Genomic DNA, 71,745 nt, shown 5'->3' with positions numbered 1-71,745 from the left:
AAATAATTCAATAAAACTTTTGACAAGTATCTTTTATATCTTTGGAATAGGTCAACAGCAGCATATTGTAAGAAAAAATGAGATTCTGACTAACATAAGCATTTGCTGATATTTAACAATATACATCTAACTACTAAAAGCACAAATGCACCCTGTCCTTGGGACTGCACAGATGGTTATTCTAAGGTTAATGTAACACTCACAGCTATATTAAGACCTTTTGATCTGACACCCATCCCACCCTCAATGTACCCTCCCTCTTCCCGTCCCCCTTCTCTAGCAAAACACCCTTCCCAGTCCTTACGTCTTGCTCCTTTTTCCCATTTCCACATTGACCACCCTGTCTCTTTGCTCCACCATATCACTCTGAACCGCATCCTCTGTGTTTCTTATAGCCTGGACCTGTCAGAACTGGCCAAGGCTGCCAAGAAGAAGCTCCAAGCGGTGAGTTGGGTCAAAATGTGATATTAAACTCTTGGCTTGTTCAACATTTACATTACAATTCTACTGACAGGTGTGAGGTCAAATTCAGACAATAGACTAAGCCATTTGGTGTAACAGCCAGATTTACCATTTCATGCCATTATAATCTCCGTCCCCTCCAGAGCCATCTGTGTCACCCCACAGAGTGCTCATAATAAAAACCCAGACCTAATGGCTAGTTATTACAATTTAATATGCAAAGTTTTATTTTACAGAATAAACAATGCATTTTGCTTGGTTTTATTTCATTTTTTAAATTCCTAAATTTGGTATCAACATTGAACGCCAAATATCCATATTGATCTGGCTCCATTTATAAAGTCTGTTCTCTTCTGCTCTGTTCGTCACACTGGTGTTTGTTATACCTGGTATGTACAAATATACAAATACATACTGTACATATTGATATATCTCGGGTCAATTTGCTTACATGTGACAGCTCAATAATCGGCTGTTTGAGGAGCTAGCGATGGATGTCTACGATGAGGTGGATCGCAGAGAAAATGATGCAGGTAAGCCTCATCCCTTACATACTTACTCTTTTTTTCTTTTACCCATGTTTGGAAACTGAAAGCTGAAAGGAATATAAAAAAATCTCCACAAGATTTTGTTAACCTGAACTTTTAGAGAAAACGGGAGAAATTGGAGAAATTAGATGTTGAGATTACGGAGAGCAAAAAAGTGAGTGAGGAGAAAACTGTTGAAGAGGAAGGCAAAATGGAGTGAGGGAGGGAGGAGGAGAGTCGCTGTGAGGAAGTGCCTCAGAAATTCTTGAGTCTTTCTCCTCCTCCTCCTCTGCTCTTCCTCGCTCTTTCTCCTTTTATTCTTTCCCTTTTCTTCAGCAGCAGTCAAATTGTGCTTTCTGACAGAAGCACTGCAGGTAAGTGGCAAGGATACATACACTCAGCTGCACACAGTGGGAGGTGCTCAGAGCAGTGCATTATAGGAGCTGCAATCCACTTTTAAAGGCTCTCTCTTAGTGTACTTGTTTATGTCTCTATGTGTGGGTGGATGGATTGAATGTTTGACTGCCCATTTTCCAGCCAAAACGACCATGTGGCTTAAAGACACACACACACACACACACACACACACACACACACACACACACACACACACACAGACTTATTTTTTGCTTCATATTTGTGTCTCCAGTGTGGCTTACGACCCAGAACCACAGCACTCTGGTAACAGAACGCAGCGCAGTGCCCTTCCTACCAGTCAATCCTGAATACTCTGCCACACGCAACCAGGTAAACATGCACACTTTCACACATGCACAACCTCATACACATCAGTATTGGCTGTTCCACACATACATAGGAAACTGCAGATATTTCTGACCTGAAGATGATGACAAACTGAGGGAAAGTAGAGAAGAATGTTAAAAAACTTTCAAGCATTAACAAAAAAATTTAGCGCCTCATGATATCTTAAGTCTATCAGCCTGTGTCCATGTGTTTGGGGGGAGAAGCCAAGAATGAGTGTGAAATTGACAAGGGATGGTCTTCAGCTGTGAGAAAGGAGGAAAGATCCATCTGTGTTTCTCTCTGTCTACTCTATCCCTCGCTCACCATGTGAGAGAGAGAAATCCCACATGTCCTCTCAGAAATTCCCTCATTGGAGTGTCTCAGTCGTGTAAACATTTTAAACACCAACTGAAAAACACCCACATCGCCACGTGAGCTCAGCCATGATTGTGTGGTCCACAGTGGTTGAGTCTATTTATGGTGGGAGTCACATTTAGGGTTGAACTTTTTACCTTCTTTTGTCTTCTGAAGTTGTGTGTTATAGTATGCACATGGTTTTGTGTAGTGATTCCAGACTCGTGTCAGTACAGTCAATGGAAAATGACCTTTTCATTCTCATACAAGCAGGCCAGCACGCCAGTGTGCTTGCACAGTTTATCTTTCTATTTCTCTCTGTGTGTATGTGTGTGCTGCCAGCGCTCAGTATGACTGTGTTTTTCCACATGGTAGCTGACCACAGCAGTCACACAGGCGGTGAAGCACTGACTGTGGGCTGGATTGTTTTTGCATACGGCTCAACTCTAGACAGAACTTAAAAAAAATAAGACTAACCTCCTTTCAGAAGCTCCCGCCAGCGTGTGCATGTGTTTACATAATAATCCACGTCGTTAAGTCCTGACTCATTCCTCTCTCAGGGCCGTCAGAAGCTGGCCCGGTTCAATGCTCGGGAGTTTGCCACTCTCATCATCGATATCCTGAGCGACGCTAAAAGGAGACAGCAGGGAAAAGGTCTCAGCAGCCCTACAGGTCAGTGGTGCATTTCACTACAGCATTGGAGCACTGGAAAGCATATTCAATTTTTTAGATGCACTAGATTATAATTGCAAGCTGCAACAGGAAGAATGGACCAGTCCAGCAATTTAGTAAAGAAGAGAAATAGGAATTATTGTTTTTGGGATCCATTCATGATATGTAAGATGGCGTCTCCCTAGTGGCCGCCTGTTGCAGCAGATCCCGCTCACTCTGAGCATTTTATTTCTCTCTAACTTCTTCCTATTTAGTTTTTCATTTCTATTTCTATATCTTTATATTCCTTCACTCAAGTACTGCATGCTACTTATGTGATGTCTTCCGCTGCTGTAACACTGCAAATTTCCCCATTCCGGGACTAATAAAGGACTTCTTATTAGTAACTCCCAATGAGAGAGATTAGAAGGAAGAGAGGGACTGATATTGTATGTATTCAAATAACTGTAATAAATGAGAACCTTCTCTTTGCCAGACACACTGGACCTGGGTATTGATGATGACCAGCATGACTATGACAGCGTAGCATCTGATGAAGACACAGACAGTGAGCTAACCACCCAGAACAACAACAACACACAACGCAGCAACCGAGCAAAGGTACAGTACTTACCTACAACATCAACTATTGCTTTAATAATATGCATAATAGAAACCTACAAATACACAACTCTACAAATGCTGACACACAATCACTTTTACCCAACAATTCAGTTTTGCTCCTTTCACAAAGTGTCTAGTTTATAGCAAGCAAAGCCTTTCCTTGTCCTCCTATTTATTTAAAACTGCTTGTCCCAGCATGCTTTGCGGGGAGTGGCCACAGTCAGGGCTGCCACATATCTCCTGAGTGACATCATCCGCTAATCTGGGTCACTGTCAGAGAGGCATTGTTCATACAGAGGGACTGTGTGTGTTTTGAAGGGGGGGGAACGGAGAAAAAGAGGAGAAATGGTGCAGAAGTGGTAGAAACAATTTAAACAACAACTCAACCAGTCACTATCTCCTTTTCCTGTGCACTTATTTAGCTCAGATTTCAAAACACTGACAGAGGCTCCACTCCCAAATCCTCACTTGAAATATGTGCATTCATTATTTCTTATGGGGTTGGTAATAAATGTCATTGTATTTATGTATTAAGTGGGGGTATGCGAGTATAATAGACATGGATTGGGTTGGAGGTGGATTACATTTAAACAAAGATCTCTGACAAATAGTAGATGAGAGTTGTTATAGTGGTTCAGTTTTAGGGACTGCGTCTGTGCATTCTGTGCTCCAGGGTCACAGGAAGTGGGGGTGGATAGTGTAGTGAGAGTAGAACTAAGGCTCTACTGTCTTTACAAGTGTGATCAGCTGTAGTACTTCCGCTGCAGGCCACCCCCTTCCTCTCACACAGTAATAAGCTCTGTTTTTAACTAACTACAAGAGCATTGATTCATACTGTACATTATCCTCTTGTTACACCAGTATAAGAACTTCAAACATTCAATGTTGCGAATGAGTGAAATGAATCACGAAGATATTTGATATTTGTCCTGAAATCACTTTGCTCACTTTGCTCACTTTGTACCTCACTTTGTCTGTTTGTCCCATCCATCCATCCAGAGTATGGACTCGTCAGACTTGTCAGACGGTCCCATCACCCTGCAGGAGTACCTCGAGGTGAAGAAGGCCCTGGCCTCCTCAGAAGCCAAGGTGCAGCAGCTCATGAAAGTCAACAACAACCTGAGCGAGGAGCTGCGGCGGCTTCAAAAGGAGGTAGGGAGCACGGAGAGTGGATGAAAGGATAGACCGGCAAAAAAAAAGAGGCAGAGGGTGAAATTGTCCTAAACTTCAACCAATGTTGAGAAATGCAGCAGGAGAGACTCTTGGTAAATCTTTCATTCAAATTCTTTCTCAAAGGAAAAGAGAGATGACAGGTTGCATGAATTGTTTCTTCGAAAGCTTGGACTAGAGAAGATGCCTAGATGACAGGGCTGTACTGAAAATACACAAGACAAAGTGACAAAGACAAGTCGGCAAAGGGAGAATGAACGGCAGGGTGACGGAGAAACAAGTTAATATTTTAATATCTCTTCAAACTGATATATTTCTCGTGACAGGGTGTCAATTTCCAACAGTGTTGTCAGTGGAAGATGCATTTGGTGACAGCGTCTCAGTGTTATCTTGAAGCCAAAGCAGCAGTCAGTCTCATGCGGAGCTAGGCTGCTACAAAATGCCTGTACTCATTTTAGTTGTCATTTTCTGGTTCAGTTGTGTTAGCGCAGTCATGGGTGCTACTGTTGGATTATTGTGAGTCATCATTAGCTTAATATATTAATTGGTGGCTGGTAGTGTTAGCTCACGTGACCCATGATTCATTCATGTATTCTCGGTTTTCATTGTCAGAGAATTTTGTGTTGAGAGTGTTGAGACAAACACGCACGTGTGCAAACAGAGACAAAGCAAATAACAAATAATGGTGTCAAAAGAGAAGGTAGTGAAGATAATATCAGTGCCCATCATAATCCACATGATTCCTCACTGACCCCTTTAAAGCCAACCATGTATATAAACAGGTATGTAGCCTCCTTCCACCGCTTCCCCATGACCTAATCCATGCCTCGCCATGTAACCTACTGAAACGTCTTAATCCTACATACCCCCACCCCCCCAACCCCACCCCCCAGTCCTTGAAATGACTTAAAATGTGAAGCCCTGTATGAGTTTTTTACTGTACATGCGATTGTCGCTGCTTGTTTTTGACCATTCAGTTGTTACCGCCCCTCCCTTCCCTTCAACCTCCCCATGTCCCTCCCTTCATCCCTCCTTCCATCCTCTCCTGTAGATCACACGGATGCAGACAGAGAACAGTGCCCTGCGGGGGGGCCACCAGGCTGGGGGGGCAGCCGGCCATGGGGTAGGGGGCCATGGTGGAGGGGGGGGAGGCCACTGGCAAGGGGGTGTGATGCGAGGAGGAATAAGTGGAGGGGGTCTGGGTGGGTTTGGGCCCGGAGCGGACAGCCCGGGGCTCTCTGTGACCTCCTCCGTGGCCCCCCACTCCCATCCCCACCGGAGAGACCGCCAGGCCTTCTCTATGTACGAGCCAGGGGCGGCCCCCGGCCCCAAGGTCCATGGCCCCCCAGCCCTGGACTCCCTGGCAGCCCGCCTGCAGCCACTCAACACATCCAGCGTAAGTTAGAACATCCCCGGCCCCTTCTACTTCCCACCCTCTTATTGGTGGCCCTGTTGACCCCTGACTCTTTTTGGCCAGACTGATAGGTAACAGTCCAATCCTATCTCTCTATTTCCCGTTCAGCTCTCTTTCTACCTGCATCTCAGTTCCCGGTCCTTCTCTTTGAAAGGTCCAGTTGTGCACGATCCTCTTTTAAATGTGAACTTGTAACTCTGGTTTGTCTTAAAGACAAAGATCTTTGCTTTTAACGGGATAAAGGAAGAAGTGAGGAAGTGCACAAGTGGGACCTTAAGGAGAAAGATGGACGAAAAAGGGATTGTCTTGACTGTTTGGTTGCCTAGCAACCCCTGTGATGCTCTGATCTCTAGCCTGCTTTGCACCCTTTGACCTTGACATTTTTAACACTTTTTGACCTCCAAGTAATTCTCCTGCTCCTGTAGAGCTACTCAATCTGGAGATGCACACAAATACACACACCCAAAGAGGGGGATGTAGATGAGAAACAAGTATCTCCAAAAAATTGTTCATATCCTTGCAAAGGTCAATTTTTTTTTTGTATTGAATCAACCTTGTAGTGTTAGTCATAATTTATGCGGCAGCCTGATGTACACCTCCCTAGACATGTTGTGGTGAGGCAGACCAGACAGTGATTGGTCTGCTTGGTCTCATCCACGTCTCTCAGTAACAAGCACTCAGTTCAATAGTTGTACTCATCATCTCTTCCAATGTCCTTTTTTCTGCATTTCAGTTTTAGCAAATTTTGCTCAACATATATTAACTCCTATTCCAACCACAATCCAATCCCCTTCAGGACTGGCACTGTACTAACATCAATCCTGAGAAATCTGATCAAAAGAGTGCATGTTTGAACCAACCGAATGTGTATTGAGATCTGTACGCATGCGATCAAAATGTGTTTTTATAAAGTGCAGGGAATTGATATTTGACCAGAAGTCATTTTAATCACAGAGTTGTGAACAGGAGTATTTAAGGCTCAGTACTTGTGATCGGATCTCTCACCATGCATGTCTGCAATCTTAGGCCACATGCATCCATCTACATTTTAACCAGGCTTAAAATGTCTAGTATAAGAGACATCTAGGGATCTGTCAGAGAGTTTATTAGCATTTCATCTGCAGCAACTATTTCTGTAGCTGCAGCTGCACACACAATCACTGATCATCAGAAGCCCTCAATGGACAACACGTCAGTGTCCAGCTCACTGTGTCTTACACCAAGATTTACCTGTTTGTTTGTTTTCTTTCTGTCTGTCTGTGTCTTCACCTGTCTGTCCTTTGCTCACTGCAGTGCAGCCGTGCATCCTCTGGATGTAAGCATTTTGTCTGTCATTCCATTGTTTGTCATTTCGTCTTCGAAATGTTGGATTCTCCCCCTGTGCACCACCTCTGCTTATTATGCATTAGAACACTGGAGATCAACATTAGTTTGTAGTATTTGTAGTCTATTTTAGATGCTTTGTGTGATGTGTTGCTCTTCAACACTGTTTAGTTTAGCCGCGTGACCTTTGAATTTCAGTCTTAGATAACTGTAGAGTCGTTTATTCTTTGTAGGACGATGGGTGAGCTGCTGAGTTGATCTGGTGCTGCTCTCACTGACTCCTTCATATTGTGTTTCGACAGTTTATAAAAACATCTGCCCTCTCTTTTTCTTTCCTTTTTCATCATCTATTTTGTTTCTGCAAATCTTTAATGTGTCATCTCATCACGGTCCGTCCATCTCTTTTTCTCTCCATCCTTGTCTGCTCCTCTCTTCTCAGGGAAGGAAGGGTAGCACAGGGGGTCCAGTGTCGTATGGAGGCCATCATCTGTCTGGATCTACAGAGATGGGCAGATACATGGTTTGTTCTAACTGTTTTTATAGATGGATTTGTGCTCTTTTGATCATGCTCTCGGTCCACTCAGGAAATTGAGATTACATGTTATCATAATCAGTCCCTGACAAATATTGCAAGGGCCTGGAATGTGGATTATATAAATTTCAATCAGTGAATCCCTCACGTCATGTGAGAAAAGTCAAGACTAAAGATGATATTTGGCTGCAAATTTAAACATTCCTGCATAATTAGCTTTTCCAGAGAAGCAACCACAACTAACAGAAAATCTGCAGCTTTTCATTTTTTATCTGCAGCTTTAAATTGGGAAAATGCTTGCACCTGTGTAGGACGTCTGATCTCTTGAACTCTGAGGGGTTGAACAACACATGCGGTTTGGTGAAGCGTTTGATGAATGTAATGATGGAACATCATCTTTGCTTTGTCTTTCTCCCCCCAGAAGCACGGCAGCGGCACAGACAGTGACTATGACAACACACAAACATATGACCACTCGCTAAGGTCAGATTCACGGCAAGTCACTGTACACACAAGGATGAGTGTTATTTTATCTTTATATCTAGTTTTTATGACAGTCAGCTCTTTTCTGTAAGCCAAGTTCAAACTACACTGAAGTCGTCAGATCGTAGTGCTGTTCACAGAGCATGACTTGCTGTCTTGTGATCCGGAGTCTTGCAGTCGTTGTGCGTTCATACGACTGACTGCCGACAGAGGGTCACACACTACATGATCTTTCACGAGGAGAAACCTCTGACTTGCACGTCTGTCCTCGAAACTACGTTTGATCACGAACACCCACAAAAGAGACACAGAAAGTCCAAATGCTCTACCTGCTCTCTGTGTCATCCTGCTACAAAATGACACATCAGGCGGGAGGAGAGGAGAAATGCTTTAGTGGATGTTACTGTTCTACAGAATAGAGAGCGGCTCAGGCTGCATTTTTCTCTCAGAACATGTCCAAGATCGAGAGAAAACTAACCAAGCCTGACCCAAACCCGACAGGCATTCTGCTTTTTGTGTCCAAACCTGACTAGAGCCTGATGTAGCTGTACAGAGTTTATGTTTCTCTGTCTATTACAAACATGGTTATTACTTGTTTTCCCGGATTACAGACATGCATAGTGTTACAAATGAGGGGTCACCTCACCTCTACATGTACCTCCACCACCATCACCCTGTCCTGTGCTGTGATTGGCTGGAATTGGTGCTGACTAGAGTTTCAGCAGGCTGGAAATCGGACCAATATGAGTCCGCAAAATGTTTGCAATGCACCAGCAAGTCTCTCTTAACGCGTATTGAAAAGTTCACACATAGCGATCGGCGACTGCTGATTAAGTGCGATCAGTGTTGTTATAGGCGACTTGCAAATTGGGCTAAAAATTGCAATAGTGTGAACTTCTTAAAACGTCTCTAAAAAAAGCTTCTGTCTCTGTGTTATTTTAATTGATTTAATTGGTTTTAAATATTAATTTGATTGTTTAGTCATTTTGGGAAGAACTATGTTTAGAAAAGTGCTGTATAGGTAAAGTGAATTATTATTACTATTATTTTCAGTATGGGCCGCAGCAGTGAGGAGGAGGGTCGTGGGGACTCTGAGGACGGTGGGGGGGGGGAGACGTGGGAGCCCGACCCCACCCTGCCTTGTACAGAGGACGTCATACTGAAGACTGAGCAGGTGACCAAGAACATCCAGGAGCTGCTCAGAGCCGCCCAGGAGTTCAAACATGACAGGTCAGTGACAGACACACACTCAAGAGATGGAGGGAAAAGAGACAAGGATCACATTTTTTCTGAAGTAAAATGAATAGTACTTCTCATTACGTCCCTGCTGACAAGTGCAACCTGAACCTCCTGACTGAATAACAAATTGAATTACAGGAAAATCATGCACCACCACTTCTTTTTCAATTAGAATTTGTTGCCTGAGCCCAACAGCAAGTCACAGATGGAGATAGGAAGGCATTCTCTCTTTCTGCAGCATAATGAAGGATTACTGAAGGAACACTATGTCACAAACTTTTTAATGCACTTGTTGAACTACTAACGAACACAACGAAGACTACAAACACAACACTGTGAAGTTTCACCTCATTTTGAGTGTCTCTGATGATCACATTTGCTGACTTACATTAGCTGATTTCAGACATACTCTGAACTCCAGAGATCCGCATTTATTCTGTGGGAGTGGTGTGTGAACGCGAACATCAGAGTGAAAGCCTCTGCAGTTGGTCCCCTAGTATAAAGTCAGCAGAAAAATGAATTAACAAATTAAAATAACAAGAAGAATATAAATATATATATATTAATTAAGAATATAAATATATATATATTCTTCTTGTTTTTTTAAGGTTTTATATATATATATCTGGGTGAAAAAGTGTTGTCACACACGGAGAAGACACAGATGAAGTTGTCAAAAGAGTTTGTGGTGAAGAGAACTGTCACCTGTGTCGATGTACTGTAAACAAATCAGTTGATCTCAGAATTAATACGGAATTAATACGTTACTTCCTGCCTCGGCCTGCTGCTTCACCCCTCACTAGAATCCTAGGGATTATTTGTTGTTGTTCTGAAAGTGTCTGAGCAGAGAACCCCTGCTGCGTTCTGCATGTCTGCATTTGGCTATATTATATGTTTAACCATGGTTACTAAATCATTTGCAGGAAACTATATATTGTTTACATACCTTGTATTTGAAGATGACTTCCTCAACAACCATCGAATTCAGGACAAATCACATGTCTACTATAAAAACTAGAGTGGATATCTGTAGAGTACATACCTTGGCCAAGGCATGTTACATTGATCTGATACCTGATCTTCACCTTTTTATTTGGATCTGCACCATATTACACACACTCATTAAAATCACTCTCCTAAACATGCGTGTTTTTTCAATAAGATCCATTAATTATTCTTTGAGAAATCAACAAAAAAAATTTTAATCTGCGCACTGTTAAAGACAATAAAGAAAAAAATCCTGGATCTGCATCAAATTGTATTGTGTTCTTTCGTGACCAATGTCCTCCTTTCTCCAATTAATGTGGTAAACCAGCCAATACACTTTGCACAACTAACAGATAGACAGGCAAACAAACAAGTTCATGCTCTGCCCTGCTGCTAAATTCTATCCTGTTCTGTACTTGTATTATAACTAGGGCTGTCAGTTTAACGCGTTATTAACGGCGTTAACGCAAACCCATTTTAACGCCGTCAATTTTTTTAACTCGAGTTAAAGCAGAGCTGCAGCTGCAGCTTCAGTATCTGTGTTCGCCTCCAGTCTGACCTGCTCTCGCTTTTTGTTTTAATATTTCGCCACCTAAAATATATATTTTAAAGCTATTGTAGCGTCCCACAGGACACGGAACTTCTTCGTGGTTTAGTAACTGGTATTTTCCTCTACACGAACATGTGCACCTCTCGCTGTTACTCCGTCTCTCGCAGACATCAACACTTCACTTCCTCATTGATCCCCGATCCCCCCATCCTATTGGTTAAAACAGTCACATGTCCCACCCAGACCCCTTCATGACCGTCAGACATCAGAGCGCTCCTTCAACAGTGTTTTACTGAGCATACGTCAAAACCAAACATAAACATAAACCCAGTCCGTTACACTATTAGGCTGCAGCTATATGTTTTTATTTATTTAAAAATAGGGTACTTCTTATTTCATACATTTTCCACAAATAAGGGGAGGACTCAAATAGCCCTACAAAGTTGTGTGTTTCATTTATTTCAAAGTAGGCCGACACCTGCCTGTGTATTTTGTTTGTTTGTTATTTGTTGCTTGTCTGTTTGAGTAGCTAGCTTAAAGCAAAGAAGTAGTAGGCTTACCTTTTATTGGTAACCTAACTGTTATGGTTCATTGTTTCTGAAATAAGAGGACTGACTGCTATGTTCACAGCAAACTTGAAAAAAAGAAAATATTAAGCTATGGTTTAACTGCACTATAGGGAGAGTCCTTGTTTACCTGAAATGTGCACTTTATAATTTTATTTTGTACCGCCCTGTTTGGCAATGTTGTTTTTCAATAATATAAAACATTTGCATAAAGCAAGCCAATCCACTTTTCCATGTTGATAAGAGCATTAAAACGAAAGTAAAATTATGGAAAAATAATAAATGAAGGAACATTCAGAATAGATACAAATTTGCGATTAATTGCGATTAATCGCGAGTTAACTATGACAAAATGCGATTAATCACGATTAAATATTTTAATCGTTTGACAGCTCTAATTTTAACTATATGTTTTGTCCTCACAAACATATGTAAAGCATCCTTGGGTCCCGTGAAAGGTGCTTTATAAATATAAACCTATTATTATTAGTAGTAATAAAAACAGAACTACCTTGGCGGGCGTAAAATACTGACCCTACTTAAAAGGAAAAACACACCAGGGTTAGTTTTAATTGAACTAAACAAGTTCTTTGTGAAATTGTGTTGCCTCAATCTTTGAGTTAAATAATGAATCTCTCTCCTCCTCAGCTTTGTTCCATGTTCTGAGAAGATCCACTCTGCTGTCACTGAGATGGCCTCACTCTTCCCAAAAGTAAGTTCCCTCTACTTTCTCCCTTTGTGTCTATTTTTCTCCTTCTTTGTCTGGGTGCTGCTCCCTTTATCTTCCTCCGTCTGGTTTCATCATCCCCTGTTTGAGTTCGGTCTTGATTCCCTTTCTCTCTCCACAGCGTCCAGCGTTGGATGCAGTCCACTCCTCCCTCCGGCTGTTGGCTTCCAGCGCCTCGCGGCTGCAGGTGGAGTGCCGCAAAGCGGTGCCCTCGGAGCCCGGCGCCCCCCCGGTGGACTACCAGCTCCTCACTCAGCAGGTCATCCAGTGCGCCTATGACATCGCCAAGGCCGCCAAGCAGCTGGTCACCATCACCACTCGTGAGAAGAAACAGTGACCCAACTAATGCATGGATGGATAGATGAGAGGGAAGAGGATGAAAGAACAGATCAATGCATGGGGGGGGGCTGAGAGGGAACGGAGGGGCTTCTAGGAGAGGGACGAAGACGGATAATGTGATCACACTAAAGATGGGAGGACGGGAGTGACGGAAGAATGAAAAAGAAAAGAGAAGTTTGGAAAATGCATGGGAACGAAACCGGATGGAAGCGCTCATGGTTGAGTAGAAACAGGAGGACTGAAAAAGGAGAAATTCCACAAGTGTGGAAGTGAAAGCCGGGGAGGACGAGCGGGGGGGAACCGACATGGGAAATAGAGGGCGGAGCAACAGTTGGAATCAGATGTGTATAATTAACTGTTTAAATGTGATGAGCATATGTGAAACACACAGGTGGTGATGTACAGAGAACTGGATCCCGAGGTGGAAACGGCTTTATTTATTCTCACCTGTCTGTTGTCATCCCTCCCCCCCCCCCATCGTGGTTGAGAGGGAGAGGGAGTGTCAGCTGTGAGAGAGGGAGGTCCACAGACCGACCACCGCAGAGCGTGATGGACCCCAAACCACTGCCGTCCTCCTCTGCTTTCCTCTCCCACCTGCTCCTTTGATGCCTCTCTCTCTCTCTCTCTCTTTCTCTCTCCAGATAGTCTTTCGTGGGTTAACTTTAACAGGGGGTTCCTGCTCTCCTCCGACCTGTCCCCCCCGTCTCTCTCTCTCTCTACATTGTCGCTGGTACACAGCGTGATCTGGCATGTTTGAATTTCTCTCCTCTCTCCTCTTTTTCTTTGTTTTTTTTGCAGATTGGTTTGGTCTGCACCTCCGAGGACAAACCTTACTGACTCACAAAAACAAAACACTTACACTGGAATAATTGTGATTTATTTGTTGTTTATCATGCCAATTGTTTTTTTTGTTCTTTTTGTATTGATATTTTTACTGACTCGTCTTGATTTAACTGTTTATGTATGTTTTTATTTCATTGTCTCAATATGATTCTCATTTATTGGAACAGGGAGACAGGTGGGGAGTAATGTGCTCAACCTCTTACTGGGATTTAAACCAACGTGCACACGAAAAGAAAAGAAGGAAAAACCTGTGACATGGTCCTCAACATTTCTCTCGCGCTCTGTTTTTGGGTGACGGTTGAGGTTTTTTTCTTCATGTCATAATTTGTCCTGTGGCCAAGGGGTCGAAAAGTTGCCAAAGGGGAGTTTGATTTTTGGGAGATCAGTTTTAGATTTTCTGTCAGATTGAAAACCCCTTGATGCATTATGACAGGATCTGGATCAAAATGCTCTTTCGGTGTTTACTCTTTTATTTGCCTCTTCTAATAGAACCAGTGGAATCATCTCAGAATCTCATAGCAAACATTATTTACATGAATGATAACAAACGTTGAGTCAAACGTTTGTTGCCATGCTTGTCAGAGATACTGGTATGTTGCAGTCAAAGCTTGGGTTGGTAATCCTGGAAAGGCGAGCAGCATGCTACATTTAGGAAGCGATCCATCTCACCCTCTTCCATCGGCCCTCTCATCAAAGCGCACACTGTTTGACAACAACTAGAAGACAACTTTTTTGGACTGGCTCGCTAACTTCTAGCTGTAGCCTCTGCTTCAGCTATGCATGTCTCCGCTTCTAAAGACTCATGCACAGGCAGGGTGCACGTAGGGAGGCAGGCTGGTTAGTAACAGACAGGTACGCCAGCCAATCATATTGTTACTCCGGCTTTTTTCTCTTCTTTTTTTCAAACAACTATTTATTGATGGCTTTCGGGATGTGAAGAGGATTTCAACAAACAAAGATAAAAGGTTGTTTAGAAACAAATTACCAACCCTACCGTGAAGCTTTAGGTCGACCTGTGGAAAGCACCAGATCGAGTCAACTGGACAAAAAATTTGCTCATTTGAAGTCAATTTCTGAAACCTCAAGAGTGCGCTTGATTTACTTTGCCATGTGTTACTTTCACTGTGGCGAGCACAAACAAGCCCACCGCCACTGTAGTCCTGCTGACTCGGGCCTCAGAAGTTTGAACTTCTAGCTCACCGTCTCTCATGGGAGACAGCATTGGGAACAAAGTAGTGTTATTTTTTTTTGTTGGCTTTTCAAAGATAGCTCACTGAACCTATTGTAGGTTAAAACCTTGTTCTGTGCCGATGGGGTCACACCTGTAACTCAGGTTTCAGATGGGATCTTGTTTAAATTCACCTCTTACCTTTCTCCAATGATTCTGCAGCTCTTTTCTCAAAGTGTCTGCAGCTCTCAGAGTTGGTTCTTGCATCGACCTCGTCTGCATAATCTTGGCTCGTCGCTCCAAAGGATTCTGCGCATTTAGAAATTCACCTTCCTGAAACGATGACGTCGTCCTTCAAACGGCATTTACCGCTCATCTCAATGTTTGATTTTTTCCTTGTGTCGCTGCCTTTTAGCAAGAAGCAATTAAACCCCAACTTGTCCCTAACACTTGGAGCCTTCAGCACTTCTCTGTCCACTTAATTCACATTCAGTCTTTGCTTTCCCTCCCCTGATGGTCACTGGGGGCGTCGGCCTGTCGGTGCTCCTCTGTGGCTCGTGCAGTTTTGTCTCTGCAGGACAAAGTTTGAACGTTGTCTCTGTTCCCCGTCAAAACAAATCATGTTCGGAAGACTCTTGAAATGTATCATTGTTTGATATTGAATGCCTTTGCACATCATCATCATCATCTCTTTTTATGACTGGCTGAGTTACAGTGATGTTTTACTTGTGACTGCTGAAACTACAGAACTACTTGCACACACACAAACACACATCGGGGCCAGCAGAAAAGCTTGTCCCCTCAATCATGATTGCCCAAGTTTTAGAGTAGAGCCATATATATGAACGTATATTTTCATGCTATATTTTATATTAAGCTATATGTTAGAATTATGTTTGTGAGATATTTATGTCTATTTGTAGGCTCAAGTGAGCTTCTGGCCAGATCTTCACTCTCTCTTCCTCCGCTCTTGACACACCGACTGTACGTCATCGATACTTGTGGGTGTGGTTATCCTGAGGTACCACCTCCCCCCCCTCATGTGTCAGCAAATACTGATCCTATTACAATCCACAGGAAATGAGAGCACATGTTTGATTCAGGTGTGGTCTCAGTTGCACTATTCTCAAACACCAGCTGGATGAAGTAGGATCCACATGATGCACCTCTCTTCCAAAGGTTTTTTATTTCAGGTACATGAGGTGCAGGATGCAGCGGTGTGGTGTGGTGTGGGGGGGGGGGGGGGGGGGGGGCAGATAGAGCGGCCTGAAGCACACTTTACCTTAGCACTACAGTCATCTCAAAACAAGGGGGAGAGGGTCTAAAAACGCACACAGCCTCAGCCTCCCTGATATGTATGGACACTATGTAGGGTGCCTCCAGTGTGAATGTTAATGCTTATTTGTCCAACATCAAACACACACCCTCACACACGTCTCAGTTGGACCAAGCCTTCCTACAAGTACAAACATTACGTTTGCAGCCAGTGAATTACACACACACACACATACACTTCTGATACTCGGCCATCGGCAGTGCACCGTGGCCCGCACTGTTGATGTCCCCATGTTTCTTCACAGCGCTACACTTTGGGAGATGGGTGACGGGAGAGTTATCTTTTAAAAGAAGACATTAAAACTGTATAAAGTAGAGAGAACAATGACTTCAAAAGGTCAATCGTAATGGAAACTCATAAGCTGTACATTTGTAATAAAATTTAAAAAACAAGTAAATTGTCCTGGCTGTGTCTGCAGTTTGTACAGTGTGCATTTAGATCTATGTGTAAGTTTCAGTCAAGACTTGAAGGCCCGAGCTGTAAACAAACTACATCATTTAAACCAATCTAATTGTATATTTGCCTCATAGGGTTTACCTCTTACCAGAAGGTCTGCAGTTCAATTTTCCCCATTTTGCATGCTGATGTGTCCTCGGGCAAGATACTGAACCCCAAAATTGCCCCGGCCTTTTCATAGAAAAAGGGATGCACATAGATGATCTATAAATGGGTGAATGGCAAAAACTACTGTAGAAAGACAAGAAAAGCGCTTTATAAATACAGACCATTACATCCTCTGCCCTTAATCCTCAACTAGAGTGGGATAAAGAGAGAGCAGCAATATGAGGGAACCCTCTCCCAGGACTGACAGACGTCCTGCAGATTCCATGTGTAACAGAGCACGTCAACACAAAACAACAATATTTACACTCAGGAGAAAAGAGGTGTATCAATATTAAAAGAATTAATACTAAAGAAAAACTCTGACAGATGAAGGAAGCAGCAATGACAACTGTAATGATTGCAGTATTGTCAGTAATGGTTGTTGTATATCTGACTTGTAAATGTCTTTTAATTCCAAGAGAAGGACGAGACCTGAGAGAATGAAACTTCTCTCCTGCGATGGAGAGGATATCCTTTTTTCCTCTTTAAGCCGAACACGGTTCAACATAAATCACAACCGCGATTGGACCAACGGGTCTAGCAAAGAGTTATTGAAAACTAAAAATGATGGGGTTTTGCTGTGTGGAATACAGGAAACCACTGCTTCAAGATGGATACTGCCTCTGTGTCTTGAAGATATCAAGGGAGGCCTGGGCTGCGATCCTGATTTGCCCGACCAGAGCTACAGTTGTGCCGATCCCTTGGTAAGTCCAAAAACTTCGAAATTTTTGTCAAAAGCTAATGTTTTTTTCTCTCCAGTCACCAAGCGTTTGCTCGTTATGGGAACTGTTGTAATTTTGTATTTACCTTACTATGTAAAGCGCCTTTAGATAATGTATGTTGTGATTGGATGCTATACTACAATTGAGATTGAAAGAAATTATGTTTTGTATATTTGAAAAACAAGATAAGGAAGTTGTTTTCAGATTTGTTTAAACTCAAATGTCAATATCACTATCAGTCTCAAAACCAAGTATTGTTCCAGGAGTAATTTGAGCTATAATTAAGTTTAAAGTGCTGACGCTGGTGTTATACAATATGAGAGGACACACAGAATCAGTTCACACACTCAATTCTTGTATTAATGATTTATTGTCTGTGTGAATCTTTCTAAAAACAATCTTTCAAATACAGCGATACACGTGCGTACCATTCAGTAACACATATTGCACACAATGCTGCTTAGAACAGCAACTTACCCTTTCACAAACTAAACCTGAACATTTAAAAACTGAATATTACAACACTACTCACAGAAAAGACTTGACACAATAAAAAACCTTCATTGGGTAAAAAAAATAGAATAAAGTTCAGACCTGGAGGGTAATGGTGTGAAAATGAGTCCCTATACACTGAGCACTGTCTGGGAGAATATGATCAGAAAAATGAACAAGTATTCCATGAAAAGTGCAGTAAACCAAATAAAACCTGAGGGCTTGGCTTGGAGTCTCTGATCTGATGTTTTTATGTCTTCTTAAATATTATTTATCAAGGAGCTGTAGTTCTGGAATACTGCAGTTCAATCTGAGTCTTTGTGTGCAAAATTTGGTGAGAGCTCACAAAGACAAATACTGATTTTATTTCTCCTCATGGTTCCATTCACAAGGAGAAAGAGAAATAATTACAGTACCAATCTAAATGCATCAACATGCAGCGAATGAGACGAGTCCTCTGGACACAGGATCTGTCCTTTAGCTGGTGCAGTATTTCAGCTTCGGCTGTGAGGTGAACCAGCAAAACCTGCGGCCCAGCCCTGTAGCAAGAGGACAGGTCTACAGACACAAGACAGGTCTGATAAACTCAACACCTCCCTCTTCTGTCCATCTCTACAGCCCATAAGACTCGGGTCTCACTCTCAACGCTCTTGTTGACGTTTCCTTCATTTTTCTACGCAAGTTCATCTGAGCTGGAGGAGCTCGGCAGGAGAACACACTCCTTTCTTCTGCCCCTTTTCCGCCTCCTCTTAGTAATCCTCAACCTCCTGCGGATGATATCTAGAAGACACACAAAGATGACAGTGGTTAGAAATACACATAAAGGAATCTTCTTACCTCTGCCTAGGAGGTTATGTTTTCTCTCCATTTCTTTGTTGGTTGGTTTGTTTATTTGTTTGAAAGCAAGATTACACCTATAACACAATAATAACAGAGCAGATTTTATGAAAACTTAGTGGACATTGGCCTGGGAATAATCTGTTAAACTGTGGTGCAAATCCAGATTAGTGGGCAGATCAAGGCATTTTGTATCACGAAGTAGGGCAGATTTCTCTGGTGTTTGATTCCCGTGTGATGTCCCACTTACCCGCCACACTGTCGTAGTCCTGCCGGGGATCACGCCAGTACAGACTAGGTGTGGTCCTCCAGTGGCGGTACAGGCGAGTGTGAAGCACGGACAGTGTCAGGAGAACCAACAGGAAGCCCAGTGCTGCAGCCGCCCACACAGCTTCGTCCGTCCTGGGGGTCCTCGGCAACCCATAGCTCATGATGGTGGGCTGGACGTCAGCTGCTAAGTCATGGCTGTCCGGCAGGGGGGGGGGCGCTGACTGGGATTTGGAAACGGAATCAACGCTGTGGTTTTGTTTGTGGTGAGAGTGTGGGTGGCCGTGTGTTTGCTTATGCACCAGCTCTCTCTCTTTTACATCTAATACTTCATTGCTCTTCAACTTTCCATCTGCTGGGATATAACTTTTCTCTTTAGAGTCCTTCTCTCTCCTGCTGTGTTGAGCAGAGTCTGTCCCTTCATCTCTGGGACTGAGGTCCAGCGCCTCAGGCCCTGCAGAGAGTTTGTCTTCACTGTTCACAACATCTGACAGAACCTCTGTTTGAGCCGAGGGGTTTGTGTTTTGGGCTTCAGAGGGTTCAGATGTGAGCTGCAGTGTTTCTTCCTCTATCGTTATCAAGCTTTTCTGAGAATCTGAAGTCTTCAATTCTAAAGAATCACTAACCTCAGACATATTTGACCCCAAAGGAGTCACCTGCCCGGCTGTAAGGTTCTGATTCAGATTTTGGATGTTGGATGGAGGAGGAGCTTCGCTTGGACCAGGAGGATCTGCAAGAGTTCTGTTCCCTGGAGATTCCTCAGATGGTCCTAGTGTGGTGTTGTTGTTCTGGATGTCTGCTGTCTCATTGGCCTGCTGTGTTTCTCTCCTAACAGCTCTTATTTGTCGGCCTTTCTCTTCCTTTTCCATTTTTGTCCAGCTGTTGTTCCTCCTGTTGGATTCCAGCTCTGCCTCCACTGCTTCATTTAGCAGAGAAGAGATGGTCTGCTCACAGCACTGCCTCACAGAGTCCTGGGGATTTACAATAGAGACAGTTCTGACTGCTGAATGACTCTTTTATGCTGCTTTTATTGCAGTGGATGTAAAATGACTTATAGTTAGTGTGTGAATGAAATCCCCACAATCCATTTTAAAGTCTCCGAACCTTCATCTGTGTTGAATGTTCCTCTGGATGTGTGTGTTGCAGCCGGTGCAGCTTGGCTGGCCGGGCGAGCAGCAGGTCGTACTTTCTGATGTGGTTCACATCGCTCAACTCATTTCCTGTGGTTTTCAGGGTCTCCAGCCAATCACAGACGTCTGAAGAGGCCACAGTAGACAGCTCCAAAGTGCGACCCCAGGACACCAAGGCTATCGGCTGAAATCAGAGGCAGCAGGGAAAACTCAACCCCATCCTTTTTTCCAAAGACTCCTGCCCTTGTGATTTAGTCATGGTGCAGAAATGATCTAAAAAACTGGGTTTCTGCAGGTTCCACCAAGTTACATTTAACACTTTTAAGATCAGAATGAATGAAATTTAAGACCTAGAAGTAATTACACTTCCACATAATTGCAGATAAACAGAAGTAGCCGAGTAAATGCTGCGCCATATCTACAGGCAAACACAGTCGGTATCAGAGTCTTTTCCACACCCAAGCACCTTCTACAGTAATTACACTTCCAAGGTAATTACTGTAGAAGTAATTACACTTCCCAGGGTTCATACATATTTTGACCAATGGATTTCCATGACTTTCAATAACTTAAAACCAAATTCCCATGACCAAACATTTGTTAAATCTCGGTGTGTACATGAATAAGTGACAAAATTGAGTATTTAAGCCAACAATGAGAATTTCAAAGTAGACAGTATACCTTGAATTACACAAATGAATGAGACAATAGTTTGATGGAGGTCTTTGTCTGTTGTAACCCATGGCATGTACTTTTCCATTTGTATTTGTTTCCAAGCACTTTTCCAGGCCTGGAAATAAACATTTAACAATTCCATGACTTTTCCAGGTTTTTCATGACCGTAGGAACCCTGACTTCAACATAATTGCAGATAAACTGAAGTAGTCTAGTGAATGCTGCGTCATCTCTGCAGGCAGAGACAGACGGTATCAGAGTCTTTTCCACAGCCAAGCCGACTGGACTGAGATCAATTCTGACCCTGGTGTTTGTATCAGTTATCAATTCCACTTTGGTCTTGTTTGTATCTTTACCACAGCTTGCTAACATCTTTATCACTGAGAACAAACTACAGCACACAGAGACATTACAAACTATGCATGCTGCCAAAACTGACGTTACGTTACATCAATGTTAACAGAAGCTGCTCTCAGACATTTCACTGAACTCCCTAAATCCTGCGGACTTAGGATAAGGAACCACAAATACAGCCCCTACGGAGAAGGTCTGGAGGATCTCCGGAGCTCAGTGCATGTCTTAAAGCAGCTTCAGTGTTTCTTACCATGTGTTGATTGAGGTGTGGATGTGGTGTAATGATGTATTCTGACAAACAGGAGCTGGCCAGGACTGAAAGAAAGTGACGCTCGTGGAGAGGAGCACAGGGGTGGTAGAGCAGAACAGTAGCTCCTTGCTGGAAAAGACACAACAGAAACACAAGCACACATTTGATTATCAATTATTATCAAAAGGAGGAACAGACAGACAGAATGTGATTTCTGGATTTGTTGGTAGGACTTTTTTTCTATGCCTGTTCAGAATGTTCCCGTCAAGTTTAAACTGTGATGACCGATAATCATCTGGAGGTTGAAAATAAATGGAGGGATTGGGTCCTGACGTTGCTCTTCCCACAACACTTTAACGCTGTACTTCCTGAAGTCCTCAGACTATTTATTAGTGGGCTGAGAGGACAGGGAGCATAGAGGAAATTGTAAAAAAACTAAATCAATAAATATCATTATTACTTTATTTTGAGGATGCCTCTCTGTTTGATGTGAGGTAATCAATACAAAAATGTTTTAAATGTTCACTAGATTAATGTATAAATAATATAGGCAAAATGTATATTTATGCTGAATGTACACCCAGGTCTGTATCTCACAAACCACAGTTACTATAAAAACAGTCTGTCTCCTTATTGATGCCCTGATTAAAACCCTTTCTTTCTGTTCCAAGCAGATAAATGGATTTGGATTTCAGTGAGAGTGGAGACAGATGCAGATCCCAAAGATGTTTGATGTTTAAACTTACATGCAAGTTGTTGAGCCACCTGTGAGGAGGACAGTACACGTACTCTCCACTCTCTGCCCGGACTGGTCTGTACGCTCCACTGCACAAACGCACAAGATAGATAGATAGATGGATACTTTATTAATCCCGAGGGAAATTTAGATCATCCAGTAGCTTATACAGTTAACACTTAAACACCTCACTGACATACATACATAAATCAGATACGGAGAATATATATACAGATACAGGAATGAGATGCAATGATGTGATTGTGTCAGTGTCCAGTAGGGAAGTGTTCTTGTTCTGCTGGAGTGGAAAGTACAATAAAATATATCTATATAAAACAACAAAAATATATACATATATAAATATATATAATATGTAGTGGTAAAGTCCGTGCATGGGGCTAGTATAGCCAGTAAAGGGATGGACAGTTGGTAGGTATATAATAATGAGATGAGAAGAGTAGAGAAGGGGAGGGCAGACTGAGGTAGACAAAGACACACAACTGAGATTCCTTGACTTTTATACAGTAGGTGACAAAGTTATATCTGCTGATAACTTGTGGTATTGCAAAGCAGTAGATAAGGACAATAACTACAAGTGTATCTACAAATGTGAGTCAGCAGTGTGTACAGGACTGGAGATCTTAAACTTGGGTGTGGTCGTCCACTGAATGACTTTCCACCTCACTTGAACCCACTAGATAAACATCAGCTGACACAGTCTTACCTGTTGGGAATGGTGTGATTGTAGCGGATGGGTTTGTTCATACACATCATCCTGGCTGGCTGCAGGGGAGAACAATGAGGTGCAGTGAGACTTTATCAACTCTGCACACCACTCGTCAAGCAGCCTTGATGCTTTTGATCATTTAAGCATTTGCATCAAAATCGTAGACTTTAATTTCCTCTGGCAAGTTTTCATCTGCATTAGTTGGTGTGCTAGTTAGAGATTTGCTGGAAACATTACCACGGATCTTGGTGGGAGGATTGGTGGTTTGGGTCAGAACTCATTACATTTTGGTGCTGATCCAGGATCCCCCCCATCGACTGAAAATCATTATTAGTGTGTAAAATTTGGTGCAGATACAAATTAAAAGCTGGATTTAGTGAATTTAAACTGTGGCTCTTGGCGGAGGAAGCTGCTCGACTGAGTGCTCTCCTAGTTCGGATGTGTGACTGACTATCACCCAGATTTGAGGAAACAGCCCTGGCCTGTGTTAGTGTGGAACATCAAAGGTTGAGGGAAAACTCAATTAAAGATAGAAGTGCTCTGTAAAGTGTTTGCTTACCTCGGGATCATACACTGTGTCAACACTGGGACGTGTCTGGAGATAAGGGGAGAGGACACAGGGTCAACCACTGACAGAGCAACACCCTGTCTGTCTGGGAGGTGACCAGAGAGCACCCCCCCATGCCCATCCCATACATGGGTACGGACATGCAGAAGATGATGAGGATTATGTCTATTGTCTCCATGGTTACCTGAATAGGCTCTGTCCAGGTAGACACTGGACAGTCCCCATGAAGAGAGGCTGCAGGCAGGTCCCTGTCCAATGAGAGCTAACACACAAACACACAGATACACACAAACACACGCAATGAATGTTCATGTCTGCAGCAGGTGAATACTTTAACGTGAATACTTAATGTACACACACACGCACAGCAGGTGATAGCATGTACCTTTCCATTGTCACACCCTGGCCCCGGGGACCTGGAGGCTCCGCACCGCCCCACACTGAGCCACAGCGCGGCCAGCAGCGTCACTGTCAGCGGCCGGGACGTGGCTCGGCCCCACATGGCGACACAAGCACTCAGTCATTCGAGGGGGAACGGACCCACAACAGTAGTCATGGCGTCCCTCTGGTCCTCCAGCTCCAGGGCTTCACACATCAGTTTGGTAAAGTCCCACGAACGGAGCCGCAGCGAGACGAGGTTAAAAAATGTTTTAAAAAAAGATGACGGAGCCACACGAGCTGTCTTCTTAAAGCTAAGCTAGCGTTAGCTGGTCAGGCTACATCACACAGTGAACAGTGCTAATGACACTCACGTAGATAAAGGTAAGAAAGTTGTGTTGAGCAAAAACAACATCACTGCTGTCTGACACACCACTGTCAATCTGCTGCATTGTTCAAGATTAATTTCCTTTTTTCTTGGAGGGTTTACAATATGGCTTTTATATCAACTCCATTGTAAATAGCTTATATTCTAATTGTATCTTTATTTTTTGTGGAAACATGCAATATAGCGTTCGTTATTTGTTCTTTTTCACTTTATTAGTAATATGTATTACGTTTTATTTTGAAATTCAATTCCTATTTCCGGAGTGGACTAACATAGATATTGTTAGCTTCACAAAACTATTTAACTACGGAAGCTGGAAGAGAACTTGTTTACGAAGTTTGACAAGTAAGACGTGACCCTGTGGTCAACCCTCTGTACGTCCTCTAGGGGGCGACACAGCAGCATTACCTGATTTCTATCACGGTTCACCTCATTAGATCAGATCAGATAAAAGTCTATTGATCGCAGATCAAGTCAGAGTGGGGTAGACAAGATAATGAAAAGGGCAGTAGAATAAAGACAAACATTTAATAGAAGTACGGGAGTGGCGGTGTGGCCTAGGGGGTAGAGTGGGCGTTAGGGTTAGGGTACTAAAAATGTAAGTCGCTTTGGACAAAAGCATCAGCTAAAGTGACATGTAATGTAAAAGTACTGTACATAATATAAACCTTTCACTATGGACATATTATTTGCATAGGAATGTACTTCAGTAAAGTGTCGTGGTACAGGATCAACTGTATTTAAAACACATTAGAACAAGGAAATACTGAGATCGACATTTCCATACATGCATAAATAGACTGCCATAAGCGTATAGTCAGGTTTGTATACATAAGAATATAAGTTCATTATAATATACTAAATTGCAAAAAGCAGTATCTAATACGTAAATATATGGGCAGAGGAAGTAGCGTTAATTAGTAACTGGAGACCAAATGAACAAACCCTCCTCCTGAGCTGAGAGGAAACAGGTTTATCATTTATAATGTGTATCATATAATTTGATCATTAAATTTCATCTATGGGTGTGAAACTGTTCAAACTGTGTTTAAACATGACACAACTTTACCACGTTACTTTCCACTCATGCATAAGTTGTAACTCCCACGCAGTGAAACAGGCACTACCTGTTGACAGGTAAACCAGCCCTTCTGGCTGCAGAGGCCTCACCAGTCACACACCGTCACAGCAATGAGACACTACACATTTCAAAATAAAACACTGTATGGATCAGTCTGAAATACAAACAAACACTGTGTTAGCTGCTGTCTGTCACATATATAACAAAAAATGTATATCATTCACAGCTAGATTAGGAACAGTAGATATATAGGAGGTGCAGTTGTTGTAAAGTTAGTTTTTTTTTCAAAGTGGAATTTATTTTGAAATCTGTGAAGGGAGGTGTATGACTTTGGTGTCCTGAACACTTCCCTGTTGTCCCCACCCATAAAAAAGTCCAGCTCCTCACCTTGTTACCGAATTGCCCAGGTAGGTCTGTCAGAGGAGACCTGGGCCCTGGACTGAGAGACCTGGACCTGGATGGAGCCCATTCTCCCCAAAGGTGTGTTCTCTTTTAAACTAGGATATGTTTTTAACTTGAGTTAGTTAAGAGCTTGATCAGTGTTTGTTCCATGACATTGTTTAGCTTTAATCAGCGGATGACAATCATTGCTGAAAGTACTGTCTACATTACTGTTTTATAGAGTTATTCCTTACACTAATGTAGTCACACACATAACATAGCACATAACACAGACGCGCTCTCCTTGCCTGTATTGTAAAGGGGTGTGGCACCTCTCAACTGTAATATTTTGGTATTTGGTATTCCAAGTGGATTTACGGCAAAGATCAGCAAAAAGTCATCAATCTGCAGAAATCCCTTAATTATTTGGCAGCTTTTATTTGTTTTATATTTTATATGATTTACATTGTCTGTTTTGGGAAGTGAAGCAACAGGGAAGTGCAGTCCCTTAGTTTGTTTCATATGACCAGCGTAGAAAACTTGGTTGCTACAACAGCTGATAACGTTTGTAGACACTGGCAGCTCATAAAAACAATTCTGAGTTCCTGGCGTCTGTCTGCAAAACATCTCTGATCCTGTCCCACTGTGCTGTTCAGCTCCAGGTGGAGCAGCCGCTGCAGGTGTGGAGCAGCCGGCAGCTGTCCCCCTGCCATGTGGTTTGCCCCCCCTCAAGGAGGAGGCAGAGCCTGCAGTACTGCAAGAGAAGATTCAACCTAAACACCCGTCAGGAGCAAGAGATGGACAGGTGAGCAGGAGCAAGCATTTAAGTATAGTGATACATTGTATTTTACTATCAAATATTCGGGTATCCATTAGTTATAACTTCATGACCAATCCTCCTTCCTCCCTCGTTTCAGGGAGGAAGGAGGGTCACCTATAGGGCTGCACCTGTACTTTTAAGAAGCTCAGTTTAGACCTTGCTCAATCTCTCCCTTCTATGCTGCAGTTGCATGATATTGCGTGAAGTTATATTCCTAGAATTTGACTGTGCATCAGATGAATTGTTGGGCCACTGTACCAGTCAACTCCCTAAGTGGATATCTTTTGGAAAAACCTCCCAAAAACAACAATAACAATAAACTGTAGAGCAACTTCATGCTTTATCTGGTGTAGCAATGCAGAGGCTACTACTAATAGAATTACCTGCATCACATCTGGGATGCATGAAATAATCTCTGCTCTTTCTTTTTTTGTTCGCCACCAGGATCTGTTCTCATTCGACAGCTCAGAGTCCTCCGACGAGGATGAGGGTCTTGGCAAGAAAGATAAAAAGAAAAAGAAGCTAAAGAAGAAGAAGAAGAAAGTATGTGTCTGAAGAAACTTATGGTCACTGCTAACCAAGCAATATTCACTGTGAAATGTTCTATATTGTTACCAAGTCGGTTCTTGAAAAGTGTCAAATGATGACATCTCTTGGCTAATGGAGGGTGAGTGGAATCTGCTCAGGTGAGGCTGCAGAAATCATGACTTTGCACAATCCTGACATCTGCCAGAGGGCGGCTGGGCAGTGTGGGCTGCGCCTAGCAACGGCCAGTCAAACAGCAGAGAATAACGAAATAAATTAATTGGTTTATAAGTCATGTCAACTGTCACTTTAGCAGCATTGTGTGTTTTTGTGTGTGTGTGTGTGTGTGTGTGTGTGTGTGTGTGTGTGTGTGTGTGTGTGTGTGTGTGTGTGTGTGTGTGTGTGTGTGTGTGTGTGTGTGTGTGTGTGTGTGTGTGTGTGTGTGTGTGTGTGTGTGTGTGTGTGTGTGTGTGTGTGTGTTGCCAAGTGTCTGCAGAGCCCCTCCCTTCTGCTGCCAGCCACAGAGCTGCCTCTAAGTGTCGCTGACAAAGCCTCACTCAACTGTTTCTTTAGTGACTCATTCATTTAGATTCTCATTTTGCACTTTCACCAAGAAAGGTGTGTATTAATAAGACTGTGTACAACAGGTTAAGCAGTCGTTTCCCTTTCTTTCGGCACAGGCTTCCAGCTCCTCCTCCTCCTCTTCTTCATCCTCCTCCTCATCATCTTCATCTTCCTCCTCTTCCTCTTCATCCTGTAGCTCCTCAGAAAGTGACAGTGACAGTGACAGTGAGGTAAGTTGTGGTTATGACTTAGGTGCTAAACAAGGAAGCCTGCGGTAGTGTGCTGTAGAGGAATATTGCCTCCTCACATCTCCTGTCTTGCAACAACATGTCACAGTCGTCACATTCCTTCCAATAGCACGTAGCTTCCCTGAGACTTGATGTTAGCGTTGATCATTATGATCGACGCTCCGCCTCTTGGGAGTCTTTCAGTTGAGTCGTTGATCTGACGGTTCCACAGAGCAGTTTTTGTTGTTGTTGTTAATCCCTGAGATTTAGAGCTTTTCTTTCCTGAGGCACTGCTAAATTAAGTAATTTGCCACAAGCACAAACACTTTCACAACAGCTTACAGGGGACTGATTGTCCCTTCTAACTATGTCACCGCCTTAGGTGAGGATCTGTGAGTTTGCCAGAGCTGACAATAGGAGAATATTTAGGGTAGAATGGCTCTCAATCTGACTGTATGTGTCAAAAAATAAAAATGTCATTTTGTTCTGAAAGATGTGGGATAAGAACATGAATCATCCCCAGACCTGCTTTGTCAACAGAATCAGATTTGTAATAACTGAGAGGAAAAAAAGGAATAAAGCATTTCACCTTTTTTTCAACTGGTTTGGTAACATTTCTGCTTCATGTGACTGCAGTCACGCGGTGGCATGATGTCTGGGGTGTTTTCTGAGGGTGTGTGCGGAAAATCAGGAGAGTCAGGAAAATAAAGTGACAAGTTCTCAACACAAAAGAGAGAAACAAAGGTCAAGATAAACTTTGTGGTGAAACTATTTAACAAATGTAGTTACCACCCCATCTGTTCAGCTAGGGCCGACCAGTTCTCACTGGAATACATTTGACTCGAGGCTAATGCCCTGGATCTGATAGCAGGCGGCATCTGACAGGAGAGTGACACACCCAGAGACGAAGTTAGAAACGCCCTCTGTATCTAACACAGAATGTCACAGCAATGAAAAAAACATGTGTGATCTGTGTTATTTGGATTGGGAACACCCTAGAAACCTTAAACATGTTGTTGTGAGTCCATGTTGAAAGAATAATTACACAGTTATTGCGCTGTATACTCACGTATCCAGTTTGTTATATTGTCTGAGTCATATGTAAAGTCTGTGCGTATCACCAACATAGTAGGTGCGGATGTTTGTTATCTGACCCTAGTGAAGAAAACTCTTATCTATATCTTGTAGGAAACACCCAAGCCTGATCCAATCCCTTTTCTTTATTTACACTCTATAAAACAAATGGAACGCTCATTTTGAAAATGACTTTCATGCACATGCACATATATACAAAATGTATATTTTTTTAAAACTAATGTCATGAACAAATCGACTTTCCCTTGCAGGATGACAAGAAGAAGAAGAAAAAGGACAAGAAGAAGAAAAAGGATAAGAAGAAAGAGTATGTCTGGGACAGTGTTATCATATCTCATTCTGGTAAGAGAACCTTAGTATATCTTATTAGCAGTCGAGCGATGTTTGTGCTGTGATTTGTTTGATGAAAAATGAATGAATGTCTCTAAACAAGCCAAACAACAAATTCCTTGTAGCTCTACATATGTGGGGCCCCGACACAGATTAAACAACATAAATAAGTCTGCGTATTACACTTACACTTTAGCTTTAAACAAGCCTGAAGTCTTACGAACAGAGGCTAACGTACAAAAACCTGAATGATCGAAATGTTGCGTACCTCTTTGATGGGGTTCAACAACAGAAAGCAGGAGACGCACTATTGTAAGGAGGAGTCCCCCCCACAAGTGGACATAGGAATACATGACCTAACCAAACAGTCCCCATTAACAATGCAGGCCTATACATACCAGGTAATTACTTATCTACAACCACTCTGTGTAATTCTAATGATATAATGAATGGATTTTATGCATATTGGATACATAATACTGCTGTGTAATCAGTTGACACAGTTTAAAACTGCAATTACAAAAATATTTAATGCATAAAGTCATCCCGCCCAAAGTAAAAGAAAAAAACATTCTAAGGTTATTTAGAAATAACAAGTGGATCATTTTGTTAAATCTCGTTTGCTGTTGTTTTACTTAAAACAGTAATGAGCTCTATCTCATTGGGCTCATAAACATATAAACATGACTATATAAAGACGGTTAAAGTGGAGTTAGAACGATGAAGAGGTGATATATGCGTATATACTTTCTTCTTCAGTGGAGGTAAGCTTGCGCTGCAGCTTGAGCATGTAGGTGGTATTTTTTTTATGAAGGGCTTCTTATACTTCCAGTTTGTCCAGATGCTCCAGTAAATGAATTGTCTTCTAAGCCTGTGCCAGTATGTGTTGACAGTGAGCTGCGGCTGCTCATCAATCTCCAACATTATCACCTGTACGGTTCATAAACGTCTTTCAAGTTCTGTGTTCTCAGCAGCTCATGAACTTATTAAAACTTACACATTTAGATTTTCTTTCAGTCACTTTAAACTTACTTTTTTACACAAATGGCTGCTTTTGTGAAGAAATGAACAGAATTACATTAAACTATGTTTATATCTTCATGATTGTCCACATATGTTTGTGTTCTAAATCAAATAAATAGTTCGAGAGATTTTTCTCAACTAACGATGTATGAATACACGATTTTCATTTATTAAAGAAATGCTTTAAATTGTAACTGTTTAAATATTTCCAGGTCCTGATGACCAGACGGAGCTGGTGTGTGGAGAGGGTCTGAAGAACAGCCTGGTGAGAGAGGAAACAAGCGATTCTCCATTTTTAGCATGCTGGTGATGTTACATTTGTCATTAAATATTTTTTTTCTTTGTTTGTTTTTTCAGGATTCGGACTCATCAGATGACAACGATGTCAAGAAGAAAGACAAAAAGAAGAAGAAGAAGAAGAAGGACAAGAAAAAGAAAGACAAGAAGAATAAGGATAAGAAGAAGAAGAAAAAGAAGGTATAGTAAAACTTCATAATGAATCATTTTACATAAACATTATTTTATGAATCATGTGCAATGAAAACAATGAAACATTCATATATAATTGACACTGCTTTATATTACTTCACGTCTTTGCTGTGCTTCCTCTGTCGCAGGAATCTTCATCCTCCTCTTCATCTGACAGTTCATCATCTGACAGTGAGGACGAAAAGAAGAAGAAAAAGAAAAAGAAGAAGAAGAAGGTAAATATAATGATTATGAATTAATCAATATGTCAGTTCCTGTGTCTGTATAAGAAAAAATAATATTAATATTAATAAATCTGTTAATTAATTTCTTCTCCTTCATTTTACAGGACTCTTCATCAGATTGCTGCTCCTCTTCATCATCTTCTTCTGACAGCGAAGACAACAAGAAGAAAAAGAAAAAGGACAAGGACAAGAAGAAGAAGAAGAAGAAAGATAAGAAAAAGGTAAAGGAAAGTGTCTGTTTTGTCATTTCAGCCTTCGACCTATATTGGTAAGTGATTCTGTAATTCACAATGTAACTGAATACTGGGAGGATTCCACAGAAAGATATAGTAGTATATATTTATATTTGTAATGAATTATAAGTCACAAGTCACATATAGTTTGTACTTTCTTGCCGATAACTTATTTATGATTATTTATAATGTGTGATTTGTGTTGCAAAATAAAGCACTAGTCTTGCCGAACTCTGAATAGTAAACAGATTTTTGTATTGTTTTATTTACACAGGATTCAAGCTCCTCATCTTCATCCTTATCATCTGATAGTGATGGAGATAAGAAAAAGAAGAAGAAAAAGGACAAGAAAAAGAAGAAGAAGAAGGATAAGAAGGTTAAATATATGTTCATTTATTGTATTTAAAAAAGATCAATGCCTTTAAATGTAGGTTTTCAGGTCAGGTCACAATTTTACCTGATTTCTGCATAAAGAAGGCTCAGGTGTAATCAGGCAGGATCTGGGTTAAACTCTTCACTTCTCTAAGCATGACGTGTTCACTTTGAAGTCTTCACTTTGTAGCAGCGAGCAAACCTAACTCCTCAACTCTGCACACACCTCCTGAGAAAAAAAATTAGAAGCATGTGTGCCTGTCAGGGCCTGCAGGAGAACGGCATGTTACGTTACATAGTTCTAACACACTGTCTTGACACCTCACCTCATATTTATTCAAATTCCTCACTGCTGCAGACACAAGTTGGTGTGGACACTGACTTCTCATTATTTGTCAACAAGGATGTGTTCTAATGTGTTATATGTCTATTATGCATGTGTGTGTGTGAGTATGTGTAGACTTGTAGAGAGAAATGAGGTATAATATATATCTTCAGCCTAAGCTTGATTGTATCTGTGTGAATTCACAGGATGAAGAGCAGAATGAGCTCTGCAGTGTGGTCCTTCTCTCAGCAGCTGGTGAGCGTTCAACTTATTTTCCAACGCCTGGAAATCACAGCAACATTGTCACTGTTTGTTGTGTTGACGCATCAATGTGGAACTCTGTCCCTTTCTGCAGAAAATGAGACTGCAGGACCAAGTACTGACGGAGATAAAAAGACAGATGGAGATGCTGAGAAGGTGAAATACTCGCACAAACTGTTTGCATGCCGCACACACTCCTGTATACGTACAAACGCATACAAAGTTACTGTTCTCTTTTGTCCTGACAGGCTAAAGCCAAAGAGCTTAAAGCAGCAGGCAAAGACAGGCCGTGCGCTGGTACGTGTGTTTGTACACAAATTAAACAAATCAAACACAAAGTCAGGGTGAGTGAAAGTGTTTTTGTTTTGGTTGTAATGATGTTCCCTGTCCAGCAGGGGGGACAGAGGCATTCATTGATCTTCTTGCGGAAGGCAACCTGAGTGATGATGAGGGAGAGGGCGACAAAGATAATGAGAAGAAGAAGAAGAAGAAGCTGAAGAAGAAGAGGGAGAAGGTAATTGTGCTATGTGCATGCTGCATTAAAGAGTATGCATTAGTCTCCCTTAACTGCCTTTTAATGGGCATTGCAATTGCTATAGTATGTTATCACCAGCGCCTACTAATGCAATATTTACAACATAATGTTGTTGTGCTACAGTGTAAAGATCAAAATCCACAGTTATGTAAAGAATGATAATCCTTTTCTGTGTGTACAGGAGTCTGGTTCATGTTCAGACAGTGACGATGATAGTGAGGATAAGAAGAAGAAAAAGAAGAAGAAGAAGGAAAAGGTATTGAGAGCCATGCAATCTCTGTATATATCTGTATATATCTGCTGATAGTGTTTTTTCCCTCAATCACCTCCTTGGGCTGTATATCACATTATGCCTTTTTTTTGTTTAAACTTGACTCTTGACACAAAAGTCATGACATAAAAATATAACTATTTGGAAGTATAAATGTTATCGTTTCAATATGATACACAGGACTCTTCCAGCTGCTCTGCATCCGATAGCTCCTCTTCAGATATTGAAGATGATAAGAAGAAAAAGAAGAAGAAGACGAAGAAGAAGGAGAAGGTTTGTTTCTTCACGACACGTGTAGTACATTTGTTGTACTTTTTGTGTGGTTTCAGGTGTGTATTGTAATAGTATTTAATCATTATCTATGATTTTGTGTTTCAGGATTCCAGCTCTTCCTCTGAGAGCGAGGATGAAAAGAAGAAGAAAAAGAAGAAGAAGAAGAAGAAGAAGAAGGAAAAAAAGAAGGACAAGGTTAGTTTCTTCATAAAAATTCTGTGTATACATTTGTTTTCCTTGTACAGTTCATGTGTGGTTTTGTTGTGTATTGTATTGATATTAAGTCACTAGCTGTGCTTTTCATTTACAGGATTCTTCTGATAGCGAAGATGAAAAGAAGAAGAAAAAGAAGAAGAAGCCAAAGAAGAAGAAGGATAAGGTTTGTGTCTTCACAACACTTCTCTATATTCATTCTTTTGTCTTTTTCTGGGCTGATTCAGTTGTGAATTAAATTCATATTATATTGTTTTCGCTGCTTTTGTTTTTCAGGATTCCTGTTCTTCCTCTTCCTCCGCATCCTCTGATAGTGAAGACGAAAAGAAGAAGAAGAAAAAGAAGAAGAAGAAGAAGCCAAAGAAGAAGAAGGATAAGGTTTGTGTCTTCACAACACTTCTCTGTAGTCATTCTTTTGTCTTTTTCTGGGCTGATTCAGTTGTGAATTAAATTCATATTATATTGTTTTTGCTGCTTTTGTTTTTCAGGATTCCTGTTCTTCCTCTTCCTCCGCATCCTCTGATAGTGAAGACGAAAAGAAGAAGAAGAAAAAGAAGAAGAAGCCAAAGAAGAAGAAGGATAAGGTTTGTGTCTTCACAAAATTTCTTCATTTAAAATCTGTTGTTGTGCTTTTTCTGGGCTGATTCAGTTGTGTATTATATTGATATCAAAGTATTCTTGCCGCTTTAATTTTACAGGATTCCAGCTCTTCCTCTTCCTGCCCTTCCTCTGATAGCGAAGATGAAAAGAAGGAGAAGAAGAAGAAAAAGAAGAAGACAAAGAAGAAGAAGGATAAGGTTTGTGTCTTCACAACCTTTGCGTTAATTAAGTTTGTGTCCTTATGCTTTTTATATATTGTGTATATTGTTAATGATAAATCATTTTCAGTGCTTTTGTTTTACAGGATTCCAGTTCCTCCTCTTCCTCTGATAGCGAAGAAGAAAAGAAGACGAAGAAGAAAAAGAAGAAGAAGCCGAAGAAGAAGAAGAAGAAGACGAAGAAGACGAAGAAGGATAAGGTTTTTAATACTGTGTTTTACAGTTTTTGCGCTTTTTTGTTTGGTAGTTTTGTATTGTATTATATCATTATTGTTGCTTTTGTTTTTCAGGATTCCAGCTCTTCCTCTTGCTCTGACAGTGAAGATGACAAGAAGAAGAAGAAAAAGAAGAAGAAGGTAAACATGATGGATTACTTGTAATGTGCTGTGTTGTAATAATGGTTTATTTACCTCTGTTCTCTTACTGTTACTCGTTAAATTTCATCCATACACAAATACTTGTAGAAGTCCAGCTCTTCTGATGACAGCTCCTGTCCCTCCTCATCCTCCTCTTGCTCTGATAGTGATGATGACAAGGTGAGGTGGCACACATGTACAACACAGTACACTCCACACAGTGAAGAGATGTAGCACCTGCACAATTCAACATCTTTTTATCTTATCTTAGAAAAAGAAAGATAAGAAAAAGAAGAAGAAGAAGGACAAGAAGAAGAAAAAGAAGGTGAGAACACCTCATCTTTTGTTTTCCATCCCAGGTTTTCAGTTGATTAAATGTGTTTACATTTTCACTGATATGAACTCCTTGAGATGGATGGATAGATAGATAGATAGATAGATAGATAGATAGATAGATAGATAGATAGATAGATAGATAGATAGATAGATGGATGGATGGATGGATGAATGAATGGATAGATAGATGGATGGATGGATGGATTGATGGATGAATGAGGGGATAGATAGATGGATGGAGTGATAGACTCATAACATGTTCAATGCGAATATTAAAGTAAGAATATGATATCTCATCACTGTGTAGTTCTATGGTTCAAATTAAACACAATTTGTATTAAAGACATTTTGTATTCTCTTTCTAGGATTCTTCTGCTTCCGACTCCTCTAGCGATGATGATAAGAAGAAAAAGACGAAGAAGAAAAAGGATAAGAAGAAAAAGAAAAAGAAAGACAAGAAAAAGGTAAATCAATGTGCATGTATACTTTTTGGGAGTAAAAAGTGTTGTTTTCTGTGCGTATTAAAATGGGGCATTTCTTCTGAAAAAGGGGCAATACAGTAACACAGTTGTTATTTATATCCAAGGACTCAGATTCTTCTAGTAGTGATGATGACAAGAAGAAAAAGAAGAAGAAAAAAGACAAGAAGAAGAAAAAGAAGAAGGACAAGAAGAAGGTAATTTACGATGTGGTTTAAATGTGTTTGTGCACTTTGTCCTTAAAAAAAGGTGATTGACATCCTTTAAATCTGAGCAGGACTCCAGCTCATCTGGTTCATCTGAAAGTTCATGTGACAGCGACAAGGAAAACAAGAAGGACAAGAAGGACAAGAAGGACAAGAAAAAGGTAAATTACTCAAATGAGTCAAATGAGAATATCATCAGATAATGAAATTATATCCCCAACGAAGGTGACATTTTTTTCCTTGCTTCCTGTTTGCAGAGCTCGGGTTCATCAGGAAGTGAAACTGATAAGAAGAAGAAGACTGTAAGTTTGTTTGTGATATAGATTCTGTGAAAACTATCATGGGTGATTACAAGTTTGAATGAATAGTCGGGTTAAACAGATTTTCCCTCAAACTAAGGAAATTTACAGAATATTTCCTCACAAAAGGTTCAGCCTCCCAGTCACAGTACCCCTTTGTGTGTTGGTGTCGATATCATTACAGGACGGTCCTAACGGCGAGCAAAGCAGTGAACCAAAAGTGGACGATTCAGCTTCAGGTTGTGGCGAGTTCTCTGCCCCCAGTGGCAGCAGCAGCAGCAGCTCCAAGCCTGGTGTCTCTCCAGGTGTCGTCTCCTATGTGTCACTCCCCTCCAAACCTGTCTTAAAACTGGATCCTTCCGGAGTCTCAGCTTTCTCAGCTGTCCCTGCTGTCTCAGCTGTCCCAGCTGTCCCTGCTGTCCCTGTTGTCCAGGCTGTCCCTGCCAGCCAGGCTGTCCCTGCTGTCCAGGCTGTCCCTGCTGTCCAAGCTGTCCCTGGTACCTCAGCGTATAGCGGAGTCCACATTCGCAGACCTCCCAGCCCCATGGAGTCCCTGATGGGGAGCCCGCGGCGGTACGGAGATCCAGGGACACGTCCCACAACCCACCTGACCTCAAGTGATCTGCTGAGAGGCCCCAAGCCTTACAAATAAATACCTTACTTGTTTCAAATAGCGTCTTACAAGACACTGGAGGAAATTGAATGTGATGACGAGCTGTGCTTTAATGATGCTCTCAGTTCCCTGATTTACTGCAACTACAAAATAAGATCACTCACCATGAAAAATAAAAGTAGTAGCTTTTGGTGTTTGTCCTGTTTTAATGCAGAGGTTACTGGGTAAAGATGCATGGGGACATTTTGAAAATGTTCAGGTTGAAGAATAATTGTATCACTTTGTATTAAAAAAACACTTGAGTGAAGGAATTGTCAACTCACAATACCAGGAGATAATTGCAAACGCTTGGTTCGGGGAATAAAATAATGATTTTATTTGATTGTGTCTTGTACTTATTATAAGTAGTAGTAGTAGTATTGCTATAATAACGGCAGTGGCTAAACAGTAACTCACAGACTGCATATTTAGCATGTTCATCCTTCTGTTGAGCCCGGTCCCATCCGGACCAGACATCGTGTTCGTAGATTCTAGGTTCAAGTGGGAAAGGTTAATAATTTAGACAAGTTCAATGTTCAAAAGTTTCACAGTAATACGTTTATTGTATAAGAACAATACTTACATAGAGTCTCTGGGGTTATGCGGGACACGTCACCAGGTTCACTGGATCATGTCGAGAAGAAGCCCCCCCATCCTCAGTCCACTGTATTTGTAAAGACCCAGGGTGCAACACAGAGGCGGTTCTTTTCCTTGAGGGAACTCAGCAATTGGCCAGATGTTTACTGTCTCTTAAAGTGCAGTTTTTTGCAAGCATATCACTTGTGAGAGAAAATCCAATCGGACCAAGTGTCCTTATCAAACAGGGAGTTTGCCACAGCGGAGAGACACAGCAGATTAGACTTAGAGGAGGTTTTCATACCTTTTTCTTACAATATTTCATGAAGTACTTCATTGTGTTAGTTCTGGCACGTCCTCTCTCATGTGCTCTGTGTGATTCTGCTCTGTGTCTGACCCTGCGCCTGAGTCAAAAAGCCACACATCACTCCAATAAAAGAAACAGTTGTAGTATTATTGACCCTATAGACTATACAGCTAATATTGATTCACAGGATATAAATGTAGGTAAACTATAGTAAAATATAGTCATAAGATAGAGAACAAAACATAGATATCTCAACACTTCCCGTACTTCTACATGTCAACTACTTCAGGTACGGAGCGGGAACTAACGTATTCACAGACGAGAAGAATCAATGAAGTTATTTCACTATCTGTTGACATTTTAGACATCCTACAAATTATAGTCTTAATATTGTGAAATACAAACAGGAAGGCCTGGTTACCATGTAGGCCAAAAGGTGTGGTAAGCAGTATTTATAGGCTGACTTTAGTACCTCCACTCTTAAACACTTCAGAGTAACATTGTGCTTTTCACTCCAACAGATTCATCCGACTGCTTGAGATTTGTCTTTATTTTGTTGTTGCTTAGAACAATTGTAGAGAATAAAGAAATGAAACCTCCGCCACCATTTCTGAGCAAAAGAAATGTGTGAAGGCCGAACTAAAATGAGACTACAGGAAGTTTGTGATCAGTGTCACCAGGTCGTCGTCAGACAAGACAAGCCAGTTTTAATACTATTGGCTTTTTAACACGTGGATCTTTAGTTCGAGTTGGAATGTGTTGATCAAACATTGGAGTTCTCGTTGCTTGCTCGCACCATTACCTCTTTGTCACTGAAGCACAATGAACCCTGGTATAGGTTGGCCCATACAGGTTTCACCCATTGCAGCCTATGTTTATGAGAGATGGGACAGTACTGCGCTGCTGTGACGCAGCTCTTGAATTGAGACACAGCAGCAGTTATATGATGTTTAAATAGCCAAACACTGAAAAGAGCCACTCTGCATATGAGTTCCTAGAGTTTTCACTGAAATCACTCTGGTACTTTTAAATGAATATAACTTTTAATGCAGTGGTTTTTTTTGTGGTATGGTGTTTTTTGTAATCTGAAGACTTTTTTAACAATTTACCACAAATAATTTCATACAAACCAGTGACCCAGTCCCCACCCCCCCTACCAGCACACAACCTATAGTTATGAAGTATATTATGTATACATTTTTTATACTTCTTCTCCCCTGACCTGCATTCATATCCCTGTGTATAGTATACTGTGTATGTTATCGACGAACCAATCACTGAGCAGGTGTATCCTGTCAACACATTTGCTAAAGCTCTTATTTCCGACTGCATGTGAACGCAGCTCCTCTGCAGAAATAGGTGAAGCTGGGTGAAATCAGGTGGGTGGGGGGCGTGGCTCGACTGGGTCACGTGTTGTAGGTGCAGCCTGCATGTAGTTGAGAGAAAAGCAGCCTGTCAGTCACTTCGCGGTTTGTTTGGAACAGAACAGGAGCAAGAATGGATTTCAATCTGTCATCAGGTGAGTTCACACTTTAATCCACTTTCATTTGTTAAGTTGAAACCGTTACAGATCGTTTAGTTTTTGCACGTGGCAGCAGCTAAAAGAATAAACAAACCCAAAATATGCATTATATTGAGACACCGAGACCAAAAGTGTATTTAATGTGTAACTTCACTTCACTTTACTCTGGGTGCCCCTTTAATTCTAACATGAATCTGCTCTCTGTGTCTGTTCTGCAGCTGTGGATGAGGACGAGGTGAAGAGCAAGGAGGCTCAGCAGGATGAGTTCAGTTTTCCCTGGAGCAAGAAGAAGGACGGAGATAAGGATAAGGTAGGAGCCTTGTGTGTACATCAACATAAGTTGTCACCCGGGAGCTAAAATAATGAATAATAATTTGTGATAATGGTCGACTTCGACTAATATGACAATTATTATCTTGATATCATTTTCTGGCCATATTGTCCATCCATAAGTTTAAGAACTTTTTCAGGTACTGACATATATGGTTAGTCTTTCTTTGGATAGCTTTAAAAAAAACAAATTACCTAGTGTTGATTACACAAACAGTGCCCCATTTTAAATCTGGATTTTGGGTGACACCTCTTAATTCTTTTAATTGTTAGTTATGATCATTGGGCCCAAAATCAAGCCTTAAGAGATAACGCACTCAATTGAAGATCTTCCCATGGTCAACTTTTGCCCTTTTTTATATTTATTTTTAGGGTGGCAAAGACAAGAGTGGCAGCAAGGACAAGAGTGGCAGCAAGGACAAGAAGAGTGACCACAAGGACAAGAGTGACCACAAGGACAAGAAGAGTGACCACAAGGACAAGAGTGGCCACAAGGACAAGAGCCACAAGTCAAAGGGCGAAGGCCATAAGAAGCATAAGAAAGAGCACAAAGATGGAGAGAAACATGGCTCCTCATCCTCCTCCTCTTCATCATCATCATCCTCCTCTGGCAGCGATGAGGTAGGTCATATGCTGTACTTTTAAAGGTCAAAGTTTTCATTCGTCACCACATGCTTTTCTTGATTTTGATTGATTTAGTGCTGCAGTTCATTGTCCCTTTTGTTGGTTGTAGCTCAATAAAATGCAGCTCGACAGGTAACGCAGCTGTCACGCCTTGGTTCAAAGGTTGACCGCTTAATAGTCAGTGATGTGTTCATTTGCGTGGAACATCCACACAAACAGGTCCGACCTGCAGCTCCTGCTTTCACCCGGCATGCCACACCACACCCTCCCTGTGTGTGTGCGTGTGTTTTTCATTTATGATTCATTCCGTCATCAAGAGACTCTGTCCCTGTTTTAACTGCAAATGATGGAAGGGAAGAAGAGAAGCAAATGAGTTCAGCCCCACCTCCCTCAGATAGGAGAGTCGTAAAGAGCTGGTGTTTGATCACTTACATGGACGAGAACACGCTGCTCTCAGACCTGTCATGGCCTGACAAGACTTCACAACATTCCTCCTCCACAGAAAAAGAAACAAAACCCAGTTCTTGTTACGGCTCATGCTGCTTCAGAAATGATTCATACATTAAAGATAGAGAAGGAGCTGTGGCTCTTAAGATGTCCTTTTAATAAATCATGTATCCTTTCTGCAGTAACAGCATTGTCCTTTTTGTCATTTCAGGAGTGATGCTTCCTGGGGGACAGGGCTGCTCTGTTAGTCTCTTATCATCTCGTCTATTGACAAAATGAGTATGTGTCCGTTCGTCTGTGTGTGTTTGTGTGTGTGTGTGTGTGTGTGTATGTGTGTTTGAGGATACAGTAGCATCAAATGTTCTTCTCGTCCCAGCACTGGTGTCACAGAAACATCACGGTCTTGTGTAAACGAATGTGCCAATTCCTAGAAATAAATGTTCTGACGACAAACAAAACGACTCAGGGTGTTTTTTTGTGTTTTTTCTCTCCGTAAAATTCTCCTGTCAAGTAAAAGTGTCTTTTCTTGTCTTCACCACTAGATGTCAGCGTTTTCTATTTTAAAGTGTCCAAAGTACTGAAGAAGGTTTATTTTCAGGATTTCTTTTTTTACAATACAAAATAAATGACAGACACTTAATACACATGATAAAGGGACCTTTTCAAACAGGTTGTAGATGCAGACATGCATCAAGCTTGAGGAAATACAAATACAAAATAAAAGTATGTTCCAGTCTTTTAGTTAAAGAATGGATAAACAAAAGGAATACATTTTTATTGTTAACCATTTGAAAAATAATGTTTAATTTCTGCCATTTTTCTCTCTGGCATTGCTTGCTGCTTCATATCTCATATCTCTCAAATCTATAAGCTTTGTAATTGTAAAAGTCAACCAACCATAATCAACAATAGACCTAAAGAAATTGTTTTATAAATAGAGAAAAAATATTCATACAATTCTCTCCTGCCACTCTCTGTTGGCAATCTACCTTATCAACATGTTTTCCACCCCATGTAATTAAATGGAATAATGTAGCAACATGATTAGGTAGAAGACTTTGAAGTGATGCTGTCAACAGGTGAAAATGGATCTGGAGGAAGAATTCAGATGATTCACTTCAGTTAATAGATGAATCGCAGTGTTCAAAATCCTCCACTGAAAATCCCCTGTGGGCAGCTCTTAACCGGCTGCAGGGTCTTGTTACTTGCATGATCCTGTTTAAAATCTAAGATAGAAACCATAAATTTCCGAATTTTACGGTGACTGAGAGGGCTCAATGCACTGCAATTGCAAGTAAGTCACACCACAAGCAATCTTCGAAAACATCTTAATCAATTTGTGAACTTATTGAGGTCTGCTACTCGTCAGTGGTGATGGAACTTGGTGATGAAGCCATGTTCATCACTTTTGTTGGATAAGGGTTAGGCTTCTCAACCTAGTATTCAATCCTTTGGCAGCAGAACGGCATTATCTCTGCCTTCCACCTCATAAAGCTACACACTCATGAAGGCCATAGTCATATCTACAAAACCAAGAATGTACATGGTTCAAATAACCTGTGAAGTATTAAGAACTATTATGTTTTTATGCTGAGACATATTTTGGTGTATTTTGGTTAATTTTGGTGTTTGTGTTAGTGTTTTGTAGTTTTTGATTTAGAACACAATTTCAGTACTTGTATGATTTATACCCTGTTAGTTTATGTTGTTCAGAGTGTGGTGATATGAAGCATTTGAAGAATCTCCATGATGTCAAATGACTGCAATTTCAATCTAGTCACTGACAGACCATTTCCATTCCAGAGTGTTAGAGTTCTGCATTTAAATTGTAATACAAGTAAAGAATACTAATGCAATGTTAGTGAAATATGTACAATATAAAGTAAAGTATATGAAATGAATGAGGTAATACATTGTATATCTGTGATCTGCAGATTAACTAGTGACCATATTAGTGAGATAATGTGAAAAGTACAACATTTACCTGTAGCACAAGAGGTAGAGAGGGTCGCCCATATACGGTCAGTGGCTCGATCCCTGACTTCTCCAGTCTGTAGATACTGAGGGCTGTGCTGACAGTGTATGTAGGTGTGTGGTAGAAAAAGTAACCGTGAATGAGTGTGAAGCACCTTAAAAATACAGTCCATTAACCATTATTAAGCAGCGTCGAAATAACTCAAGCACTAATGCCAAAATATTTCACTCATGTACAGTGTACAGTAGTGAGTTTTGTGTAAAACACAGTAAAAGTACTGTAAATTAATGTATATTAATATATCATGTCTGACATTGACATACTCAGACCTGAAATAATAAAAACACTGAAGCTTCTCAACACACGGTCGGACGTCTCAGACAACTTCTCCGTTTACCTGACATCAATATTCCAGTTATTGTGAACTGCAGCCAGGGCTGTCAGCAGAAGAGAATTACAACATTAAGCATCGAGGATCTCCTTCAGGTCTTTTGAATCTTTTATGGGGCGCAGAAGAAGAAAAATGAAGCAGTCTCAGAAGGGAATCAATAATAAATCAAGCATGCATCTTTCGGTGGCTGCTGGAGAAACCCAATTTATCCCATCCATCATGTTCAAAGCCTCATGTTATTTAACCTGTGAGGGAATATTGAAGGGAGGAATCAGTGGGCGAGGTACCAGAGCATGTTCTTGATGTATTGATGTGGTCAAATGAAACATGCACGAGGTTTCATTTGGGCCAAAAGTGTGCATCTCTTTTCAGAGCTGCATGTGTTTCATCCATCTGACATATCCCTCATGGAGCATGTGGCTCTGTGAACTGCGTCTGTTTGATTTTGTCTTACTTCTGCCACCTGACTGGCTGCATCACTCTTTTGACATTCTACTAATAAATGCAGAAATCTGTCTGTTCTATGATTTCCTCGACAACATCTCTTCGAGCTGACTTCAGACTTGGCAAGGATGTTCCTGGTGACCAGAGGAGGTGCAGAGTCCAGACTCCAAACCCAAACGCTCCAGTTACTTGTAGCAGCACCGGCTGTAAAGACGTTTGAGATCCATCACTTTCATGATCTCTGAATTGTCAGTTTACCACAATGTTCTGTAACATGCTTACAGGCCTATAGTCAATATAAGTGCTATAAAATTGTTGGTACAAAAAAATCTCACAGATCTCCCTCCAGCAGCCCAATACACCCCTCGAAATTATATATTCAAAAGTTTTGTCATGAAATAATTCCCCTTGTGGCCCCAGAGGGCAAACAGATGAGGGCCACTTCAGGCTATGAGGCAACACTTCCGTCCTTCTCCTGGTCTGAACAAAATGGATGGGAACAAAAAGAAGTGCTCTCAGCAAGGTGTAATCTGGAGGGAACCTTAAGTGCCAGATGTGGGATGTTGGCCAAATCTGGGCCAAAACTCTTTTCCTATGTGGGTTAAATTTGCTCAAATGTAATTCCTCAACTCTCTCTTCCTTATGCTTACGTGAATGTTTCAGTTTCTCAGTCTCTGCGTGCTAGGAGGCAAACAAAAACCCTAACCCCACTTACTGTGGCAAATCACATCGTGGCTTAATCTGTAGTTTAACTTTGGTGAAAATTGACCCATAATCTGGATTTTGCATGGATGTATCTGTGACCTTAAGGTGGAAACACCCAGCTATGGTGTTTCATTCAAAATGCGTTTTTCATCACATAAAAGGTGCAAGGGGGACAAATGCCTAAAAACGTTTTGGTGCAAGCTTCTCACTTGTACTTGCAGCATTCTACAGCTGAGAGTGGCTGAAGCTTTAAATACATTGCACCATTAGAACCAATGTTCTCTTTGGTGACACCAGAGTACTGCAGGTAAAACACCAAACACCCGGCGCCTCTCTCTGCACCTCTCACCTGTACCTGGTGTTGCAGTAAGAAAACAGTTGCATGAGCTTTTCAGAGCGGGAGCTGAGGGGGGAAGTGATGAAAGTCGGACAGAACGAGAGACAGTGTGAAGTTAAGGCTTTGGTAAATCCTTAAGATTCCTTAACGTCTCTGAAATCCCACCAACAGTTTTGGGACAAAGTGAAGGATGGAGCTATGGACTGGTGGATAGACAGATGTACAGTAGAGAGCACTGACACCATCGCGTCTTTCCCTTGGATTTCTTAGCTTTCTCGATGATTAATAAAATAATTTGGGGCAAGAAAAAAAGTTAGTTCATTAGTTGTTTTTATGAGTTTTTTAGTTACATACCTGTGTGTGGAGTCCTGAGGTGAGCGTAGTGTGATCAGAGGGATGAGAGGAGCTGGTTTTGACGCAGTCTCCACCACTGCTCCTTGTAATCAAGTGCAGCATTCAGCCCATAGACATGGGTTTTCATCCTGCTGAGCTTTACTGTAACGTCTTTTAATTAGTCTCCACAACATAATATTTATTGATTTTTATAGTTGACACTGATGGTAAAAGACTTGGAGCAGGAGAAGAACTCACCTGAATGAAAGTCTCCTCTGTGCTGCAGCAACAACGTACTGATATCTACATTTTTACAAATGATGGAAAAAGGCCTTAGACGGTGAGAATTCATAGTGTGATGAAGAAACATCTTCTGCACAGATAAGATGGCAACATTTCTAAACAGAGTTCACAGAGGTTGATAAAATAATTAACTTGATAAGCCTCGGTTGAAAATATGAGTTCAATAAAACCTAGAAGATTCTTTTTCTAATGTACGAGTGGACAGTCAAACCCAAAAAACGTGAGAGTGCAATAGAAGCATTTCAGTATTAAACCAAATAGCAGAGAATGGATAGCAGTTAAGGTCACTATTAGTCATGTATTGTTATTCTTATCAATATGAATAATAATAATAACAATAATACCAGAGCGGCTCCAGAGTGTGATATTCTTCTTCTTCATATTATTATTACAATATTAAAGGTATTAAAAGGTGTATTAGTAAAAAATTCAAATTAAAAACTTAATGTGTAGACTACTGTCAAAAAGTGTCTATGGGGCTTAATGGGGCCATTCATTCAGTGGACGCACCGCAGGAGGGCATGCACGTCTCTCTCTCTCTCTCTCTCTCTCTCTCTCTCTCTCTCTCTCTCTCTCTCTCTCTCTCTCTCTCTTCTCTCTCTCTCTCTCTCTCACTCTCTCTCTCTCTCTCTCTCTCTTTCGCTCTGTGGCGTCAACGGTATCCTAGCAACAGCCCAGCTCCAGCTCAGCTCTATCATCCTCCGCTGAGCGCTGTCGTCAAGCCGCGTTGACGCGCTCAGACTAAAACAGGAAGCCGTCTGGATTTATCTAGCCTACAAACTAAAAGCAGAATAAATTCAGGAAAGTTTTAGCTCACCTGCTCAGACTGTTCACCTGTAGCTTTACTCTTGGAGACAATCTGGAATTAGTTGTCCTTCAGCAATAAGTCTAAGACCAAACATAAGTAAAGTGGAATTTTGTGAGATCGAAGTGGAGGACAATCACTTCTCCGTCTTCTGCAACAAATATGAGCATTTGACACACACAATACATTGCTCATAGTTTACAACAGCCCACATAATCTATTCAGTGGGAAGGTCTAGTTTCTGGGGCCCGAAATGTCAAAACTATTAAATCCACTTTCTGCTGATCTGATGTTATTACATTTACAGAATACAATATTTAAAGTATACATCTTAATCATCAATATTAAAGGTTACAAATCTCACAGCCTCACAATCTTCAAGCTGATGGTTGTTCAGGGAGATCAACTTCAAAAATATTTTTTAATCAGATAAACACTTTAATTCGAATGGAATAAAAACTAGTGACATATATGTGAAAACACGAGTTTTATCATGAGAAATATCGAATGGCTCAGATTGTGCCAAGAAGGCCAATTGGATATTAAGCTTCACTTTATTGGAAAAAAAACGTGTCATTTCATAGAGGATATTCACACTGAAATGTATTTTTAGGTGGACACAAAATATTTAATTCAGATGTTTTATTATGTTGTTTTTCACCTCTTAGTCTTTTATGTGTCGTATTTGAATACAGGGAAGTGCACACGTGTGACACATAGAGGAAGTGGTTCACTGACCTATCACCCTTTGCCACCTCGTGACAACACTGACGTCCAAACTATAATCCGCTCTGTCCCATTTACGCATCACCTCCACTTTTTTATTTTGAAAGACTTCGGTCGGAAGTGCAGTTATCCCCTCCGCTGTGTGACTTTGCTCGCGGCTGCGCTCAGCTCCCGCGGCAGAGCAGACAAGAAACCATGGAGCGCAACAAGACGTGTTGGAGAGTCTCGCTGAGCGCCCGGGAGAAGTGCCAGCTCCTGCTCCGTGCCTGAACTCACTTTCTCCTCTGTGGGAACATCTTCCCTCATCAGCGGGTGCACGGTGCGTGTTCTCCTTCCATGCGTGCGTAAAAGTGACAGGAGAGGTGCAGAGCATTTTGGAACACTTTGGAGTGACCAAAGAGCGCAGGAGCAAAGGAGGAGAAGAACTAGAAGCGCCCGAGGGAGAGAGAGAGAGAGAGAGAGACGAGAGCCCGGCGGTGGGCAGAAATGCTCTGCGTGTTTTATTCTTTGTGCTTTTCTCGCTGTTTCTGGAAAATGTGGTGCGTAAAAACCCGCTGATTGCTTTCATGTCCGACGCCATTCGAAAGGAGCGGTGACTTTTCTTCAAGTAAACTGTGAAGAGGAGCTGTGATTCCACAAGGAGAAGAAGGAACTGGGCTGAACACCGAGAGCGAGTCACCAAGCAGCTACGAACCATGGTGAAGTTTCATAACTCGGACCTATGGATAGCCTGGATGGTCATCTTCTGCATGGAGGGTAAGTTCATCCACCTCAGGAAACTTCGGTCGACTTCATCCAAGCTGTACGCAGCTCGCACCTTGTACACTCACTACCTCACAACTATAATAATAATGATAATAATAATCATAATGATAATAGGTTTGAGGGAGAGGGCTTACAGTGTGAATCACGTGGACAAATCATCATTACAAATCATCTGCATCGGTATTTCAAAAACAGATGTATCTGGATTTAAATTGTGCCACGGGGGCTCAACCTCTCCTCTCCAGGAGCGCCTGTACCCCTTCCCTTCTTAATACTGTATGTTTGGATCAAGCTTATAAATCCCCGGCATTTCCATCACAACAAACTAAATCACAGATTTAGACTGCTTATTTTTCTTCCTCAGTATTCCAGTCACCGTGGCATCTACTCCCCCCCAACAAAAAAGCACTTTTGGATTGTGCGCGTCTCATCCATAATGCGCTCTGCCGACTGATACTACTTTTGCTTCTGCGCGTCCTACACAACACAAATTGCCGCTTTATTTCAGACAAAAACGCGAGTGATTCACTTTAAACGTGGCGCAGGAGCGGGACAGTGTGTGTTTTGAAATAGAAACGGAGCAGACGGTGCAGGGTTGCGCTGCGTAATCCGCCCGATTAACGGAACGCACGGTGGCCAGGCGGCACCGGAGAGAGGAGAACAGATCACTGTTTATTCCTATAATTGCTCTATGGGGAAATTGTGCTTTGTGTGCACGTGTATGTGTGTGTTACACTAAATGGCAAAGTTCATTGTCCTTCTGTAAAGGGCTGGAGGATGTGGCATTAAAATATATTAAGATAATAATGGTCGTGTGGGACTGTCGATAATTAACACGATACATTTCATATTATCATTATCTGTACAGTTTAACGACTAAAGTGAAGGATGTGGTTTTGAACTTATACTTGAACTAAAACTTTACAAACCTGAGGAAGATCAGTTCAGCCTTATAGCTCTTCGCTGAACTTAATATATATAGATTTATATTGAACCTGTTATTTTGCTATTGATGGAAATATTGCCACAAATATTGAATAATGGCCTTATTGTTATTTTTATTTTAGCAATACAAAAATGTTTCCATTGAGAGTGCATGTAAGTTTAGTGAGTTTTGCCATAGGTTGTTAACCAAAATATTATAGTATTATATAAGATATATATCTGTTTCCTGTATTTCAGAGAATGAAGTTTGAGTGGAAAAGATGAATCGGTGCTAATGACTAAATGAGCATCATTAGTGAACGTATTCAAGCAAATATGATGCAGGCTAATAAATGATGATGGTTAAAATATATTATGGGATTGATTAATAGCTGTGTGTTGAAAACAAATGAGCTTCTGTTTAAAATACTACAACTCTCATATAATATTTCCTGAAAATAAAAATGCTAGAAAACACAGTCTCCCCGTTGAGCCTCCTGTCAGGACAAGAAAATCATTTCCACTGAACCATGCAGACAAACACACACACGCACACACACACACACACACACACACACACACACACACACACACACACACACACACACACACACACACACACACACGCACGTACACACCTACACACACCCGGGCCTGACATGTCAATTTGGACAGAACAATTGTGCCAGATTGAATTTAGAGCCAGATTGACCAGGTGTTTCACTCCGCTGCTCACTTGTTTAGCTGTTTACGTCGGCGCTGAGTGGACCCACGGTGTCTTGTCAGCTTTACTCAGGCTTACACACATACACATATGTGCAACAACATGATTAGATTTCCCGTCCGTCTGCTCTTTGCAAAATGGCTCGAAATGAAAGCAGTAGATGGTGGCCATCCCGTCCTTCTCCCCCAATCATAGTCTACCCAGTTTAATGCAGTGAGGGAAGAAGCTTCATGACTACAAATGACTTTACAGTAGGAGAACAAACAAGCATGTGTGAGCTGAGCGGCTCCATTAACAAGAGAAGCTGCGTGCGTTCCTTCTCTGGACAGTTTCTCTTCCCTCCTCTTGCGTCTTGGTGGGGAGCTGCCAGTGTTTCTATAAATACATTCTGATGCAACAAACTCTGTATTGATTGTGGTTGCTTGTTTTGGCTGTGTGTACTGACCTCCACTTTTTGCATGTCAGACATTGTCATTGGATTGATCTGATCTGTTCATTATGTTCACATGCAGTCAGGCTTGTTCCACTCGGATCTTTCCGTGTCCATTTGGCTTGAATGTGATGTACGTGCCGTCTCGTGAGTGTTTGTACCCGTGGATCTGATGTAAACGTTAAAGACAAGTTTTGAAAATCAGAAATCTGTGAGCAAATACAAGCAGAGGTGTAATTCATAGTGGGCAGGTGTCAGCCGTGGTCAAGTACTTTCAGCATTTGTCAAAGAACGTGTCATGTTGTCCTCCATCCCTGTTACACATAGATACTGTATGTGTTTATTTAAAAGGAACAATGCACATTCATTAAAACGCATCCTTGTGTCCAACATGCAAATGTGCCAGATTTAGAACTCAGGCTAGTTTACGTGTGCGGTGCTGCAGTTTGTTTGGTAAAAATCATACAAATAAGACATAGTCATAAAAACACAAAAATGCACTAACACAAACAAAAGCACATAGAAAGAAAAACACAAATGACCCGTAAATAAAAAATTGGACGACGGAATTCTTTAGCTTCTTTTAGCTACACACTGAAGAAATGTTGGCTTTTTTAAAATCTGCTTTGAATGAAATGTTGGAAGCAAAATGTACTAACGTCAGAAGTTCTCATGCTTACAATATGATCAGTTCAGCGTGTTGACATTACGAGCCCCCCCCTTGGTGATACCAGCACACCACGAAGCCCCCTATTTAACGATCCACCGCCAAAAACCCTCTGGGGTGTGGTAGGGTCCGATGCGGAGGTCCAATCAATTCAGCAAATTAAAGTAAAGCAGAGGAGGAGGAGGTGGTGGCTCTGAACTTTTCAACTGCACTTGTTTGTTTTGGTCGTTTGCATAATAACATCCTATAGAACAAGTTGCCTACAGAGGAATGTTCAGATTGGTCCCGCAGGCTTCCATCCCGCTGGTTGAGATGAGGAGTCAAGCGAGGGATGAGGAAACGCTGGAGCATCACAAAAGAAGGACGACGTGGAGTTTTCTCCAGCTCATTGACATTCAGGGCATTCGTGTCTGCATCAAAGCTGAACTTAGACCAGTTCCCTTCTACTCTCTCTCTGTGAGCGTGTTGACACTTGAGTCTCTGCGCAAAGTCCCCAGTATGAACCTACAGAGTTTGTTGTTCCCACCGTCTCCTCTGCTAATTCGGCTGCTTTCAGTTGGATCAAGGAGTATGATTCACGTCACACGGTTGGTCCAGAGTATCGGAGAGGATGTTTTTGATGATTCAAAGACCGAAAAACATCCTGCTATCATGTTTAAAACTTGAAGAAGAACTTTATTAGCCCAAGCACAACAAAATTAAGCAATGTGTCATCCACAAATCAAATCGTTAAAATTATTCCTGTTCCAAAGATTTACTTTGGAAAATATACAAATGTAAAAAATAAGTTGAGGAAACACAAGTCCAGGGTGAAAACAGTAACCAACAGAAGTGCAGTTATTGATATGATAAATAATATGAATATTGCACATTGTATTTATGTGGTATGATAAATCTGACATAATTATCAACCCTGCACATAATATGTATGAACAAATTATTTTAACGTCTATATTCAATATTTAAATTCAATTTTAGCACCAAATCAAAACATACATTATCTGAAGGCCCTTTACATATTAAGGTTGAGCCCTTAAACAGAGAGAATGAGCAAACTCTTGCTGACTGTGGAGAGAAAACACTTTTTAACAGGAAGAAACGTTGAGAAGAACCAGACTCGACGTGAGCAGCCAACCATCATAACCACAGTCTATTCAGAAGACTGAGGGTCCAATGAAAAAACAACTGCTAATCACTTTTAATAATGGCGTTTTTGTGGTCCCCTCAAAGCTGATACTCAAATACTTGGTTAGATTTAGACAGCAGAATATCAAGAGCCTTGAGAAGAGAAAATATGTTGAAGTGTTGCATTCAATATTTAAATATGATTCATGTCACACAGCTGGTCCACAGTATCAGTAAGACTGGCTCCAAGGAAAGAATGGCTCTAAATTAGGTGGAAAAATGAGCAAGAAATTCTTACCACCACTATTTCAACATCTATTTTTAATTACGCAGTATTACAAAGAACAAAAGGTCAAAGAAAAAAAGGTGATAATGACCAAAATCCTGTCAACTCAATTAGTTTTTTTTTGTTTTGCAGGTAGTTAAGAGTGAGAAGAATCACCAGAGCTTTGAGAGAAAACTATATCAAAGTGTCAGACAGAGCAGCGGGTCATTCAATCGGACTCTTGTTTTTTGTAACCCCATGTGATCTTGCCCATTTTTTAAATCATGTAATACACTGAGTATATAACTAGAACATGCATATGATGAAAAAAAATCCTGTCTGTGTCAGTTTATCTGATAAGTAGTGGTTTTTCCTCTCCTCCGCCTGCCTGCCGCTAAAAAGGAGCAGCTGGAACAAGAGTGTTGGACAGATGGAACTTTCCACCTCGATTATTTTTCCCTCTAAAAATAACCTCTCAAAAAATTAAAAGACCTCTGGGACCGCTTGCAAAGTGCATGTGCGTGTGTGTGTTTGAGCGACAGAGGCGCAGAGAGCTTCAGACGACAGGGTCCTCAGATGATGGCGGCGGCGACCGTCCTGGGAGTGTGAATGAATAAATGATAGGCTGATATTTAGGGGGAGAGAGCGCAGCTTCCGCCCGGTCCCGCGGTCTCTTAAGCACACGTTCAACTAGGTCCCAGGGTGTCCACAGGCGGCTCAGCAACGAGGCGCTCGGCCAAGCATCTGGGGCAAAACATCTGATGTGGTCAGTTCACAGAGGTTTGGGGGTTTGGGGGTTTGGAGGTTTGGCACTTTGAGATGGCGGGGCTGGTTCTACCTTTAATCAGGCTGGTGAATGAGGAAATCATGAGTGAATCATGAGCGTGGAGGGAGCAGGGTGAGGCGGTTGATGCAGAGATGTGATCAGTTGGGTTTTTGTAGCTGCATTTGGGTTAGATGATTAAAAAGCGTGCTGGGGAAGTAGTGTGGCATTTATCATAGCATCAGCTCATCGGGATTATGTACAACTATATTAAAAAGTTTTATTTTAGGCCATGTGAGAAATTTTAAGACTTAATATCAGGGATCAAAATCTGTGACGCAGTTCTGTAGAGGAAATATATAATACAAATGATTGGACAAAAATGCACTCAAGGAAAAGTACCATAATAATGTTTAGATTTGAGATGAAGTAAGAAAGGACTTGCTTTTAAATATACTTGAGGAATTAAAAGTGAAGCACTTGCAGAGTGTAGCCTATTCTCTAATGCAACGGTCCACTATATCATTATGGCCGACTCCATTTGAGATGTTTCTTCACCAGTGATGATGCTGCTGCAAGAGGCGGGCTCTAATGTCACCTGTTTGCTCTGATTGGATCAATGGACCAATTCCCCTCTCATTATTGATTACTTTAATAAATATAAAAAGCAATTTGAACATGTCACGCAAATCATTGAATAACATAGTGGAGGAGAAAGTATCGATATTCTCTGAAATTTAGAGTAAAGGTAAAAAGTATCTGAAGATTAAATCTACAGAAGTTAAGGTGCATGAAAATATTTGCTTATGTACAGTAATAAACTAAATGTAAATTGTTCCACCACATCACTGAGCAGCAGCAACAGTTTTGTCTGAACATGCTCGAGCCACAATCTCATAAAGCCGACCTAAGTTAGAAAGATGGAACCTCATAAACTTGGGGCACTTGTGAACCTTATAAATCAATAAACTAATTTGAAAATTAAATAAAAGATCATGCATATTTGGCCGCAGGTCAGAATCAAACCTCTGCTGGTTGAGCAATGCCTCGTTGGGGCGGCAGCTCTACCAGGTGAACTTTACACCGCCCAAAATCGAGTCACCATTGACTTGTAATAGTTCTTAGTATGTTTGGTTACAGGTGCTGAGGGGAAGATATAGTGAATCTACACATGAGTCATATCTCGGGTCCATAACATACACTGTGACAGGTTGTGCCATACGGATGAGACTATCTTTGAGCTTGGCTGTCCATTCAAGTGTGTGTGAGTGTCTGTGTGTGTGTGAGTGTGAAGAGCCCTGGGCTTATACATATTTAAAGCGGATGTCGTCCTCATGTCGTGGCGCCCTGAAGCTCCTCTCCTTCAAATGAGCAGTTTTGCTTTACTGGCTCCTGAGGTTTGAAGGGACCTTTGCTGACAGAACTCGCACATCACATCAGGAAGTCACATTTAGCCGGCTGATTAAAAAAGATTCCGAAAGCGTCATACGGTAGACAAAAAAAGTTTTAGTTTGTGGTTCAGACCTTAACTTCCCTTGAGTGAATGTTCCAAAAGCCTGAGCGTGAACAAAGAGAGTGGAAAAATCCTCCTCAGTCCAAAAGAGTCAGAGCAGAGTCATGAGTGTGAGTCAGCGCTCGCAACTCGTCACAAATTAGGTTTCTCCACAGACGATACTCTGACTGAATAATCACTATTTTGTTGCAGGCTCTTGTAAAATATCACATCAATAGCAAAAACCACAACAAAGTAAGACCTGTTATCTCACTCTACATTTGTGTAACAGTTTTATTAACAGAAATCGTATTCAGGCAAAAAGTGGGTTATGTGCCTGGATCAATTTCCTGCACTTCGTACTTGAATGAAAGTCTTTCATCGGTGTGTATTCATCCTCCCAGTCCTGGGACAATTAGTGCCATTCTCTCCAGCTTTAGGGAACCCGCTCAGACACTTTCATGCTGGAAACAATCCATGTTAATTGACTTGTATCTGACCAGACTCCTCCTACACCATTCACTTCCCTGCCTGTGTGATATATTGTGGTTCTCAATAAGTGTCTGCCAAAGGGTCGTTAAGTTGATCTCTGGTATTACCGAGAATAGTTGCCGTGTTTATCATTGTAAGCCTTCACAAGCGCAGATCAATGACGAAGGAAATGCTCCTGTGCACACATTATTCCCACAGGTGTGTGTTAACAGGCATTCTGTGTGTGTGTGTGTGTGTGTGTGTGTGTGTGTGCGTGTGTGTGTGTGTGTCTTTTCCCCTGGCAAATAAATTACAGTGAATCCCAGAGGATCAAGGTTTCCCCCGGACTGTAATGACCTCATCAGTTTCATCCACCAATCGACCGCAAAACTCCAGGTTTCCAGACAGTCAGATTGTCTTTTAGGTTCATTAAGCAGATCTGAGCTCTCTCCAGTGAGCTCACTGCGCAGATGAAAGAAACCTCACTTCAGTCCGTCCAGCTGTTCCTTCTTCTGCTTAGTGGGAAATCTGTGAACAGTCTTTCAACTCCTTCAGTGGAGCCTTTAGGAGACAAATTGAAAAATTGGCACATTTCAAAAACAGGGGGATCGCAATGAATAAAACCTCTTTTACACCGAAATGAGCTGGTATAAGCAGGGTTTTTAAAAAGGCAGATTGATTCCTTTGCTATTGCCACTACATAGTTTTCCTTTCTGCCATGTTAGACGTCGCAAGTGCACCAGCAGCCCAGAAGATCCCTCTTGCCAATGTGGCATTTTGCACGATACGAAGAAAAAATAGTTAGTTACCAGCCAATGCTAGAAAGTTCAATGAAGGTCATAACGTCACGCAAAAGGTGTAGCGTCAGCTTCTAAATGTTTACCTGGATGTCACGTTTCCATCACTGCCGAGTTGGGAGTGGATCCAGAAGTGAATGATGATTGTATTCATTCCAACTGCAGATAAAATATGTTCGTAGGTGTTTTTTTTCACTAGTGGAAAAGAAAAGAAAAAACACTTATAGCTATTTGACCAAGCAGACCTTTAGAAGGTTTGGAGGTGATAACATCTTTAGCAAAGTTATAGAACCGACCATGAGGAGAGCGACAGACAGACTTTATAAAGCTGTTCCAAAGAAAGAGAAAAAAAGGAAAGTGAATTAGATTAGCCCTGTCTCTAGTTACATTATTAATTTGTTTCATAATTAATTTGTCATTGTGCGGAAAAATCACTATGGGAGGGTGCTGACGAGATGAGCTGCCTGAGGTGTTCCTCTGGTATCCGGTCGTTTGAAAGTTGCTGATCTGACATAATATAAATTATCTAATGACTTCAAACACCCTGAACATGTCCTGGCTGGTCATGGTACAGGAAACACTGACAGCAAATAAAGTCCACCACTGTGACTGGCGCACATGACAAGACTATGAATTTTACTTCATGAATTAATTTTACTGCAACAGCAGCATGAGGAATGTAAACAGTTATTTACCACCCCATACACTGGGCTCTGGGGAAGCTCAGGTCACCTTTCTGGGAATTAACCCTCAGCCCGCTCCTCTGTAGACCAAACACTGGTTTCACAGTAAAATAAATCTGCGTTTCAAATGGAACTGCAGGAAGTTTGATTAGGCAGAAATGGGTGAAGTGACACGAAGTCTCACAAAAGGCCACAAATCGGAAAATTAGACGGACTAAATAATTCCAATTTCACATATACAATTGCTTAATTAAAGGAATGGAACACAGCATTTGTTCAAGTAGCAGCTGACTATAGTAACATCCAGTCACAGGGATTTTAAACTGTCAGCTCTCACTATTACTTTGATGATTCTCAGATAATAACTCCTTCCACCATCTCAGCCTCCTCCTCATGTCACCGAAGCGCTGATAATTTTATGTTGATAAGCCCTAATCTTTCCAATATCGAATGCTAATAGCGGATGTTTCAGGTCATGATGGATCTCAGTCGTCCTCAATCAGTCCTTTCAGAGAATGACTCATCATTCCTTATTTTGAGCGGTGGGTGTTACACGGTTCAAATGTGAAAATAGCCAATATGTTCATGATGTGATAGAAGCTACTTTCAGATATGCATTGAACTCATTGAAATTGTGTCAATTTAGAAAGAACAAGATTTGAGGGATTTTGGTGACAAGGGCTGACACGGGATTTCTGCATTGGAATTTAAACGTTCTGTCCTGCCTCCTTCATGTTATACCAAGACGCCACCCATCACCTGAATGTTTTGGACATTATCCTGATGTCGTGAGCTTGTCTCACCCACACAACCTCCAGATGCATTGCTCATATATGAAAGGGAACCTGTGAACACTTGGATCAGAATCAAACAGCCCAACCATTTCTTTTTGCATGTTTGGACTATGTTTAACAGCGGTAAATTTTGACTAGTGCTGCCAGTCCTATGGTCCATTTTCATTACATGTAGTGATGCCATATTAATGTGAAGTCCCCTCTCCCCTTACCCTTCTTTGCGACAGAAATCCTGTGTTCTCAGTATTCATGTGAAAGGGAGAGGCGTGGCTTTAGGGGCTCACTCCAACGATTTCTGGATATTTTGCTCGGGGGCTGGCAAGAAAAGTCCCTGAAAATGTCAGGAGCCACTGAGAATATCTGTTGTGCAATAGGAGTAGACTTGACGTTGGCTAATTATTAATAATCATGAAATAGGATTATTAAAATAATAAAAATTATCTATCAAAAATAATTAAATTATTAATTGAAGATGATCAGTAATCAAATAACAATAAAACCACTAATGAGAAAATAGGAATTTATCAATTAGAAAGTACAAGCTGTCAATTAACAATGATAAGGTTATCAACCAAGAATAATGAAAATAATTAGTCTAAAACAATAAAATTATCAATTTAAGAATAATACTATCTATATTAATAATTGAGAAAGGGGGGCACCACCCTGGTTACCAGGGACCAACGATGTCAAGCTATGATTATCAGTCTCATAATGATAAATGTCAAATTAATAATGTCAATATTTTAATATTAACGATTACTTAATGAACAGTGAAGGCTTCTAAGTTCGAGCACAGGCGATCATAATCCAGCTGCAATCACATACATATGCACAAATAATCACAGACTACAGATACTTTAATTACAAAAGTATTTATTAAAAAGGGGAAATAAAGTTATAATGTTATTCAATGATTTATCATTTTAACAAGCTCCAATATTTCAAAGGTAAACACAGCAGCAGCACTAATCACAATTCAGAAAATACATGGACAACCTGCGGTCTACCTATGTATGTCTGTCTCTATGTGTGTGTGTGTCTGTGTCAAAGTGTCTCTCTGTGTGTGTGTGTCTATGTGTGTGTGTGTGAAATAAAGTTAGTGTTATTTAATGATTCATCATCTTAACAAACTCCCATATTTCAAAGATAACAACAGCAGCTTATCACAATTTAGAACACGCATGTAACCTCTGGTCCATCTATGTGTCTCTGTGTGTGTGTGTGTCTGTCTGTGTCTATCAATGTGTGTGTGTGTGTGTGTGCGAGAGAGAGAAAAAGAAGGGGGGTGGCGATGACGCGTAGTGACATCACATCTAAGATGGAGGCCGATCATGATTCGTGGAATCAAGGCCTAAAAACTCTCAAAATGGCGGATTGACTACAAAACAAGATGGCGGAGCCGTTATGAATTTAGAGCCAGGATGGGAGGAGAGAGAGAGCGGAGGCGTGGCAATAATAGACTCAAAATGGTGGGTTAACTTGCGTTATTCAAGATGGAGTCTATGTTAATGACACCATGTGGCCGGAGCGCACACTGGTGGTCGTCACATGAATTACACAAAGGAAATTTTAGACAAAGAGAATTCTTATCTCTGCTTGGCTTTGGGGGCCGAATGGTTTCCAGATGTGTTCAGCCTCTCTAAGCATAGATTTAACTATGTGACATGACCTGTATTATAAATACAGGTCAGAAGTGTGTATAGGTCGGTTTAGAAGGAGAGAGAGAGAGAGAGAGAGAGAGAAAACATGAGAAAACATGTAAGGAGAGTTCAAAGAAGCTCTTAAAAATACGTCTGAGATGAGTTAACAGTGATTCACCCCTCAGCCCTCAAGCGAGCGTTGTGGGCCGAGGTTCTGATCGGTGAAATCACTGCAGACTCACACAGACGTTAACAGTGCGGGCGGAGGCGCTTCTCGCGGCCCTATTTACTGCAACACAAAACATTGCGATCCAACCGGAAACCGGAAGTAGCGGCTCGGAGTAGTGGCCGGCTAAAACAATGGAACACGGAAGTTCCATCAACAAAATACACTCAAGTATTAAATCAACACGCTACATATTAAAACTAACATCTGCCCAGACAACATAAGCCTCTTACTGTGACCGTGATTTCGTGGGTTGCATGCGACTTGGCGCGAATCCCCGGAGGTTCAGTGAATCGCTTGAAGTTTCTCAGACGGGCTCTCGTGAGCACCGCAGCTGGGCCGGAGCCGATCCGTTGTGCTCCGTGGCGAGATGAGGTTTCGTCTTCTTCTGCAGCAGCGGAGATCGTGCTGCCTCACAGGGACGTTCGGCTGCTTGTAGCCGTTGTAGATCGTGTGGAGAAAGAATAAAGTAAAGTCCGTGTGGATAAGGAAACAGTCTGAGATCGTCCAGCGAGCAATTTCCTGGTTTGGTCTTTCCAAGTTAAAAACAGGAAAAGTCCTTTTCAAAATAAAAACGTCAACTAAGGTAAAAGAAGAAATGAATGAAATGAATTGAAATGAACAAAACAAATGTCTTATCGCCTCCATTAGTTACTGAGTCGTGTGGTTAGACCTCTTGAGGTCAGAAAACAACTTGAGCAGCGTGGAAAAGAAGACAAAAAGAGTCTCTTAAAAATACCGAGTTAACTAGTAGAACCCCGGAGGGGTTCTGTTGTCGCTTGGGCATCTGAGTGAAGAGAGAGAGATTTCTGTGAGCTCAGCCCTTTTAAGTCATGTCTCAGGTGACTCCCCCCTGGGAGGAGGGGTCAGGGGTCAGTGTGGCCCTCCAGCCAATTGAGTTGTCAGGATTTGGCCCCCAGGGGCGGGCTTACCGTGGGGGACCAGGACGTGATCTTTTGCCACATGGAGATAAGGGCCCATGCTGGATTTTTAAATGTTAGGGGTTACCCGAGCCTGGCCTAAGGTTTTACGACCCTTTGTTCTAAGTCGGATCACTGGGCCTTGCCCAACATATCCAAACTTCTTTTCCTGTCGAAAGCAGCTTTTGATGGACATTTTGAAATATAGCGTTGGGAGCTGCAGTGATGCAGATTCCGCTGTGGGTGGTTTCAGGTCAGAGTTCCCTGACACGAGCAAGTCCTGAAGCAAGGACTATATATCGGTATTTTCCACTGTACTCTCTGGAGTCCTGTGGGCTTGTATCACTAATTTGAAATTGATTGTCAATTGATCTGCACGACGACTAAATGACCTTACAACACTTGATGAACCCAGGGGCTGAGCTCGCTGGTGTCACACTGAGAGATAATGCAGATCCTGTGACCTGCTTTGAGTACATGGTGGTCTATTGACTTGTCTTGAACAGATAATTGCGCAGCCTCTAAAAATACACTGTGGATAATTTCATATTCTAGAGGATTTCTGTGCACTTCTGTAATGGCTACCTCGACTTTTAGGATGCTTGTCTGAGAGCATTGACAGAAATTACGTTATTTTTCCTTTGTGTATGCGGTAATGTCCTCAATCAAGCAGCATGGTGGAGTGGAGTCCTTTCTCTTTCAACATTAATTAATTCCGCTCGTTACGAAACAATGGTGGTCGGGGTGAGGGGATGAACTGAACTTGAATTCCCTCCGCCTGTTGTCCTCACACTCACATGTTGTGCCGAGTGAAAAAGCAGAACACGACAAAAAGAGACAACAGAGGAGAACAGGGTGAAAGAAGGGGCGCGATTCTCCTGCATTAAATATGTTTGGAGGTTTTCTCTGACATAGGTAATTCATAAACTGTCTGTTTGGGTAAAGTACTGCTACAGTAATTGTGCTTTTGCTGTTATTTTCTCTAGTTAAATGACTCTTCTCTTAAAAACGAATTACCTTTGTAATCATAGGCATAGAAACAAGGGAGATTTGGGTTTATTTTGATTTAGTTTCAGTATCAGACCGGTTCAAATAACAACGTGTCACCAAGCTAGTTGATGAAATACTTCAGTTAAATGCAGAGGGTGTATTGTTAAAAATGTACAAACAAACTGTACAATACATCTAAATGAACCCAGTGTTATGAACAGCACTGACAAACAGCTGCAGATTAAATCTTTTTTGCCTTTAATGTTTAGTACTTTTACAAAATAATTTATATTCACTAAATCAAAATTCACCAAAGATTTTGATTTAGTGAAAAATCAAAATGTAGTGTGATCAACACAAGAATGGCAGCATTCAGATGATCTGAGATGATTTACATAAACTCATATAAAAAAAAGAAGCAATAAAGTTGAGCAATGACATCACCAATGACCTTTTAGACAGAAACACAACATTGTGCCACTCAGGGAGCAAAGCAAATAACCCCCTTCTGCGAGGCGCTAGCCATAGAAAAGAATAGGGTTCATAGTGGAGTATCTGAAACAGCCTATACACAAACGGTCAACTGTATTCATTTTATATAATAATCTGCTTGGAAAGTGCAGTTGCGTTTGTTTAATTGTATGTGTTTCTTTTCCCCGACATCTTTGTGAACAGGCCTCTGAAAATGTACACTCAAAACTGATAGGAAGGACGGTCCAAACTATGAAAAGTTGAGCCATGAACAATTAAACTTTTCTTTAAAAGTCCAATTTCAGGACAATGACGACACTCACTGTCGCTGGTGATGTGTGTGTCCTGCTTACCCCACAAAGCTTCTGCTAACCACTACAGTGTTATTGTCTGCTTAGTAAGGACACCAGCGTGAGATGTCCCTGCAGGAGAGGATGGCCAGTTCTGGATGTGACACACTTTGGCTCTTGGTAAATGTGTGTTAAGTGCCTGAATTGCTCCATGTAGGAAAGGTTGTGCAGCAGCTCTCTGTAGTTTCATTATTAGTCCCTCTTTTGTACGGCGCCCCAGAGCCCCCACTCTCTCTCTCTCTCTCTAGCGTTGTTCTCCTCACTCAGGAGTCTTACTTTCAAAACACAGGTCCAACTTCACTTTCTGTCTTCATCATGACCTACATCCCTCTACGTTCCACCTCATCCTCCTTGTACGCCTGCGTTTCTCCCTGCAAAGTGATTTCCCCAGACACCAATTGTGTGTCCAGTTCCAGTCGTGTCCAGCGTCTTTTTTTCCCCACTCTCTATACTTCTCTTTCAAATACTCAACGTTTCTGGCTCTCTTCTATTTCTCCATCCTCCCACACGCTCCGTCGACACACAAACGACTTTCCAGGGACGAGGATGAGACTGAGAAGTGGTCCCCGGTTGTTCTGTCCTCGCAGACGACGAATGAACATGTCAGATCTGATATATGTGAACAGGCAGGAAGAATGGCGTGTTAAGGCACAATGAAAGAGAAAGAGAGAGACACAGGAAAGGGAGAGAAACAGAGAGCGTGGCAAGCAAGAGAGATCCCATCTGTAAATTGTTACAGCAGACTTCACCTGAAAGTTATCACTGTTGTTTCCAATAGAGCGGGAGGGGGCACAGGTGGGACTTAGACAAACTGGGGAATGCACAGTTCATGCGTGGACATACAGAATGCACACATTCAAATGCACTTGCAGATGAATTTCACAGACATAATTCTGCAAAACATACACATTCCTTTACACAAACAAATGAGGAAAATGCCGTTAGGGGTGAATAAAAGTGTGGACATGTTGATGCGTTCACACAAACAGCTGAGGCCTATAATAGCCTCATACAGAATTTCTCATAGTTCCCATTTTTCAAAGTGTAAATCTTTGCTCTATTTCTATTGGGGTGAATAGATTTTGACTTAACCTCTCTGGGAGAATTCAGTGGTTGGTGGGAAAGGACAGTGTGGTATCAAGGAGCTACAGGCAGATTGAACCTGTGGTGTTTTGGTTGTGAGATTTTTATCTGTGATTTTTGAATTTTTTTCCGGTGGAGTATACATATCCTCAAATTACTTATCATGTGTTGTTCTCCAAAAACTTAAATCGATAAATTATATTTGAGATATTTTGTTTTTTTTTATAGCAAAGTTCCACTTTTTTTGTTAGAATCCAATTCTGATATGTGCTCAAAGCTTTGATACTAAAACTCTGGACGAATTTAATATTATTGTTGCTATGATAGTATCATTACTATAGTTGTTGGTATCATGTGCAAGGTTACACACGGCTGTAGTAAACCACACAACATGATAGAGCAAAAAATACTGTTTGTGCAGTAGGCACTTCTTCTTATTGTTCTTCTTATGGTTCCAAACAAAATGGATGTGAGTAAGTAAGTTGTCCACTAGTAAAATAGCAAATGTGGCCAAAATATCCCAAAACAAATGTTGGCGAAATCTATAAAGCTATAACTCGATCAGTTTTCAGGCTAAATGGTTTATTAGCTGCTCTTGCAATTTGGTGAGTTTATATGCTGGCGTGACCCCCACTCTTCAATATGCTAACAAAAGGCAGCCTGCCCATAGCTTGTACTCTACGGTGCAAATGGGTTCACTTTGTTCTGCTGCTTTTAGTATGGTGTGTTGAGGTCTGTTCCCCCTTCTGGTTAGGGTAAAGTTGGAAGTCAGGTTAAGCATCATCAAAATGAGGGTGAGGTCTAATATTTGGTCCAGACTTCGAAACAGATGCTGTCCATCAATCACAGACCCAATCCAGCTGCTGAGAGGTGAAGGATAATTTTAAGAATTTGCGTAACAACTTTTCACTCCTTCCCTTAAAAAGTTAATTAATTAAATAGTTAAAAACAAATATTGTTACTGTGGAAAGGAATGACTCTTTCTAATCACAAGAGGAACTCATTTTTAACAATCAACAGCCTTTTAGATGTGTAGGGATGTAACGCCAAAGTCTCAGTGAAAACTGGCTCAAACTGATCTCCTGTGTTTATCTCTTTTTCTGGGAATTTTTTCCCCCCATTGAAACTTAATAACCGTTCACATGGTTTAGCTTGATGACCCTTGGGGCACTAAAGCTTGTTGAGCGCCTCTAAACTGTAACGGCTGAATAAAACAGCGAGGATGAGCGCTGCTTCCAGTGTTGACTATGTAGGCGGTGTTAGTCTTGCAACAATATAAGGGGCATGGATATCTGGGGGCACCATATGCTGCTGTGCCCCTTCAACCCTTAATCCATGCCTCGACTGTCTTATCTGGTTGCCCTCCCTGACAGCCTGGAGACTGGTGGAGGGGGCGGGGAAATACTGTCCAGTGCGCCGCGCGCTGCTTTGTGTCGTAATGTGCTCAATATGCAAATCCACTCAGTCCCAGATAGTTTGCCAGAGTGTGAGAGGCCAAATTCACCACTACACACACACACATCTTTACATGTGTACCTACCCACCCACACAAACTGCCGTGCACACACAAAGATCACCCCATCATCCCACACGCATTAATATCACAAGGATATTGCACAGACTTAACTGGTAATGCCAGATACTATTGTCAACGACCCCACTGACACACTGTGTGTGTGTATAAGTGTGTTGCCGCCCTATTTGTCCACTATCCTACAAAAAGCCTTTTAAGTAGATCCCAGCTATTGGAGGAGCTTTAAATAAGCATAACACAATAATGTGTTTGTCCATGAACATTTGCCCCACATGACACCGGCCGGAGGGAGGGTTGGGGGTAGAAACACTCTATTCAGGAAACATGGCTGCCTCGGAGAAACATATGAACTTTAACTTTGTTTTTTATTAGAAGTAAATAGTTCTGTATGAAAAGACCCCACTTCAAGCGAAGCCCAGCACATCTAGAACGCTCAAACTGGTTTTACAACACAATTAGTGGGTTTACGCAGATTTGTTTTTAAACACGGGTTGACCGGACAAGTAAGTCGATTGACTTCCCCTTTGCCGGAGGAGTTTGTTTTTTAGTTTTTTCCCCTATTTGACGTCACGTCGGAAGTGGGAACAAACACAGAAGAAATAACCATGGAGACCAGTGACAATGTTAAGGTGGTTAAACTTGTATATTCTTTACTTCAGTCCCTCTTTTAAACTCAGTGGTGACGAACGTATTGCCAGTGCTGCACCTTGTTCGACATGAAGAAAGAAATCGCTGTTGCTTGTTGTTCCCAAGATGTAAAAAAACAATAATTACACAAGATTGATGCTGTTTTTGTATAATCACCTGGAAGTTGCCCATCATAACGTGTAAGTGTCTAGACTGTCAAAATATAGAAGATGAAAGTAGTGTATTCACCATGGTGTCATGTTTCCATCACCACTGCTTGGTGCCAGGTCAACTGCACAATCATTTGACCTGGGTGTAAATGTTGATTGTATCCATTCCCATTGCAGACAAAAGACAGACATCAGTGGGTGTTAGTGTTTTTTTCTTCCAGTGGGCTTTACGGAGTGTTAATGATCACACATACCAAATGACAATGACTGGGCAGACTGGTGGGTGTATAATATCACTGATACAGCTGTTGTGACCACTGATGACTTGTCACCAATCTGCAACGCTTAGTTATCATTTCTTTTTCACAAGGTTTTTTACACCTCATGGCTAAGGTTCATTAAATGTGAACAAAATCTGCCCTGAGAGGTGCATATGCTTCCATTTTCACATGTACAGAAATTACTGCACTTGGTATAGGAGGCTACTTTGCAATTATCTTCAGCTGCTGTCAGACATGCATTACAGTCTGGACCTTTTCCTGAACATTTTCAGACGGGCTGCATGTGAGAATGCAAATTTCCAAGTTGTATACCTCAACATAAAGATCAGCAGTGGGGAGCTTTACATTTGTCTCCCAGATGGTGACTTTAATAATGCCATATTTTTGGTTCATGATCTCTTTTTGCTTGTGGAGACTAACTTTAAATACATACATTTGTACATTTTTGCAACTGATTGTTCTGACTTGCTCACTCGCCTCCTCTAATGAGCAGCTGCTGCTGATCTGCACCCAGCCTGCTTGCTAAGAGGTGATTTGTGAATATGGAACAATGTGTCAACTTTTGAGCCAAGGTCCAAATCATCTGCTAAGATGGGTTTTACTACAGATTATGTCTGTCATTTGGTCTGTGACCCCTGGCTTATAGATTATAGATAGCTTTGGCTTTATTTGATCAGTTTAGTGACACACGAGCAGGTTCTTGCGTGAAAACACGCATGTATACCCACACAGACGTCGGACATAGACATTGGCGAGTAATGTTTGCTCAGGCGGAGGTGATTGATGCGGTGTCCATAACAGGTTTGTTGCAGATCAGAGAATGGTCCACGTCTGTTCGGTGACCGTTGAGTTAAGGTCAAGCTATTGTACCTAACATGTTTGAAAGGACATTACATCCACTACTGGGTAAAACCACACATCATGTGGTTGCATCTGTACAAGCATGCAGACAAATACACTTGAAGCAGAGATGTGAAACTCCCACATATAGCAGAATGAAATGGGCATAATGCAAAAAGAAATAGACAGCTTTGGAAACCTGCTTTCTACAGTTTAAATTAAAGTAAAAGAAGATAGCGTGTCTTCCTCAAGATAATGGATTGGACTTGAAGATATCAACAGGTTTATCTCCCAGAAGGAATGGCTGCTCCAAAGATACGTTGCCTGGTGGAAAATGCTCTGCTGCCTTCTAATTTCGTCTTGATTGTTGTTGACAATCTGACAGCACCCTGTGATGGAAGATGTGACAGGGTACATGAGGGATGGTGAGATCTGATAAACATGGTATGAACTTGCTTACTATTTATATGCTAGCAGTAGCTATTAGATGGTTAGTTTGACTGGAGAGCCACTGAAGGTACATCACAGTATTTTTAGTGTGATCAAATTGTCTGATTTAATTAAATATTCCGTAAGCAACTTTTTTCGTTTGTTTGTTTTGTTTAATCATAGCGATTTGTAGCACTGAAACTATGAAATGCAATCATATTACTATTGATAACAAATGATCAATCAAGTCAGGTATAGGATGACATTTTAGGACGTTATAAAACAGTTATAAAAACAATATAGTAATATTCAATATCAGTTGCAAACTTGATTAACATTTTTTTGGGGATATGCATATTGCGACATAGCAGCACGTAACATGAAAATAGAAAATAGAAGTGTGCTTAGAAACGAACCTTGTGGCACACCCAGATACATTTTCTTATTAGAAAGCTTAAACCTGTGGGAGTAATGTTGAGATGAACAGTTTAAAGTATATTTTGACTAAATATACTAAATTAGTTGATTTTAGCTTTTTTGGTCCAATAATTCACGATGATAGGACAATTTACAATTGTATGAAACGTATTAAACCACAAAGATAAAATTATAGTATGATACAAAATAAACTTCTAACTTTAGTAATAATGAAGTGCTAAGTCACTGATTCATTGTTGAGGGAAATGACTGCTCCCAATTGACTTAGATGAGGGCCCGGAAGTGTTTACTATGAGTTCAGGATGTTTTCACATCTTCGGGTCAACAAACTGAAAGCTTTCACGAAACCCACTTTCTGAAACAAGGCCTTGTTGAATATATGGCGTTCATGTTATGCAATGGATAGCATATTGTTTACAGTTTACTGTAAGCTAATGATTTGATGTCATGAAGTAGAGTCTCCTGTGGCTTAATCATTCATTGTCAACTGCTCCCTTTATATAAACACACATACACAAACATGCAAATGCATAGATGTACGCATCCACAATTTCGAACAATCCAATTAGCTAGCATCTAGTCAATTGGGGTAATTACCCACACACTATTAAGTCATTTTCATCCAGTGAACTATCACAACTGTAATTATTGCAAAGCAACAATGATGCGTTTTCACGGCTCATTGTCAATGCTCTTCAGTGATGTGATGTCAGTAACAATGGAAAAAAGATAACAGAGAATTGCTGTACATAATATCGACATGGATGGACTCCACAGGACAGGAGAGAGCATGACAGAGAGTATTATCCCTGAAGGGGCCTGTAAGTCACAGCCTAATGCTTCATAAAGATATCTCATAATCAATTGCAGAATATCAAGTGATCCATCTTTTCTGGCCTGTAAACGGTTGACATTTTCCCTTTATTAAAGCTGTGAGATGATATGCAGGGTTTTCAACGATGACATGAGATGATCAATGACATCATTGTACTCTGTTGGAGGGTGCTTTATTAACGCGGGACGTTTTCCCATTCCAGAACGATTTCTCCATGTTTAGAGGATGATTTCCCCATTGGAATGTGGGTTTGCAAAGGCCACAGATGAATTTGTGGCTTTTCCTCTTTTGTGTATTGTAATTATGCAGAAAGGGCTGTGCGAGGCGTCGGGAGAGAGACAGAAGAATAGAAAGAGATGTATTGTGTCTTTATAACCATAATGTGTGATCAGAGGGAAGTGGAGATGTGAAATTGAGCACAATGGAAAAAGGCTCCTTGTTAAATTGAGAACTGTGTTGAGAAGGAAGGTCTGCTGGGACTGCCATCAGTGGGCCTGCACAGCAACATGACACGCTCTATACCATTGTTAAAATAAAACACAGCTCGGATAAAAGCTCATGAGTACATGGTTTCATGGTAGAGCTGAAGCAGCCACTCTGTAACGGATTACACCACGTAGAGCACAGTGGGGGGGAGAGGTAAAAAGAAATGACTCCAATTTTAATTAATCCTTGTTTAACTTAGGATGAAAAATGTATACCGTGAATTGGCTGTGCAGACGAGATCGGGTGTGTGTATGACACGTGGCTCCAGAGAGACTTATCAAAGCATCACAGACACAGAGAGGATGGAGGGGTGGCAGGCTTCAGGTGCTGAACTCTTAAGGAACCTTCGGGGCAGAGGGACTGGAGACTAGTTTACTGAGGTGAAAAAACAGCAGAGAGAGAAAAAAATTTGCTGCTCATGCAGATTTCACACCTGGTTTAACAGTATCTCTGAGCCTGAGGCGAGGGAGGAGACGCAGGGCGAGGGATGGGTGAAGATGTGGGGGGACGGTGCAGATGGTTTGGGCTGGTCCTCATCTTTAGAATGACACCAAAATGAAGTTTCTTAACAAATTCTTTTTACGACAGTTTTGTTTTGAAGGAATTGTAATTACTCCCAGTCGTACGTTAAGTGAGAATGTCCATTTTTTTAAATTTTTATTTCCAGGGACAAGAAAAGCACTTTCTTCATTACAAAGCCTAAACACAACTACAACTGTGTTGTATATTCTGACTTGTGTACTTTCATTATCCAAAAGTTTTGAGCAATGTTCAGACTCAGAGAATCCTACACTGTTTCACCTCGTCATCTCCTTGCGGCCAAAGTTACATATTAGATGTTTACATATACACTTAATGTTCTTCTTTCTTCAGTACATCTTCCCCAAATCTGAACCTCAAAAGGATATGTCCCAAAAAAATGAAAATTCACTCATCATCTTGACTTGGCTGACTCATCATTGATTCTTCTGCAACAAAGTTGGTGGAGAGATAATGAGAGATTTTGCCTTTTTTTCTGTGAACTATCCCTTTAAGTGCTATGAGTTCAAAAAAGCTAATCTCAACATTTCGACAGCATCAATTCATTCAGCAAGTTCCTCAAAACAAAAAACGTTTGTGTTCGAGTGACAAAGCCCTCTACTGTCCTCAGTAGAGGAGCAAAGGAGGAAACCATGTTATATTGATACAGAGAGACAATGCTCATCAGCATTTTTGTCAAATCATGATTATGGTCACTCTCAAACCTAAAGCACATGTCAATGATAGTATAAGCATTACTATAAAGCCTCCTAACCATAACTAAGTTATTATATGAACCCAAACCAGGATCTTTCTCCAAACCTAATAAAATCTTTGTGGTTCTTAAACCTAACAAACATTTATCACTTAACTTTTCCTTATGTTTTTGATATGAAAACATTGAGTCTAGAACGCCCACGCCCATCAGGCCTTGCTGTTGTCGGGGGCAGGGAGGCAGTAGGACCAAACAGGAGCGAAGTGAGAACAGAGGGAAAACAGAAGATGTAAGAGAGTGAGAGGGAAGAGATGCTCTCTCTCTCTCTCTCTCTCTCTCTCTCTCTCTCTCTCTCTCTCTCTCTCTCTCTCTCTCTCTCTCTCTCTCTCTCTCTCTCTCTCTCTCTCTCTCTCTCTCTCTCTCTCTCTCTCTCTCTCTCTCTCCCTCTCCTCTTTTCCGCTCCCTCCATCTAGCAGAACATCTGGAGCTTGCCCCCCCTAAAACCATTTAACACTTGTTTGCTTCGTGACATCCCTCCATCTTCCGCTCTCTGTTCAGAGGGCAGAGGCCTCTCGACAACCTAAATGCTTGATTTCCTCTCTTTTCATTTCCTCTCTTTGTTTCCCCTCCCAGCTTGGGGGCGTTCTGAATGAAAAATGAAATAATTCGAATCTGTGTTTTTACAGTTCATTTGCACTTCATTTTCTCTCGCCCGCCTGGTGGAGACTCAGGTGTGCATGAGTATTAATAGCTCCCCTCGTTCGTGACGTCAGCTGCAATCACACGCGCCTCTCTAACACTCAGATGGTGTTTAATGTTAGTTACACACATCACTCTCAGTGGTTATTTAGTCAGTGCTGCAAAGCCCCTGTCAACAGAAAAGAAAATCTCTCTCCTCCTTTCTGCCTCATAGTCACAATGACATATTCTGTCTTTCTATCTTGTTTTTTTTCCGTTTTACCTCCTCTATCTGTTGCGACAACTTACTTTATGTTTCTCCCTCTTCTTCAAACCATCCTGCTCTTTAAAGGTGATCATCAAAACTGTAATTCATCTCCCTCTTCTCTCCATGTGTCAAATCCTTCTTTTCTCTCTTCTTTGAAAAAAGGCCTGTATACTCTGAAAGGCCTGAAATCTTTGTGGGGTCCTAAATGCTAGATGTCTGTCTCTGCCAGGCGCCTTTTTAGTGCCGGTCTCCCTGGTGATGAAACAGGCAATCAGGCCGTTCTGCGCCAGACACAGAGGGGTTTGTGTGTTTGTGTCAGCGTACAGTGCTGTAGAATTGTGTGTGTGTGTGTGTGTGTGTGTGTGTGTTTTGCCCCTGATCTGTGCAGAGATGTGCACTATAAGAGAGGGAGAAAGCTGGGCAGTACGAGGGACATGCATTCACTGGCTCATTATCATGTGAATGCATTATTTTTCCTGTCAGCGTGGCTCTGCCAAAACAAGGGGGTCCCTGTTCTCCCTGCCAGGGCTTGAGAGCCACAGCGGCCAGGCCCCAACGTGGTGCTGTTCCGTGCTGGCTCACATCACCAGGAGTTTAGCTCCACAGACACTGCTGTTGGCCTCATCTCCATTCAGTCCATCTGTACTGGCTCCTCAAACAGCTGACTCAGTCTGCAGGAATGAGATGGGAAGACTCCGCTCAGAAACATGTAGCGGCTGATGGAGGACTTGTTAGAAACTGAATTTGGTTATAAATAATAAAATCCTGCTTTACAGAGTATGTATTACAGTTAACATTGTGATTTACAATGATCAATAGCATTCTAATATGAATTAAAATAGTTTTGTTTACCTCTGAACCTGATCAGTGGACGATCAGATTTAATGAAATACTCCGATTGGATAGGAACATTGAGCAGATGTGCCAAAAAAGCCTCCCAGCATCCCTCTTGCACCTGAGACTGACGAGAGGAAGGGGAACAGCCGTCACCCTCTGCTGCTCTGTCGTTTCCGTGGGGTCTCTGAGGTGACTGACCCAGTTTGGTTCAGCACTGACCTTGGACTGTTCGGCGGCCGGTTGGCAGGTGACTCTGACCGGCCAAACATGACGTCTGTCGGGTCTCTCTCTATCTGTGTGTGTGTGTGTGTGTGTGTGTGTGTGTGTTTGTGTGTTCAGCAGCCAGGTGTTGTGGCCAAGAAGCAGCGAGGAGCCCATCCACTGTCGGTCACTGTTGTCCTCAGTCATACATATGTCCAGATAGAAGGTTTCTGTGCTTTGACACTCCTCAATGACAGTCAGTCTGATTTTATACCCAGGAGGGTGGACTAAATATTATTAACAGAGCAATTCACCTGTATGACAAATGACAACAGGGATAATTCAAGACCTCTCTGGAGCAGTGTTCAGAAGTAGAGCACACACCTCCGCCAAGGCCCGATAGTTCATATCTGACATCCTATTAAGAAATTCCCGGATATGGACCCTGATCCATATCAATGCCAGAATTGAATAGGTTCCTTCCTGATCCAAGTTTTGTAGAAATCCATTCAGTTGCTCAAATCAGGAGCGTCCATCTTGTAACAGGTGTTAACCATGCTCATATACAATTTGCATTGATTTTGGTTGCCTTAATCAACATCCAAGGTGATATAACAGCCAATAGTATAACTTGATTTGAACCACCTAGCAAATGGCCCTTTCCATAATCATCATCCGCCCACTAATATGCCCCCTTTACATCGGAGCTGGGTCTCTAGCTGCTGTTGGGGGTATTGATTGGGCTGACAGTGACTAATGCTTTGATACACAGGCGTAGAGTTAGGGGTCAGCCCTGTGGTCTGAGCTCTCACATCTCACTGGGACCAATTTAAAGGCCTGAACATAGCCGAGGGTCCTAACAGCTCGGCTCCCTGTGCTCGTGCAAACCTGAGGTGTTGTAAAGCTGCATGTGGTGCGATTCACT

At 41.5% G+C, this 71,745-nt stretch overlaps 3 protein-coding genes across 4 annotated transcripts in view; 2 read left to right on the top strand and 1 right to left on the bottom strand.

Annotated features, from left to right (window-relative positions):
* git1 (G protein-coupled receptor kinase interacting ArfGAP 1) overlaps positions 1-15,150 on the top strand; it is a 26,052-nt gene extending 10,902 nt beyond the window's left edge. Inside the window, exons 10-21 of one of the 2 annotated variants that reach the window (XM_061072780.1) lie at positions 396-444; positions 923-995; positions 1,639-1,736; positions 2,648-2,759; positions 3,235-3,359; positions 4,362-4,514; positions 5,584-5,928; positions 7,709-7,789; positions 8,223-8,296; positions 9,338-9,514; positions 12,275-12,338; positions 12,475-15,150. In XM_061072780.1, coding sequence (XP_060928763.1) covers positions 396-444; positions 923-995; positions 1,639-1,736; positions 2,648-2,759; positions 3,235-3,359; positions 4,362-4,514; positions 5,584-5,928; positions 7,709-7,789; positions 8,223-8,296; positions 9,338-9,514; positions 12,275-12,338; positions 12,475-12,690 — 1,567 coding nt within the window. In that variant the 3' untranslated portion in view covers positions 12,691-15,150. The remainder of the gene's footprint in view (positions 1-395; positions 445-922; positions 996-1,638; positions 1,737-2,647; positions 2,760-3,234; positions 3,360-4,361; positions 4,515-5,583; positions 5,929-7,708; positions 7,790-8,222; positions 8,297-9,337; positions 9,515-12,274; positions 12,339-12,474) is intronic. The other variant, XM_061072781.1, reaches the window with a different exon arrangement.
* A 2,573-nt stretch (positions 15,151-17,723) lies between these two features.
* On the bottom strand, positions 17,724-24,205 carry tp53i13 (tumor protein p53 inducible protein 13). The gene is made up of 9 exons (XM_061073040.1): positions 23,786-24,205; positions 23,585-23,662; positions 23,392-23,427; positions 22,830-22,888; positions 22,116-22,194; positions 21,370-21,498; positions 20,065-20,274; positions 18,944-19,931; positions 17,724-18,636 (listed from the first exon to the last, which is right to left on the bottom strand). Exons 1-9 carry the CDS (start codon positions 23,900-23,902, stop codon positions 18,530-18,532), a joined length of 1,803 nt encoding a protein of 600 aa, XP_060929023.1. The 5' UTR covers positions 23,903-24,205; the 3' UTR covers positions 17,724-18,529.
* A 1,500-nt stretch (positions 24,206-25,705) lies between these two features.
* On the top strand, positions 25,706-36,868 carry LOC133003649 (nucleolar protein dao-5-like). Its single transcript, XM_061073436.1, has 30 exons — positions 25,706-25,727; positions 26,285-26,433; positions 26,893-26,991; positions 27,654-27,767; positions 29,111-29,201; positions 30,425-30,477; positions 30,570-30,689; positions 30,830-30,916; positions 31,030-31,146; positions 31,433-31,534; positions 32,062-32,110; positions 32,211-32,272; positions 32,365-32,413; positions 32,512-32,630; positions 32,833-32,907; positions 33,103-33,195; positions 33,301-33,390; positions 33,506-33,574; positions 33,685-33,786; positions 33,897-33,992; positions 34,107-34,205; positions 34,313-34,426; positions 34,517-34,582; positions 34,691-34,762; positions 34,854-34,907; positions 35,284-35,382; positions 35,505-35,594; positions 35,675-35,764; positions 35,861-35,905; positions 36,087-36,868. The coding sequence occupies exons 1-30, from the start codon at positions 25,706-25,708 to the stop codon at positions 36,552-36,554; spliced, it is 2,955 nt and encodes a 984-aa protein (XP_060929419.1). The 3' UTR covers positions 36,555-36,868.
* Positions 36,869-71,745: the final 34,877 nt, after the last annotated feature.

The sequence above is a fragment of the Limanda limanda genome, chromosome 6, assembly GCF_963576545.1.
Source record: "Limanda limanda chromosome 6, fLimLim1.1, whole genome shotgun sequence".
Classification (NCBI taxonomy): Eukaryota; Metazoa; Chordata; class Actinopteri; order Pleuronectiformes; family Pleuronectidae; genus Limanda; species Limanda limanda.
The sequence above is the reverse complement of the archived record's forward strand: the minus strand, read 5'-3'. Positions and strand labels throughout refer to the sequence as shown.

Coding starts and splice junctions, on each gene's coding strand:
- LOC133003649 (XM_061073436.1), top strand. CDS start 25,706: ATGGAGCCCATTCTCCCCAAAG. Junction 26,434..26,892: donor CAGGAGCAAGAGATGGACAG/GTGAGCAGGAGC, acceptor GTTCGCCACCAG/GATCTGTTCTCATTCGACAG. Junction 30,478..30,569: donor AGGGTCTGAAGAACAGCCTG/GTGAGAGAGGAA, acceptor TTGTTTTTTCAG/GATTCGGACTCATCAGATGA.
- tp53i13 (XM_061073040.1), bottom strand. CDS start 23,902: ATGTGGGGCCGAGCCACGTCCCGGCCGCTGACAGTGACGCTGCTGGCC. Junction 22,889..23,391: donor ACACAGTGTATGATCCCGAG/GTAAGCAAACAC, acceptor TCTCCCCTGCAG/CCAGCCAGGATGATGTGTAT. Junction 19,932..20,064: donor AACATTCAACACAGATGAAG/GTTCGGAGACTT, acceptor GTAAATCCCCAG/GACTCTGTGAGGCAGTGCTG.